This window comes from Triticum aestivum, chromosome 6B (assembly GCF_018294505.1).
Source record: "Triticum aestivum cultivar Chinese Spring chromosome 6B, IWGSC CS RefSeq v2.1, whole genome shotgun sequence".
Taxonomy (NCBI): domain Eukaryota; kingdom Viridiplantae; phylum Streptophyta; class Magnoliopsida; order Poales; family Poaceae; genus Triticum; species Triticum aestivum.
In genome coordinates this window covers 112,177,892-112,249,980 of record NC_057810.1, presented here as the reverse complement: position 1 = coordinate 112,249,980, position 72,089 = coordinate 112,177,892, and the positions used below count along the sequence as shown (strand labels likewise).

At 46.8% G+C, this 72,089-nt stretch overlaps 2 protein-coding genes and 1 pseudogene across 2 annotated transcripts; 1 reads left to right on the top strand and 2 right to left on the bottom strand.

Moving 5' to 3' along the window:
• Positions 1 to 4,013: 4,013 nt before the first annotated feature.
• Positions 4,014 to 12,887, bottom strand: LOC123136053 (disease resistance protein RGA2-like; annotated as a pseudogene).
• Positions 12,888 to 42,127: 29,240 nt separating this feature from the next.
• LOC123136052 (uncharacterized) lies at positions 42,128 to 45,159 on the top strand. The gene is made up of 7 exons (XM_044555342.1): positions 42,128 to 42,380; positions 42,473 to 42,648; positions 42,743 to 42,798; positions 43,160 to 43,274; positions 43,923 to 44,045; positions 44,453 to 44,630; positions 44,729 to 45,159. The coding sequence occupies exons 1-7, from the start codon at positions 42,291 to 42,293 to the stop codon at positions 44,912 to 44,914; spliced, it is 924 nt and encodes a 307-aa protein (XP_044411277.1). The 5' UTR covers positions 42,128 to 42,290; the 3' UTR covers positions 44,915 to 45,159.
• A 2,676-nt stretch (positions 45,160 to 47,835) lies between these two features.
• LOC123136051 (protein TRI1) lies at positions 47,836 to 50,652 on the bottom strand. The gene is made up of 2 exons (XM_044555341.1): positions 49,803 to 50,652; positions 47,836 to 48,325 (listed from the first exon to the last, which is right to left on the bottom strand). The coding sequence occupies exons 1-2, from the start codon at positions 50,106 to 50,108 to the stop codon at positions 48,200 to 48,202; spliced, it is 432 nt and encodes a 143-aa protein (XP_044411276.1). The 5' UTR covers positions 50,109 to 50,652; the 3' UTR covers positions 47,836 to 48,199.
• Positions 50,653 to 72,089: the final 21,437 nt, after the last annotated feature.

Genomic DNA, 72,089 nt, shown 5'->3' with positions numbered 1-72,089 from the left:
GCACCCCGCACCAAGAAGCCTGCGCGGGGCTGCTCAACTGGGCTGAGGAGCGCGGGTGCATGGCGAGGTCGGGTGCGAGCGCGGCGCGGCGCGCGCTGGTGGCGTGGCGGCGCGGACTGATGTGCTGGAGGCTGGGCGGTACGCGCTCGGTGGAGGGCCGCCGTTTCCGCGTTGGTCGTTGCCGTGCGGGCTCCCGCGGATCTGGTGTGCCGCGGTCGCGGCGGCACGCAGGGCTGTCCTCTGGGAGCGGGATTGCGCGCCAGGACAGAGCGGTGGTGTGCCCGGATGTTGCGGGAGCGCTGAGGCCAACTCCACTGCACGATTCCAAACGAACGTCCGGATTGGCCGGATTTTGTCTGTTTGAGGCGCCGATGGGTATGCCCGTGTCCGGCTGTGTTCATTGAATCGTGCGTGCGCCCACCGCGTGGCCGCACCCCAAATCACGTCCGTGTCAGGAAAACATAAAAAAAATGACTAAAAAGGTAAAAAAAAACGTAGTTTAATAAAAGATAAAACTTAATTAGGGGGGTCCATGGCCACAAAACGCCCAGTTTCGTCACATTAATAATTAAACATAAAAAAGAAAAAAAACGGTCTCCGCCGGCGCGCTCATGCCCGTGCCTGTCGTTGCCGTCGCCGTGGCGCTCTTCACTGGCCGCCGGTATCGTTGTCGTCGCTGGACGTAGGCCGGCGGCGTCCACAGGTGGGCCGGCGGTGCGTGCGGTGCCTGGTAGACGGGGGCGGGCTGGACGGCGGGAGGTGCCTGCAACACCTCCTCCCGTGGCGACCCCTCCCGCTCCGGTGACTGCGGCGGAGTGGCGCGCCAGTCCACGCCCAGGCAGGCGGCCATCTCCGGAGCAGTGCAGGACCAGGCCCACCCCGTGCCCACCAGCTGCTGGAAGGCGGCCGCCGGCTCCTCCTCCATGGCGTCCTCCCTCCTCTCCTCCGTCAAGGCCGCCATCTGCAGCTCCGGGAAGGCCACGTCGCCGGCGGCAGACAGTGCCATGGCCTCCTCCAAGCCGTCCCATTGCCGCTCGTCGTGCGTGCGCATGGAGTCCTCCATGACACGCTGCACGAGACGGGCTTCCTCCTCCGCCGTCATGCGAGGAGGTGGTGGTGGCGATGGAGATGGCGACGGCGTGGGCGTGAGGCCGCGCACCACCCTACGCCCGCGCTCCTGGGGAGCAGCCGCTGGGCGCTCTGGGCGTGGCCGCCGTGGCCCCATCGACGTGCCGGCGAAATAGGACGCCCGCTGCGCGTCATGCTCATCGCGGAACCAGGTGTCCCACAATGGCGAGTCGGGGGCGTACCTGGGGTCGTAGTAGTGGTCGTCCGGGAGGAGGCGGCGGCGGCGCTTGATCTCCTGGCGGCGCGCACGGCCGGTCACCGGGATCGGCGGGATCGGCACGCGATCGGCCGACAAATGCCAGTTGTTGGGGAGGTGGGCGTCGCTCCAGGGGATCGGCGTCCTCGTCTCCCAATAACGGCGGCACACCTCAGCGCGGATGTAGTGCCGGTCGCGCTCGCCGGCGGACGCGGGGGCGATGGAGAACGCGGGCGGCGAGGGGGCCCGGCGTGGTGGCGATGGCGAGGCCGGCTCCTCCTTCTTCATCGAGCCGCGGTGACGCCCCGACGAGGAGCCAGCCTCGCGGTCGTGCTTGCCTTTGCGGCCGTAGTTCCAGAGCCCCATGGCTGCGGGGCGGCCGGCCGGCGAGTTCTTGGCTAGGGTTTGGGGCCTGGGGCTGTCGGGTTTCGAGGAGGCCGCGGGGTGGCATGGGGCAGTGTGGACGACGACCGGTCCACGCTTCCCACTTAAAGAAGGACGGCGACCCTTCCATGTGTGGATGACAGGTGGGGCCGCCCGCCCGTGCGCATTGATGTGGGCGGGAGGAAGGTAGGTGGCCGCCTGCCACGCGGCCCCGACGCGGACGAGGGCGCGTCCGTTTGGTGTCCACCGCGACCCAAACCCGGCGCAAGTTTGCGCTCGAAATGGGTTGGCCCGGACACAAAACGGACAGGATGGGTCCGGGCCGTCGCGCGCTGGGCCGCCTCCTTTGTCCCTTTTACCCTAAAACGGACCGGGGCGGACAGGATAGGGTCGCGCGGTGGAGTTGGCCTGAGCTCCTGGGCGTGGCGAACAGGGGCCGATCTCGATCTGGACGGACCTGCTCGCGTGTTTGGGCCTCCCTGGTGCAGATCCGTGGGGTGGTCGGTCGTCGACCTCCTGAGGATGCGGGCATGCGGCCTAAGAGCATCTTCAGTAGCATGTGTATATTTGGATGTTTATATATTCATATAGATAATGGTCTAAAAAGATTTCCTCATATACACATCCAGTTTTGCATCAGAACGTCTATACACAGGGACCATGACAGATGAGTCGTTGTTGGGGAGAGGAAAAAATCATGACTGCGGCTGAGTTTAGACGACGCCTTCACATTGTGTAGGCGTGGACATTGTCGAAGTTGATTTAGAGGATGTGTATATTTGAACGACCATATAGACAAGCTGCTGGACGCTAGTTTTGGGCTCACGTGATGGAAAATGAGTATAGACATCCATATAGACAAGCTATTAGAGATGCTCTGTGGGTGAGATGTCTAGAAACGCTCGTGCGCCATGGAGGTGGTCTGCTGGAAGAGCTGGTTGGGTCGCGGATTTGGGCGCGTGGGGTTGCCGGCGAAAGCCGCACTCCGGCTGCGGCCGGAGCCGTCTATGGCGGCACCTACGGGCTCCGTCCCCTTGTTGGAGGCATTGATGTTGCAGTCCTCTCCTTCCCTTGCTCGACATGCTTTGGGGGAAACCCTAGATCCGGTCTTCCGGGTCGGATGATGACGACGCCATTGGCTCTGCTCGGCGTCGTGTTTCCTCTTGAGGACATAGTCTTGGAGCATAGACTCGGTCAGAGGGACTAAGTGCTCGTGGAGGTGGTTGATGGCGGCTAGTATGACATCTTCGTGGGAGCAGCAGAAGCATCCTTCACATGCAAGGTGCAGCAGGCGAGTTATGTCAGCCAACCTCGCGGGATTGAAGCGGCATATGTTTGCTCTTTCAGACATAGCGTTCCTTTTTTATGTCGTCGAGTTTCGTGGATATGCTTGTGGCAGCCTGGATTGACATGACGGTTTTCAGTGTGTGCTTTGATAGCAGCGAAGGCGCTCAAGTGCCTGATCGGGCGTGTTGTTGGGTATTTGCCTTTCTGGCGTGTTGTATGTATTGTGGTGCTTCTAGCCTAGCCTTGTTTGGCGCTGCTTTAGGTTTTCGCTTGGTTTTCCTAGATAAACTAAGCAACCCTTTCGTTCTTCTTTTTTAGCACTCGTCTTATGCGCTGCATTCCTCTTTTAGGGGTGTTACTTATAATACCTCTACTCTTTTAGGGGTGTTACTTGTAATACCTTTGTCTGATGAATGATTTTTTTTTTGACAGAAAGACTTGTAAAGTTGCAAGAGAACCCCTACAGTATAATTAATGCAACAAACCTAAATTGCAAGTATCACGCCTTGAACCTGGGTGGGTGGAAAGGCATCAGCACCTTCCCACCACTAGGCAGCTATCCCGCCAACATTTGAAAGAAAAAAAAAATGCTCGGTATAACATTCACGAAGACAATACCAAGGGGTTACTGTTGTTCGATAAGGATATACGTGTCATTAAGTTACACTAGCATTTTTCTTCAATATTGTAACAAAGATCTCTGAACAGTCTGTTCAAGAACTAGTTCTGACATTTTTATTGCTGATCAAGTCAAACAAATGGCTATACCTATCTCTGACATTTATTCGTGTTTCAGCAAGGGCAAGACACACAGATCTAAAACACGGTATCTCGGCATTCACCCTCTTGGCCTCCTCTTGATGGAGGAAGATCGATGATAGCAACCTCATGGTCCGGGACAGAACAATGGACTTGAAACCTATGCCCATCTTAGCTGGAGGGACACCTATATGCACTGAATTTGCTGCTAATCGCAAAACATGGAGGCTGCCCCAACAGCGGCGCCGCCAAAGCATAGTATGTAAAGAACAGTTATATTGCTACAACCTGTTTGGGTGCTACCACATTCCTCGTGATGCACACAATCATGAAATTATTAGAGGGTGATTTAGCCCCACAACGCAAAAGTTATTTAGCCACGCAATACGAAAGGGGAAATAAAGTAAAGTATTCAAACAATCGGTGCCCGAAGTAAATAAAAACACATGGAAATAAAAGGCAACAAAACATGCAATTGAAGATCATCAAAGCGCTGTAATTCTAAGTGAAGGTCTCCACCTGGGGCGTCAGAAGAGCTCCAAGGACCACCATCCTCGATCGTCAATATCCATCTGGATCGCATACAGGAGATGCTAAATCATACTTATCATCTCATTAAAGTGTTTCCCAAATGCCTCGAGCCGAATGTTCCTAGATAGACTGCAAGTATATAAAGTATTTTTTTGTCAAATACCATGTTGTCTAACAGAGCTAATCCAGTTTACCTCCGAGTTAACTTTGCTGCATTTATCATCCTTTGATTAGAAGGCAAGATTAGACAACAAACAACACTTACCAGGCAATGTACAAGTGAAATATGATAAATTTTATACAAAACTAGTCACTAAAACATACGAGCGATTTAAGACATATACCTTTTCCTTGATGTGAGCTAGTTTCATCCGGTTCTCTTCTAACTTACACCATCTATATAATTCAGGGCAGTTCGAAATATAAAGTTCTTGGAGGTTGGTGAGTATGCGCTCCGGTAAAGAAATGATGCCCTTGCAATAAGTGATTTTAAGTGTCTTGAGCAAGGTGAGTTCTCCTAACCATTGCGGTGGTGATGTCGACGTATTGCAAAAGTGCAGGCGGAGCGATTGCAGCTGTCTAAGCTGCCTCGTGTTCTCATGCAATTCCTGTAGGTGGTGGATGAATATTAAGTTAAGCTGCCGAAGAGATGTGAGCTCCCCTAACCACTCTGGTAATTTTTCCAGGCTACGAAATTCCAGTGATTCGAGGGAGGTGAACGCTCGGGTGATCTGTGGTGAGATGGTCAGATCATTGCAATCGGAGATAGTTAAATCACTAAGACCATGTAGGTGGTGAAGCAATCTCCACTGGTGCAAAGGCAACTCAGAGTATTCAACTTCTAGCTTACTCACAGAAGAAGATGAGGAGGAAGCAGCTGTGCTTGAGGCACACTCTCCCCATGACAATAGCACATTGTCAGCACGAGATATACGCCAGTACACTGATCTAGGCGGACACGGTTTAATCCTCAACTTGGGGCAATTGTCTATTTCCAGATACTCAAGTTTAGCCAACGTGAGCTCATTTGCACCATCCTCGCCTATAGAGCATGCTGTGTTGAACTCTTCCAGGTTATGCATGTTGCTGAGAACAATCTTTCTTAGGTTGGGTAGTGGGACGAGTGTTGTTGGTAGGCTGCGGCAAAGAACACCCCACATCTCCAAACTCACAAGATTAGGAAGATCTTTGTTTATATGCATAAACCAGTGTGGAAACATGACATCCTTGTAACGTGTTATCTTGAAATTCTTTACAGAGCTTGGTGGCACTAGCTCTGTTAGCAACTCCATGTGTTCCACAGAACTCACACCTCCGCTCCACTGCAACGACAATTCTTTAATTCTCTGTTTTTCTATCAATCTTATACTGCGTGCCTCTTCCACGGACCTCACATTTTCAAGTATCAGTGATACCCAACACATCAGGATTTGTATGCTTAAGCCAGACAAGACTGCTGCTAGATTCACTATCAACCACACGCACAGGAAACCCTCCCTTTTGCGGGAACAACAAGCCAAAAAGCATTGGAATATCCACTTTCCCCACATTTTCTGGAAGGCTAGCAATGTACTGGCAGTCGGAGAGGTTCAGCTTCTTGAGTCTGCTGAAACTTTCAGGTACACAGAAACCATAGTTATTAGAAGACATGTCCAGCTGCTCTAGATTAGGAAGGGTACCGATACAGTCAATGAAACTTTGGTTTGCTGATGGGATGTCCAATAAATAATAACCCATGCAATGTGATATATTCAAATACCGGAGGTCCGTGAGTTCGCTGATGACCTCTGGCAGCCCTATGGGTCTTCCGCGACCTGATAAATTCAAATATTGGAGTTCATTAAGGGAACCCAGGGCTTTCGGTATCAATAAAGACTCCGGTGGTGCTTGGTATTCAGAAGATTCAGTAAACTCGGGGTTCCATGAAGCATCGAGATACCTCAACTGTTTCAGTTGACCAATAGAATCAGGCAGCTTTTGTGCACAACATCTGCTTAAATCCAAGACAAGGAGGCATTTAGCCGGTGAAAAAGCTTCACCATTAAGCTGCAAGTAAGCACGGTCGAGAAAATGCAGTGCCCTTATCTTGGCGAGTGGAGTCATTGATGACTTAAATAGCTTGGCGAGTGGATTCATTGATGACATAAATAGCTTGGCGAGTGGATTCATTGATGACTTAAATAGCTTTCTATGATCTGTCAGCCATGCATATTGGCAGGCAGGACTCTCTATAATAATTTTATCAGCCAGAAATGATCTTCCGAGATCGTGCACCAGGTCATGCATGATCAAGAATCCATTATCGACATCCATATAAGTCTGCATTAATAGTATACACAGTATCAGACTTCAGAATTTGAAACAGCCTTCATGTTATTACGTATTTAACAGATTTCATTAACAACTAAACAAAAAAGGTAACTAAAAAAACATGTATACGTGAAGTCTAAAAATATAATGAGAATGGAGGGAGTAGAAGAGATGGATTTTCTGCTCTAGAGCGCGGTAAATCCACACCTAAGGCAGTTCACAATGCTTTCTATATTTTCTCAACGAACCGACTAATCTCAAGGCCCCTACCTGACAAGTAAACTTCTTAACTGCGAAGCCGACAAGAGGCACAACCAGAGCTATGACAAAGGCAAAGCCGGTCCCTCGATGACATAAACATGTGAACATTTGGCTTGTAATTTTTGAAATAATAATAATAGTAGAGGATTATGCAGTCAAGTTTCATATATTATATTTCAACTACATGATTGACAGTTCTAACAGCCACATTAGTAAAACATTAGGTATCAATGATGTGCCAATTTGCTGAATATCAGTAGTTTGAGAAGAGAAGTAGTATGTTGGAGGGCTCCAATTTTATGTAATAAGATTATTCCAACACAATGTAATGGTATTGTCAACATTGCTACGAGAATATGCACCATATGATCTGCATAAGTTGAAGAAAACAAAAGAATATCCCCACAAAGGTATGCAGTAAGTAACCCATTAATTGTGACTTAAGATGTTAAAACGAAGTACCCGCAAAAAAAGAGATGTTAAAACGAAGGACATGTCTAAAAGCTGCCTAACGTATTCATCACTGTGGTAACTCACCCATTGTGACCTTGGATGTTCAAGGAAGCACATGCCAAAAAGATGACGAATATATTTATGACTGGTTTGTATATTAGAGAATGTCCTTGATGGCTCAACAAGTCCAAGAGCAACCCATTGGTGAGCTAGATCTTCTTTAGCTATCTTGTGACCTTTTGGAAAGGTTGCACAATAAGCAAAGCATAACTTCAAGTATTTATCCATAATGTGATAGCTTAGCAGCAAGGATGCATGAACATGATGAGTTGATTCTCCTGAGGCAAGCACGTCCCAGATCTCACTGTTGTTCACCGACACCCATTCATCAAATTCCATAGCATACAACACATACCCAATAGATTGGGCTGCTAAAGCCACACCTCCACACTTCTTTGCAATTTCCTTTCCGATCAACTCTAACTGCGCTCTTTCAGCTCTGTTTTCAAATGAACTTTTATTTTTTATGATAGTCCAACAAATTTCATCTGTTAAGGGAGCTAGCTTATATGGCTTCACTCTGCCAGTGTGAATTTTATGTGCAATAGATTCTTCTCGTGTGGTTACTACCACCACCAATTTGCCCCCTTCACCCAGATTTAGCATACTCTCCAACTTTTTTAACTGAGGTGATTCCCTCTCCCACAGGTCATCTAAGATGATTAGAACCCTCTTACCAGAAAGGAGCTTTTGCAGGCTATTTTCTATCATCTGAAGGTCAGTATGCATACTCTTGCTACCGGATAGTTGTGTTATTATAGAATTCCCAATTTTCTTTAAATCAAATGTCTGGGACACATAGGTCCAAACCCGAGAGTACTCTTTGAACTGGGAATCATTGAAAACAAATTGTGCCATGGTTGTCTTCCCAATGCCTCCAATACCATATATCGGAAGGAAGGTGATCTCTTGTGTGGTACTCCCAGATAAATGAGCCATAATTTCCTGTTTTTCCATGTCCCTCCCTACGACTTCTGCTCCTATCTTTGCTGATGTTTCCCGGTGATCCCTGTTTTCAAGCATACTAGGGGCATTTTCTTGCATGACAGTGAAATGGGTACGTTCTTCTGCAATCCCCTTCAAGTTCCCTCCCGTCTTCTTCCTCTTCTTGGCCCTCTCCAGCCCGGGAACACTGATTTGAGGGCAATGCTGCAAGGCAATAAATTTGATTTTAGTACATCTTGACGTTTAAAGTAATGAAACACAATTTAACTTTCCTGTGAATAAGATAGGACATACGATTAGTACTTAGAAATCAAACAGACCAAGGGTGTGCTTCAGTACACCACCGGAAAAAAAAAGGAAAAAAAGGGTAATTTCGCCCTTTGATATCAATTGTCAACCTTTTTACATAAACTAATCCTTATTTTTATTTCTATTTTGAGGGGAACCGTGAGGGGAAGTATTAATCGTTAGCTAATCAATACTACATACACCAGCATGGCCCATTTCCAAATTCGAAGTCCAGAATCAAAAATCACATCCATCTTTGTTCCATTGGACTCTTGGCAAACCTTCAGGAAAAACACTCTGTCTAGTCAAACTTTTAATGTGTAAGTACATGGAAAGATCAGACGAATTATCATGATCAAGATCCGGATAGATATGCTTTTATTCAGTAAGCTAAGTTATATAGAAGGTTTTGATTAAAGTGCTCTTCACAAAACGTGAAAACCAGCAGGAAAAAGCTATACTATATGCCAGGTGAAAATGACGTGCACCTTAGAGAAAAGGCAGCATTTCCTGAATTAAAAATGTGACATACTAGAATGGCTATCTTTGCTGTCTCAACACCACCTTCACATAGACTTGCCTGCTGAGACTCACCACCTTCACCGATTCAATTAAGTTCTCAACTGAATGCAACAGAGTGCCCCAAGGACAGATCCGCCCATGTTGGTTTTAGCCCACGGATTGACCATGCTACGGCAACTAGATTGAACTTGGTGGAAGATCATGGGCAAAACACAACGCACAGACACGGCTGATTTCTTTTCCAGCCCTGTTGCTATTACATGGGCCACTCCTTTGTTTATAGCAACCAAGTTACAATGACTCAATGATCAACAAGGTTTGCTAATCCATCACGGATTAGTACTCCTTATACACAATCAAAGCCACGTGCAACTATGGCGTAGCTAAAACTAACATATGGCATCCAAGCCAAACAAAATATGGAAACCTCACGTTTTCTGACTCAACTTTAGCTACGCAACTTTGGATTATTTCCAGCAGCCTCCTTGTTCCGATCACCCTATCCTCTGAGCCCGTCAGGTGCCTCATAGAAGTTTGATGCCACAGTCGCTCTCGCGCTGCAAGGCACGATTTTGAACTTCCGCACTCTAATTTTTACGTTCCTGGAATTAGACGAAACTAAAATGAAATTTCTTCCACAAGGATTAAAGAGCGAGGAAGCAAAAAGATACAGAGAGTAAGTTTTGCATCTGAAAAACAAAATGACTGGGAAAGGACAAGGATTTGCAAACTGTACAACAGCTAGCCCATGTGCAGAAACAACTGTCTTATGCCAATTGTAAATAAGTGCTCTAGCTTGCGTTTCGTTTGCATCAAGTACGCAGATAATACCTGTCTCTTGGGAATATGAGTTTCTGTCTTATTCAGGGTATCTAGGATATCTGCTACAGAGGGCCTATTGTCTCTTTCAGAATCCACACAACGCATTGCTAATTCAATACACGTTTTCACCTGACGTAATTCCTCTGATCGGTTATTCGATGTGGCTTCAATCATTGTACAATTGGTAAGTACCTACAAAACCGAAACACAGAAATATAATTTGAGGTGGGCAATACAAAAGTATGATGTACGGGTATATATTGTGCAGGGGGATTTCTCTCTATGGGTACTAGGTCAAAAGCGTCAAGACGCTCCCATATATAAGCTATATTCTTGTCCAGAAGCGTCACATATGACATTCCATATAACTAGTTTAGCTAGAGAATACTGGATGCATCTAACAGAAAAATGTTATAATGCGAAGGGTTACCTTGTACTTGCTCAAAAATGCCGATCGAAAGGATCTTGTCAATTGGAAGAAAAATAAAAAAGGGGATAGATATGTGCTTACCATCTTTGTTGCATGAAGCAAGTTGCATATGGGTTCCGTATAAATAAAGTGGATATCCAGTGCCGGTTGTTATTGCACAGGTGGACCTAACGTTTTCCCTTTTCGAAAACAATAAAAGAAACAGCTTTGTATATCTAGCTTATAAATTTTTGTTATAACTAAACAAATAAGTTATTAACTCATTGGTTGGACAATATAATGCATAAAGTATAGACATCAAACATACCCATGATATGCTGGTTTGTTATATGAACTCAAGTGCCAAAACTGACAATATTTTTTCTTACCTGCTGCATTAATTGTGCCACATCATGCATTTCAAAAGAATTGGAGTAACCTGCAGGTCCTGCCATTATCTCGATCATTACAACACCGAAACCGAAGACGTCATTCTTAGGTGAGATTTTGCCTTCATTTAGGAATTCTGGTGGCATGTACTTCCTGCGTAACACCAAGGACACGGTCAGTGTAGACACTGGTGGAGCTTCCTTAGGGCGAAATGTGCTGCCACCTGCAGCCCAGAAGAAACCCCCACCCCCCACCCCCGGGGAATTCAGCCCAAGCTCTGCCACTGAGTGTGCATTCCATTTATTCGATTAGAAAAGAAAAAAAATCAAAATGAGGTATTTCACGGGCTACTTACCGGGTTCCTATGATTCTTTCTGTGATATGTGTGTGTGATGGAGTGAATAGCCTTGACAATCCAAAATCCGCCACTTTAGGCTCCATGGAACTGTCTAGTAATATATTGGCAGGCTTCAAATCAAGATGACAAATTTGTGGTTTGCATTCATGAAGGAAATTTAAACCTTCACAAATCCCCTTTATAATATTGTAACGTGTGCTCCAATTAGGTGCAAAAGATTGTGCTGACAAAGAGAATATTACACAAATGAAAGTTTACGAATTCAGTTTTTCTTAAACGCATAAGAAAATCATCTTGTTGAAGTTAAGTTCTCATACCACAAAGATGCTTGTCTAGGCTTCCACCCTGCAAGTACTCAAAGCAGAGGACTCTATATATGTGTTGGCTAAATTGATTTGCACCATTGTGTTCAATTAGTTCATTCTGTATTTCATAACAATAACCAAGTAACTGTATGATATTTGGATGCTTAACCTTCAAAAGGTTACCAACTTCATTGATATATCGTTGGTCATCAAGTCCTAGCAACGTATCAACATGAAGCAACTTTACAGCAACCTCTCTCCTATTGTAAACTCCCTGCTTGACATAAACATTATACATAAATATTTGTTTATAACTGGGTCATTTGTTGTTAGTTCTGATATATTTGTTGAAACACAAAATTTCAAGTAAATAAGCCATACCTTGTAAACGTCTCCGTATCCACCCCTTCCTATTCTTGAGTCCGCTGAGAATCCATTTGTAATCTCTTTTAAGATATGTAACGGTATATAATAACTCTCTGCAGTCATGTTATGTCAACTAGCTTGGACCTTCTATACATACACAAAAGAAAAATGTGTTAAAAATAATGATTCATGTAGATTTAAATACAAGAGAACAAATTTTCGATGATGGCAAGGAAAACAAAATCGGCGTGAGAAGAAATAGTTTAACAGGGCATGGTCCTAGCATTCTGACCCTCAGTGACAGTTTTACTATGGACTTAGTGCCATAGGTGAGATCAAGTTCTTGGGGGACCAGCCCGAAATCTCCACCAGGAACCAGCACTGTCCAACTCCTCTCCGTCGGTGACGAGCCGGGCGAGGGTACCATCCCTAAGCAGCCTTAGCTAGGTAGTAGCAGATCTAGCAGTTTCATTCTAAGGACATCTGGCACTACAGATCTGAACTCCCTGAACTCTTAACTAAATAAATAAATCAGCAGATTAATTAGTTATTCTCAATCTGCAGTGCAGGGTTAAAAGTACAAATTTCCATAGGGATTAGGGAGTAGCTTAGATGGACTAATTTCCATAGGATTAAGGTAAAAACAATCTACGAGATAGAATCTGCGGTTCAATTAGTGAATCTGCAGTGCGGGGTCAAAAGTACAATTTAACCGTGGCATTTCAATTTCCACTCGCTAGCTGAACCTGCCGGGGCTGGTTCTCAGATGTAGGGAAAGCAGAAGAGACTGCAGTAGCAGCACGCAGACCGTTCCTACCTAGGGGGAGGAGAAGAATAGAAAGTAGTTACTTACCCATGGTGGTGCTTGTGAGGCGGGGCGGCCGGAGTTGGAGTCGGCTCGGCGGTGGTACGGGTGGGGAAAGGAGGGGGAGGAGAGTCAGAGGAGGAAGAAAGGGGAAGGGGAAGGCCACCAGGCCAGGGGAGAATATAGACTCATCCGGGTGCAGTACTTTGCGCCCAAGATACGACACGGACTCAGCCCCCTGCCCCGCGTCGCCTAACCTAGGCGACACGGGGGGCGATCTGCCTCCACCGGCCCAAAGGCCTCCTCCCTCGCCCTCTCTCCCCTACAGTAGCTCCTCTCATAAAACTTTTCATAATCAAGTAACAAGCTATTCAGATGTTAAAGTATAAATCATAAACTTTCTTGAAACTAATAAACTATATTCTCAGTCATCAAACAATTGCAATTCATCTTATTTTCAGGAAGGGTCTATTTCGGAGCTTTGATTTAGCAAACTCCACATACTTAACTATCATTTAATCTTTCACAATTGCTAACACTCACGTGATATTTATGGATTCAAAGTTTTAATCGGACATAGGGAAAAATAGAAGCTTATAGTTTCGCCTCCCAACCTTTTACCGCAAGGGTAATGTCAACAATAATAATTTATGAAACCTACATCCAAATGGATATATATATATATATATATATATATATATATATATATATATATATATATATATATATATATATCCGGATCGCTCCAACACAAATTGTTTGCCAAAGGAAAAGTGTAAAAAGGAAAGATGGTGATAACCATGACACTTGCTAGATGACTCCATAGATTGATCTTGGTGAAGCGTAGAAATTTTTTATTTTCTGCAACGTTTCCCAACAGTGGCATCATGAGATAGGTCTATATGTAGTTTCTATGCACGAGTAGAACACAAATTTGTTGTGGGCGTAGATGCTGTCAATTTTCTTGCCACTACTAGTCTTATCTTCTTTCGGCGGCATCGTGGTTTGAAGCGGCCCGGACCGACCTTACACGTACGCTTACGTGAGACAGGTTCCACCGACTAACATGCACTAGTTGCATAAGGTGGCTAGCGGGTGTCTGTCTCTCCCACTTTAGTGGGATCGGATTCGATGAAAAGGGTCCTTATGAAGGGTAAATAGAAATTGGCATATCACGTTGTGGTGTTGACGTAGGTAAGAAATGTTCTTGCTAGAACCCTATTGCATCCACGTAAAAATATGCAACAACAATTAGAGGACGTCTAACTTGTTTTTGCAGCATATGCCTTGTGATGTGATATGGCCAAAAAGTTGTGATGAATGATATATATGTGATGTATGAGATTGATCATGTTCTTATAATAGGAATCACGACTTGCATGTCGATGAGTATGACAACCGGTAGGAGTCATAGGAGTTGTCTTAATTATTGTATGACCTGTGTGTCAATGAATAAACGCCATGTAATTACTTTACTTTATTGCTAAACCGTTAGCCATAGTAGTAGAAGTAATAGTTGGCGAACAACTTCATGAAGACACGATGATGGAGATCATGATGATGGAGATCATGGTGTCATGCCGGTGACGAAGATGATCATGGCGCCCCGAAGATGGAGATCAAAGGAGCAATATGATATTGGCCATATCATGTCACTATTTAATTGCATGTGATGTTTATCATGTTTTTGCATCTTATTTGCTTAGAACGACGGTAGTAAATAAGATGATCCATCATAATAATTTCAAGAAAGTGTTCCCCCTAACTGTGCACCGTTGCGAAAGTTCGTTGTTTCGAAGCACTACGTGATGATCGGGTGTGATAGATTCCAACGTCCACATACAACGGGTGTAAGACGGATTTACACATGCAAAACACTTAGGTTGACTTGACGAGCCTAGCATGTATAGACATGGCCTCGGAACACTAGAGACCGAAAGGTCGAACATGAGTCGTATGGAAGATACGATCAACATGGAGATGTTCACCAATGATGACTAGTCCGTCTCACGTGATGATCGGACACGGCCTAGTTAACTCGGATCATGTATCACTTAGATGACTAGAGGGATGTCTAATCTGAGTGGGAGTTCATTAAATAATTTAATTAGATGAACTTAATTATCATGAACTTAGTCTAAAAACCTTTGCAAAATGTCTTGTAGATCAAATGGCCAACGCTCATGTCAACCCCAACTTCAACGCGTTCCTAGAGAAAACCAAGCTCAAAGATGATGGCAGCAAATATACGGACTGGGTTCAGAACCTGAGGATCATCCTCATAGCTGCCAAGAAAGCATATGTCCTAGAAGCACCGTTTGGTGAAGCACCCATCCCAGAGAACCAAGACGTTATGAATGCTTGGCAGTCACGTGCTGATGATTACTCCCTCATTCAGTGCGGCATGCTTTACAGCTTAGAACTGGGGCTCCAAAAGCGTTTTGAGCAACACGGAGCATATGAGATGTTCGAAGAGCTGAAAATGGTTTTCCAAGCTCATGCTCGGGTCGAGAGATATGAAGTCTCCGACAAGTTCTACAGTTGTAAGATGAAGGAAAATAGTTCTGTCAGTGAGCACATACTCAAAATGTCTGGGTTGCGCAACCGCTTGTCCCAGCTGGACATTAACCTCCCGGACGAGGCGGTCATTGACAGAATCCTTCAGTCGCTCCCACCTAGCTACAAGAGCTTTGTGATGAACTACAATATGCAGGGGATGGTGAAATCTATTCCTGAGGTATTTTCAATGCTGAAATCAGCGGAGGTGAAAATAAAAAAGGAACATCAAGTGTTGATGGTCAATAAAACCACTAGTTTCAAGAAAAGGCAAGGGTAAGAAGAACTTCAAGAAGGACGGCAAGGGAGTTGCCGCGCCCGGTAAGCCAGTTGCCGGGAAGAAGCCAAAGAATGGACCCAAGCCTGAGACTGAGTGCTTTTATTGCAAAGGAAAGGGTCACTGGAAGCGGAACTGCCCCAAATACTTAGCGGACAAGAAGGCCGGCAACACTAAAGGTATATGTGATATACATGTAATTGATGTGTACCTTACCAGTACTCGTAGTAGCTCCTGGATATTTGATACCAGTGCGGTTGCTCATATTTGTAACTCAAAACAGGAGTTGCGGAATAAGCGGAGACTGGCAAAGGATGAGGTGACGATGCGCGTTGGGAATGGTTCCAAGGTCGATGTGATCGCCGTCGGCACGCTACCTGTACATTTACCTACGGGGTTAGTTTTAAACCTCGATAATTGTTATTTAGTGCCAACTTTGAGCATGAACATTGTATCTCGATCTTGTTTAATACGAGATGGCTACTCATTTAAATCTGAGAATAATGGTTGTTCTATTTATATGAAAGATATGTTTTATGGTCAGGCCCCGCTGGTCAATGGTTTATTCCTAATGAATCTCGAACGTGATGTTACACATAGTGTGAATACCAAAAGATGTAAGATTGATAATGATAGTCCCACATATCTGTGGCACTGCCGCCTTGGTCACATTAGTGTCAAATGCATGAAGAAGCTCCATACAGATGGACTTTTGGAGTCTCTTGATTTTGAATCATTTGACACGTGCGAACCATGCCTCATGGGTAAAATGACCAAGACTCCGTTCTCCAGAACAATGGAGCGAGCAACCAACTTATTGGAAATTATACATACTGATGTGTGCGGTCCAATGAGCGTTGAGGCTCGCGGTGGCTATCGTTATGTTCTCACCCTCACTGATGACTTAAGTAGATATGGGTATGTTTACTTGATGAAACACAAGTCTGAGATCTTTGAAAAGTTCAAGGAATTTCAGAATGAGGTAGAGAATCAACGTGACCGAAAAATAAAGTTCTTACGATCAGATCGTGGAGGAGAATATTTAAGTCATGAATTTGATACGCACTTAAGGAAATGTGGAATTGTTTCACAACTCACGCCGCCTGGAACACCTCAGCGTAACGGTGTGTCCGAACATCGTAATCGCACTTTATTGGATATGGTGCGGTCTATGATGTCTCTTACCGATTTACCGCTATCATTTTGGGGAGATGCTCTAGAGACAGCTACATTCACTTTAAATAGGGCACCGTCTAAATCCGTTGAGACGACACCGTATGAATTATGGTTTGGGAAGAAACCTAAGCTGTTGTTTCTAAAAGTTTAGGGATGCGATGCTTATGTCAAGAAACTTCAACCTGAAAAGCTTGAACCCAAGTCGGAAAAATGCGTCTTCATAGGATACCCTAAGGAAACCATTGGGTATACCTTCTATCTCAGATCCGAAGGCAAGATCTTTGTTGCCAAGAATGGGTCCTTTCTAGAGAAATAGTTTCTCTCGAAAGAAGTAAGTGGGAGGAAAGTAGAACTCGATGAAGTACTACCTCTTGAACCGGAAAGTAGTGCAGCTCAGGAAGATGTTCCTGTGGTGCCTACACCGACTAGAGAGGAAATTAATGATGATGATCAAGGTACTTCGGATCAAGTTGTTATTGAACTTCGTAGGTCCACAAGGACACGTTCCACACCAGAGTGGTATGGCAACCCTGTCCTGGAAATCATGTTGTTAGACAACGATGAATCTTCGAACTATGAAGAAGCAATGGCGGGCCCAGATTCCAACAAATGGCTTGAAGCCATGCAATCCGAGATAGGATCAATGTATGAAAACAAAGTGTGGACTTTGACAGACTTGCCCAATGATCGGCGAGCGATAGAAAATAAATGGATCTTTAAGAAGAAGACGGACGCGGATGGTAATGTTACCATCTATAAAGCTTGACTTGTCGCTAAGGGTTATCGGCAAGTTCAAGGGGTTGACTACGATGAGACTTTCTCTCCCGTAGCAAAGCTGAAGTCCGTTCGAATCATGTTAGCAATTGCTGCATACTACGATTATGAGATATGGCAAACGGACATCAAAACGGCATTCCTTAACGGCTATCTTAAGGAAGAACTGTATATGATGCAGCCGGAAGGTTTTGTCGATCCTAAGAATGCTAACAAGGTATGCAAGTTCCAGCGATCCATTTATGGGCTGGTGCAAGCATCTCGGAGTTGGAACATTCGCTTTGATGAGATGATCAAAGCGTTTGGGTTTATGCAGGCTTATGGAGAAGCTTGCGTTTACAAGAAAGTGAGTGGGAGCTCTGTAGCATTTCTCATATTATATGTAGATGACATATTTTTGATGGGAAATGATATAGAACTTTTGGATAGCATTAAGGCCTACTTGAATAAGTGTTTTTCAATGAAGGACCTTGGAGAAGTTGCTTACATATTAGGCATCAAGATCTATAGGGATAGATCGAGACGCCTCATAGGTCTTTCACAAAGCACATACCATGATAAGATATTGAAGAAGTTCAATATGGATCAGTCCAAGAAGGGGTTCTTGCCTGTGTTGCAAGGTGTGAAATTGAGCTCGGCTCAATGCCCGACCATAGCAGAAGATAGAGAAAAGACGAGTCTCATCCCTGTTGGAAATATGCCCTAGAGGCAATAATAAAATGGTTATTATTATTATATTTCCTTGTTCATGATAATCGTTTATTATCCATGCTATAATTGTATTGATAGGAAACTCAGATACATGTGTGTATACATAGACAACACCATGTCCCTAGTAAGCCTCTAATTGACTAGCTCGTTGATCAATAGATGGTTACGGTTTCCTAACCATGGACATTGGATGTCGTTGATAACGGGATCACATCATTAGGCGAATGATGTGATGGACAAGACCCAATCCTAAGCCTAGCACAAAGATCGTGTAGTTCGTATGCTAAAGCTTTTCTAATGTCAAGTATCATTTCCTTAGATCATGAGATTGTGCAACTCCCGGATACCGTAGGAATGCTTTGGGTGTACCAAACGTCACAACGTAACTGGGTGGCTATAAAGGTGCACTACGGGTATCTCCGAAAGTGTCTGTTGGGTTGGCACGAATCGAGACTGGGATTTGTCACTCCGTGTAACGGAGAGGTATCTCTGGGCCCACTCGGTAGGACATCATCATAATGTGCACAACGTGACCAAGGGGTTGATCACGGGATGATGTGTTACGGAACGAGTAAAGAGACTTGCCGGTAACGAGATTGAACAAGGTATCGGCATACCGACGATCGAATCTCAGGCAAGTACAATACCGCTAGACAAAAGGAATTGCGTACGGGATTGATTGAATCCTCGACATCGTGGTTCATCTGATGAGATCATCATGGAACATGTGGGAGCCAACATGGGTATCCAGATCCCGCTGTTGGTTATTATCCAGAGAGTTGTCTCGGTCATGTCTGCATGGTTCCCGAACCCGTAGGGTCTACACACTTAAGGTTCGGTGACACTAGGGTTGTAGAGATAATAGTATGCGGTAACCCGAATGTTGTTCGGAGTTCCGGATGAGATCCCGGACGTCACGAGGAGTTCCGGAGTGGTCCGGAGGTAAAGATTTATATATAGGAAGTCCAGTTTCGGCCACCGGGAAAGTTTCGGGGGTCATCGGTATTGTACCGTTACCACCAAAAGGGTCCCGGGGGTCCACCGGGTGGGGCCACCTATCCCAGAGGGCCCCATAGGCTGAGGGGGCGTGGGAACCAGCCCCTGATGGGCTGGTGCGTCCCCCTTTGGGCCTCCCATGTGCCTAGGGTTAGAAACCCTAAGGGGTGGGGGCGCCTCCACTTGGCTTGGAGGCCAAGCCACCCCTAGGGCCGCCGCCCCCCTCCCCAGATGGTATCTACAAGGGGTCGACGCCCCCTAGGCCCCTATATATAATGGAGGGGAGGGAGGGCAGCCGCACCTGAGTCCCTGGCGCCTCCCTCCCTCCCGTGACACCTCTTCCTCGCCGCTTGCGCTTGGCGAAGCCCTGCCGGGATCCCGCTACTTCCACCACCACGCCGTCGTGCTGCTGGATCTCCATCAACCTCTTCTCCCCTTGCTGGATCAAGAAGGAGGAGATGTCTCTCCCAACCGTATGTGTGTTGAACACGGAGGTGCCATCCGTTTGGCGCTAGGATCATCGGTGATTTGGATCACGACGAGTACGACTCCATCAACCCCGTTCACTTGAACGCTTCCACTTAGCGATCTACAAGGGTATGTAGATGCACTCCCCTCTCTCTTGTTGCTAGTCTCTCCATAGATAGATCTTGGTGACTCGTAAGAAAATTTTGAATTTCTGCTACTCTCCCCAATAGTGGCATCATGAGCTAGCTCTATTGCGTAGATTCTTTGCACGAGTAGAACACAAAGTAGTTGTGGGCGTTGATTTTGTTCAATATGCTTACCGTTACTAGTCCAATATTGTTTCGACGGTATTGTGGGATGAAGCGGCCCGGACCGACCTTACACGTACACTTACGTGAGACAGGTTCCACCGACTGACATGCACTTGTTGCATAAGGTGGCTAGCGGGTGCCAGTCTCTCCCACTTTAGTCGGATCGGATTCGATGAAAAGGGTCCTTATGAAGGGTAAATAGCAATTGGCATATCACGTTGTGGCTTTTGCGTAGGTAAGAAACGTTCTTGCTAGAAACCCATAGCAGCCACGTAAAACATGCAAACAACAATTAGAGGACGTCTAACTTGTTTTTGCAGGGTAAGCTATGTGATGTGATATGACCAAAAGAATGTGATGAATGATATGTGATGTATGAGATTGATCATGTTCTTGTAATAGGAATCACGACTTGCATGTCGATGAGTATGACTACCGGCAGGAGCCATAGGAGTTGTCTTAATTTATTGTATGACCTGCGTGTCATTGACCAACGCCATGTAATTACTTTACTTTATTGCTAACCGATAGCCATAGTAGTAGAAGTGATAGTTGGCGAGACAACTTCATGAAGACACGATGATGGAGATCATGATGATGGAGATCATGGTGTCATGCCGGTGACGATGATGATCGTGGAACCCCAAAGATGGAGATCAAAAGGAGCAAAATGATATTGGCCATATCATGTCACTTTTTGATTGCATGTGATGTTTATCATGTTTATGCATCTTATTTGCTTAGAACGACGGTAGTAAATAAGATGATCCCTCATTAAAATTTCAAGAGAGTGTTCCCCCTAACTGTGCACCGTTGCGAAAGTTCATTGTTTCGAAGCACCATGTGATGATCGGGTGTGATAGATTCTAACGTTCACATACAATGGGTGTAAGCCAGATTTACACACGCGAAACACTTAGGTTAACTTGACGAGCCTAGCATGTACAGACATGACCTCGAAACACAAGCGACCGAAAGGTCGAGCATGAGTCGTATGGTGGATACGATCAACATGAAGATGTTCACCGATGATGACTAGTACGTCTCACGTGATGATCGGACACGGCCTAGTTGATTCGGATCATCTAATCACTTAGATGACTAGAGGGATGTCTATCTGAGTGGGAGTTCATAAGATGAACTTAATTATCGTGAACATAGTTAAAAAACCCTTTGCAAATTATGTCATAGCTCGCGCTTTAGTTTTACTATTTTAGATATGTTCCTAGAGAAAATATTGTTGAAAGTTGACAGTAGCAATTATGCGGACGGTAGAAGGCTTATATCCTTAATGCACCGCTCTGTGTGCTGGACCTCGAACGTGGTCTGTGGATGTTGCAAACATCTGACACACACGTTTTGATGACTACATGATAGTTCGGTAATGTTAAACGGTTTAGAATTGAGGCACCAAAGACGTTTTTGAAACATCGTGGAACATATGAGATGTTCTGAAGGCTGAAATTGGGATTTCAGGCTCATGCCCACGTCAAGAGGTATGAGACCTCCGACGAGTTTTCTAGCCTACAAACTAAGGGAGAAGATCTCAATCGTTGAGCTTATACTCAGATTGTCTGGGTACAACAATCACTTGAATCGAGTGGGAGTTAATCTTCCAGATGAGATAGTGATGTTTCTCCAAAGACATTGCCACCAAGCTACTATAGCTTCGTGATGAACTATAACATAACAGGGATATATATGATGATCCTTGATCTATTCGCAATGTTCGACACCACAAATGTGGAAATCAAGAAGGAGCATCAATTGTTGATGGTTAGTGAAACCACTAGTTTAAAGAAGGGCAAGGGCAAGAAGGGGTACTTCATGAAACGGCAAAACAGTTGCTGCTCCAGTGAAGAAACCCAGGGTTGAACCCAAACCCGAGACTAAGTGCTTCTGTAATGAGGGAACGGACACTGAAGCAGAACTACCCTAGATACTTGGTAGATAAGAAGGCTGGCAAGGTCGATAGAAGTATATTGGATATACATTATGTTAATGTGTACTTTACTAGTACTCCTAGTAGCACCAGGGTATTAGATATCGGTTCGGTTGCTAAGTGTTAGTAACTCGAAATAAAAGCTACGGAATAAACGGAGACTAGCTGAAGGTGAGCCGACAATATGTGTTGGAAGTGTTTCCAAGGTTGATGTCATCAAGCATCGCACGCTCCCTCTACCATCGAGATTGGTGTTAAACCTAAATAATTATTATTTGGTGTTTGCGTTGAGCATAGACATGATTGGATTATGTCTATCGCAATACGGTTATTCATTTAAGGAGAATAATGGTTACACTGTTTATTTGAATAATACCTTCAATGGTCTTGCACCTAAAAGGAATGGTTTATTGAATCTCGATCGTAGTGATACACATTTTCATGCCAAAAGATATAAGATAGTAATGATAGTACCACTTACTTGTGGCACTGCCATGTAAGTCATATTGGTGTAGAATGCATGAAGAAGCTCCATGTTGATGGATCTTTGGACTCGCTAGTTTTTGAAAAGTTTGAGACATGCGAACCATGTCTATTGGTGTATACGCATAAAGAAACTCCATGAAGATGGATCGTTTGGACTCACTTGATTTTGAATCACTTGAGACATGCAAATCATACCACACGGGGCAAGATGACTGAAAAGCCTCGTTTTCAGTAGGATGGAACAAGATAGCAACTTGTTGGAAGTAACACATTTTGATGTGTGCAGTCCAATGAGTGCTGAGGCATGCAGTGAATATCGTTATGTTCTTACTTCACAGATGATTCGAGTAGATGTTGAGTATATTTACTTGATGAAACACAAGTTTGAATTATTGAATGGTTCAAGTAATTTCAGAGTGAAGTTGAAGATCATTGTCTATGATATGATCATAGAGATGAGTATCTGAGTTACGAGCTTTGGCACGCAATTAAGACATTGTGGAAATTGTTTCACAATTAATACCGCCTGGAACACCATAGTGTGATGGTGTGTCCGAACATCAGAGTTGCACCCTATTGGATATGGTGCGTACCATGATATCTCTTATCGGATTACCACTATCGTTCATGGGTTAGGCATTAGAGACAACCGCGCTCACTTTAATAGGGCACCACGTAATTCCGTTGAGACGACACCGTTTGAACTATGGTTTGGAGAAACCTAAGTTGTCGTTTCTTAAAAGTTTCGGGCTGCAACGCTTATGTGAAAAAGTTTCAGGTTGATAAGCTCGAACCCAAAGAGGATAAAATGCATCTTCATAGGACACCCAAAAACAGTTGGGTATACCTCCTATTTCAGATCCGGAAGCAAAAGGATTGTTTCTAGAAACGGGTCCTTTCTCGAGGAAAAGTTTCTCTCGAAAGAATTGAGTGGGAGGATGGTGGAGACTTGATGAGGCTATTGAACCATCACTTCAACCAGTGTGTAGCAGGGCACATGAAGTTGTTCATGTGGCACCTACGCCAATTAAAGTGGAAGCTAATGATAGTGATCATGATGCTTCGGATCAAGTCACTACCGAACCTCGTAGGTCGACAAGGACGCGTACTACTTCAGAGTGGTACGCAATCCTATCTTAGAGGTCATGTTGCTAGACAACAATGAACCTACGAGCTATGGAGAAGCGATGGTGGGGCCGGATTCCGACGAATGGATAGAGGCCATAAAATCTGAGATAGGATCCATGTATGAAAACAAAGTATAGATTTTGGAAGAACTACTTGATGGTCGTAAGACTATTGGGTACAGATGGATTTTAAAAGGAAGACGGACAATGATGGTAAGTATCACCATTAAGAAAGCTCGACTTGTCGTTAAGAAATTTTCCGACAAGTTCAAGGAGTTGACTACGATGAGGCTTTCTCACTCGTAGCGATGCTAAGAGTCTGTTGGAATAGGATTAGCAGTTACTGCATTATTTATGAAATCTTGCAGATAGGATGTCAAAACATTGTTTCCTCGACAATTTTCTTGAGGAAAGGTTGTATGTGATACAACCAGAAGGTTTTGAAAAATCCTGAAAGACGCTAACAAGTATGCAAAGCTCCAACAATCCTTCTAAGGACTGGGGTAAGCATCTCGGAGTTGGAATGTACGCTTTGATGAGATGATCAAAGATTTTGGGTTTATACAAAGTTTATGAGAAACTTGTATTTCCAAAGAAGTGAGTGGGAGCACTATGGAATTTCTGATAAGTATATGTGAATGACATATTGTTGATCCGAAATGATGTAGAATTTCTGGAAAGCATATAGGGTTATTTGAAAAGTGTTTTTCAATAGAAAACATGGATTAAGCTGCTTGAACATTGAGCATCAAGATCTACGAGGATAGATCAAAAAACGCTAAATGGTACTTTCAAATGAGCACATACCTTAACATGATCTTGAAGGTGTTCAAGATGGATCAGTCAAAGAAGGAGTTCTTGCGTGAGTTGTAAGGTATGAAGTTAAGAGCTAAAGCTCGACCACGGCAGAAGAGAAAGAAAGGATGAAGGTCGTCCCCTATGCTTTTGTCATAGGCTCTATACGGTATGCCATGCTGAGTACCGCACCTAATGTGTGCCTTGCCACATGTCTGGCAAGAGGGTACAAAGGTGATCCAGGAGTGGATCACTAGATAGCGGTCAAAATTATCCTTAGAGGAATAAGGAAATGTTTCTCGATTATGGAGGTGGTAAAGAGTTCGACGTAAAGGGTTACGTCGTTGCAAGCTTTAACACCTATCCGAATGACTCTGAGTAGCAAACCGGATACGTATAGTGGAGCGACCATTTGGAATAGCTCCAAGTGAAGCGTGGAAACATCATTTACAATATGACCTAGAGATTTGCGAAATGCATACGGATCTGAATGTTGCAGACCCATTGACTAAAACCTCTCTCACAAGCAAAACATGATCAAACCCCAGAACTCATTGAGTCTTAATCACATGGTGATGTGAACTAGTTTAGTGACACTAGTAAACTCTTTGGATGTTGGTCACATGGCGATGTGACCTATCAGTGTCAATCACATGGTGATGTGAACTAGATTATTGACTCTAGTGCAAGTGGGAGACTGTTGGAAATATGCCCTAGAGGTAATAATAAATTGGTTATTATTATTATATTTCCTTGTTCATGATAATCGTTTATTATCCATGCTATAATTGTATTGATAGGAAACTCAGATACATGTGTGGATACATAGACAACACCATGTCCCTAGTAAGCCTCTAATTGACTAGCTCGTTGATCAATAGATGGTTACGGTTTCCTGACCATGGACATTGGATGTCGTTGATAACGGGATCACATCATTAGGAGAATGATGTGATGGACAAGACCCAATCCTAAGCCTAGCACAAAGATCGTGTAGTTCGTATACTAAAGTTTTTCTAATGTCAAGTATCATTTCCTTAGACCATGAGATTGTGCAACTCCCGGATACCGTAGGAATGCTTTGGGTGTACCAAACGTCACAACGTAACTAGGTGGCTATAAAGGTGCACTACGGGTATCTCCGAAAGTGTCTGTTGGGTTGGCACGAATCGAGACTGGGATTTGTCACTCCGTGTAACGGAGAGGTATCTCTGGGCCCACTCGGTAGGACATCATCATAATGTGCACAATGTGACCAAGGGGTTGATCACGAGATGATGTGTTACGGAACGAGTAAAGAGACTTGCCGGTAATGAGATTGAACAAGGTATCGGCATACCGACGATCGAATCTTGGGCAAGTACAATACCGCTAGACAAAGGGAATTGCGTACGAGATTGATTGAATCCTCGACATCGTGGTTCATCCGATGAGATAATTGTGGAACATGTGGGAGCCAACATGGGTATCCAGATCCTGCTGTTGGTTATTGGCCGGAGAGTTGTCTCGGTCATGTCTGCATGGTTCCCGAACCCGTAGGGTCTACACACTTAAGGTTCGGTGACACTAGGGTTGTAGAGATAATAGTATGCGGTAACCCAAATGTTGTTCGGAGTCCCGGATGAGATCCCGGACGTCACGAGGAGTTCCAGAGTGGTTCGGAGGTAAAGATTTATATATAGGAAGTCCAGTTTCGGCCACCGAGAAAGTTTCGGGGGTCATCGGTATTGTACCGGGACCACCGGAAGGGTCCACCGGGTGGGACCACCTATCCTGGAGGGCCCCATAGGCTGAGGGGGCGTGGGAACCAGCCCCTGGTGGGCTGGTGCGCCCCCTTTGGGCTTCCCATGCGCCTAGGGTTAGAAACCCTAAGGGGTGGGGGCGCCTCCACTTGGCTTGGAGGCCAAGCCACCCCTAGGGCCGCCGCCCCCTCCCTAGATGGGATCTACAAGGGGACGGCGCGCCTCCTAGGCCCCTATATATAGTGGAGAGGAGGGAGGGCAGCCGCACCTGAGTCCCTGGCGCCTCCCTCCCTCCCGTGACACCTCTTCCTCCCCGCTTGCGCTTGGCGAAGCCCTACCGGGATCCCGCTACTTCCACCACAACGCCGTCGTGCTGCTGGATCTCCATCAACCTCTTATCCCCTTGCTGGATCAAGAAGGAGGAGATGTCTCTCCCAACCGTATGTGTGTTGAACGCGGAGGTGCCGTCCGTTCGGCGCTAGGATCATCGGTGATTTGGACCACGACGAGTACGACTCCATCAACCCTGTTCAATTGAACGCTTCCGCTTAGCGATCTACAAGGGTATGTAGATGCACTCCCCTCTCTCTCGTTGCTAGTCTCTCCATAGATAGATCTTGGTGACTCGTAGGAAAATTTTGAATTTTTGCTAAGTTCCCCAACAATCCCCTATGCCTCGGCTATAGGGTCTATTATGTATGCCATGCTGTGTACCAGACCTCATGTAAACCTTGTCGTAAGTTTGGTAGGAAGGTACCAAAGTAATCCAGGCATGGAACACTGGACAGCGGTCAAGAATATCCTTAAGTACCTGAAAAGGACTAAGGATATGTTTCTCGTTTATGGAGGTGACAAAGAGCTCATCGTAAAGGGTTACGTCGACGCTAGCTTCGACACAGATCTGGACGACTCTAAGTCACAAAGCGGATACCTGTATATCTTGAATGGAGGGGCAGTAAGCTGGTGCAGTTGCAAGCAAAGCGTCGTGGCGGGATCTACATGTGAAGCGGAGTACATGGCAGCCTCGGAGGCAGCGCATGAAGCAATATGGATGAAGGAGTTCATCACCGACCTAGGAGTCATACCCAATGCGTCGGGGCCGATCACTCTCTTCTGTGACAACACTGGAGCTATTGCCCTTGCCAAGGAGCCTAGGTTTCACAAGAAGACCAGGCACATCAAGCGTCGCTTCAACTCCATTCGTGAAAATGTTCAAGATGGAGACATAGATATTTGCAAAGTGCATACGGACCTGAATGTCACAGATCCGTTGTCTAAACCTCTTCCGCGAGCAAAACGTGATCAACACCAGAACTCTATGGGTGTTCGATTCATCACAATCTAACTAGATTATTGACTCTAGTGCAAGTGGGAGACTGTTGGAAATATGCCCTAGAGGCAATAATAAAATGATTATTATTATATTCCCTTGTTCATGATAATTATCTATTATTCATGCTATAATAGTGTTATCCGGAAATCGTAATACATGTGTGAATACTTAGACCACAACATGTCCCTAGTGAGCCTCTAGTTGAGTAGCTCGTTGATCAACAGATAGTCATGGTTTCCTGACTATGGACATTGGATGTCATTGATAACGGGATCACATCATTAGGAGAATGATGTAATGGACAAGACCCAATCCTAAGCATAGCACAAGATCGTGTAGTTCGTTAGCTTTTCCAATGTCAACTATCATTTCCTTAGACCATGAGATCGTGTAACTCCCGGATGCCCTAGGAATGCTTTGGGTGTACCAAACGTCACAACGTAAGTGGGCGACTATAAAGGTGATGGGGAACGTAGCAGAAATTCAAAATTTTCTACGCATCACCAAGATCAATCTATAGAGATTCTAGCAACAAGAGAGGGAGAAGATGAGCATCTTCATACCTTTGAAGATTGCTAAGCGGAAGCGTTACAAGAACGCAGATGATGGAGTCGTACTCGCGGTGATTCAAATCGCGGAAGATCCGATCTAGCGCCGAACGGACGGCGCCTCCGCGTTCAACACACGTACAGCCCGGGGGCGTCTCCTCATTCTTGATCCAGCAAGGGGAGAGGATAAGCTGAGGGAGAACTCTGGCAGCACGACGGCGTGGTGGTGGAGCTTGCAGTTCTCCGGCAGGGCTTCGCCAAGCACTACTGAGGAGGAGGTGGAGTTGGAGAGGGGAAGGGCTGCGCCAGGGGCAGGGGTGAAGCTCCCATGCGCCTCCCCACTATATATAGGGGTTGAGGGGGCTGGTTTCTTGCCATCCAAGTCCATTGGGGCGTTGGCAAAGGTGGGAGGAAAGAAATCCCATCATTTCCTTCCCCACCGATTGTTATCCCCCCTTTCTAGGGATCTTGATCTTATCCTTTCGGGATATGATCTTATTCCTTCTGAGGGGGGATCTTGGTGCGCCTTGACCAGGGGTGTGGGGCCTTGCCCCCACTACCCACGTTCATGTGCGTCCCCCCCATGCAGGTGGGCCCCACTCCAGAACCTTGTAGAACCTTCCCGGTACAATACCGAAAAATCCCGAACATTTTCCGGTGGCCAAAATAGAACTTCCCATATATAAATCTTTACCACCAGACCATTCCGGAACTCCTCGTGACGTCCGGGATCTCATCCGGGACTCCGAACAACATTCGGTAACTGCACACTAATTCCCATAACAACTCTAGCGTCACCAAACCTTAAGTGTGTAGACCCTACGGGTTCGGGAATCATGCAGACATGACCGAGACAGCTCTCTGGCCAATAACCAATAGTGGGATCTGGATACCCATGTTGGCTCCCACATGTTCCACGATGATCTCATCGGATGAACCACGATGTCAAGGATTCAAGCAATCCCGTATACAATTCCCTTTGTCAATCGGTACGTTACTTGCCCGAGATTCGATCGTCGGTATCCCAATACCTCGTTCAATCTCGTTACCGGCAAGTCACTTTACTCGTTTCGTAATGCATGATCCCGTGACTAATTACTTAGTCACATTGAGCTCATTATGATGATGCATTACCGAGTGGGCCCAGAGATACCTCTCCGTCATACGGAGTGACAAATCCCAGTCTCGATTCGTGCCAACCCAACAGACACTTTCGGAGATACCTGTAGTGCACCTTTATAGCCACCCAGTTACGTTGTGACGTTTGGTACACCCAAAGCATTCCTACGGTATCCGGGAGTTGCACAATCTCATGGTCTAAGGAAATGATACTTGACATTAGAAAAGCTTTTAGCAAACGAACTACACGATCTTGTGCTATGCTTAGGATTGGGTCTTGTCCATCACATCATTCTCCTAATGATGTGATCCCGTTATCAATGACATCCAATGTCCATGGTCAGGAAACCATAACCATCTATTGATCAACGAGCTAGTCAACTAGAGGCTCACTAGGGACATGTTGTGGTCTATGTATTCACACATGTATTACGGTTTCCAGTTAATACAATTATAGCATGAACAATAGACAATTATCATGAACAAGGAAATATAATAATAACCATTTTATTATTGCCTCTAGGGCATATTTCCAACAGTCTCCCACTTGCACTAGAGTCAATAATCTAGTTCACATCACTATGTGATTGTAATGAATCCAACACCCATTGGGTTTGATCATATCTCGCTTGTGAGAGAGGTTATTAGTCAACGGGTCTGAATCTTTCAGATCCGTGTGTGCTTTACAAATCTTTATGTCATCTCCTAGATGCAGCTACCACGCGCTATTTGGAACTATTCCAAATAACTGCTCTACTATACGAATCCGGTCTACTACTCAGAGTCATCCAGATTAGTGTCAAAGTTTGCATCGGCGTAACCCTTTACGACGAACTCTTTTACCACCTCCATAATCGAGAAAATTCCTTAGTCCACTAGTTACTAAGGATAACCTTGACCGCTGTCCTGTGATCCATTCCTGGATCACACTTGTACCCCTTGACTGACTCATGGCAAGGCACACTTTAGGTGCGGTACACAGCATAGCATACTGTGGAGCCTACGTCTAAAGCATAGGGGACGACCTTCGTCCTTTCTCTCTCTTCTGCCGTGGTCAGGTCTTGAGTCTTACTCAATACTCACACCTTATAACACAGCCAAGAACTCCTTCTTTGCCGATCTATTTTGAACTCCTTCAAAATCTTGTCACGGTGCGTACTCATTTGAAAGTACTATCAAGCGATTTTGATCTATCCTTATAGATCTTGATGCTCAATGTTCAAGTAGCTTAATCCAGGTTTTCCATTGAAAAACACTTTTCAAATAACCCTATATGCTTTCCAGAAATTCTACATCATTTCCGATCAACAATATGTCAACAACATATACTCATCAGAAATGCTATAGTGCTCCCACTCACTTCTTTGGAAATACAAGTTTCTCATAAACTTTGTATAAACCCAAAATCTTTGATCATCTCATCAAAGCGTATATTCCAACTCCGAGATGCTTACTCCAGTCCTTAAAGGATTGCTGGAGCTTTGCATACTTGTTAGCATCTTTTAGGATTGACAAAACCTTCTGGTTGTATCACATACAACCTTTCCTCAAGAAAATCATTGAGGAAACAATGTTTTGACATCCTATCTGCAAGATTTCATAAATAATGCAGGAACTGCTAATATAATTCCAACAGACTCTTAGCATCGCTACGAGTGAGAAAGTCTCATCATAGTCAACTCCTTGAACTTGTCGAAAAACATCTTAGCGACAAGTCGAGCTTTCTTAATGGTGACACTTACCATCATTGTCCGTCTTCCCTTTTAAAATCCATCTGTACCCAACAGCCTTACAATCATCAAGTAGTTCTTCCAAAGTCCATACTTTGTTTTCATACATGGATCCTCTCTCGGATTTTATGGCCTCGAGCCATTTGTCGGAATCCGGGCCCACCATCGCTTCTCCATAGCTCGTAGGTTCATTGTTGTCTAGCAACATGACCTCCAAGACAGGATTACGTACCACTCTGAAGTAGTACGTATCCTTGTCAACCTACGAGTTTTGATAGTGACTTGATCCGAAGTTTCATGATCAATATCATTAGCTTCCACTTCAATTGGTGTAGGCACCACAGGAACAACTTCCTGTGCCCTGCTACACACTAGTTGAAGTGATGGTTCAATAACCTCATCAAGTCTCCACCATCCTCCCACTCAATTCTTTCAAGAGAAACTTTTCCTCGAGAAAGGACCCGTTTCTAGAAACAATCACTTTTGCTTCCGGATCTGAAATAGGAGGTATACCCAACTGTTTTGGGTGTCCTATGAAGATGCATTTATCCGCTTTGGGTTTGAGCTTATCAGGCTAAAACTTTTCCACATAAGCGTCGCAGCCCCAAACTTTTAAGAAATGACAACTTAGGTTTCTCTAACCATAGTTCATACGCTGTCATCTCAAAGGAATTACGTGGTGCCCTATTTGAAGTGAATGCGGTTGTCTCTAATGCCTAACCCATAAACGATAGTGGTAATTCGATAAGAGACATCATGGTATGCACCATATCCAATAGGGTGCAGTTATGATGTTCGGACACACCATCACACTATGGTGTTCCAGGCGGTATTAGTTGTGAAACAATTTCCACAATGTCTTAATTGTGTGCCAAACTCGTAACTCAGATATTCATCTCTATGATCATATCATAGACATTTTATCCTCTTGTCACGACGATCTTCAACTTCACTCTGAAATTACTTGAACCTTTCAATAATTCAGACTTGTGTTTCATCAAGTAAATATACTCAGCATCTACTCAAATCATCTGTGAAGTAAGAACATAACGATATCCACTGCGTGCCTCAGCACTCATTGGACTGCACACATCAAAATGTATTACTTCCAACAAGTTGCTTTCTTGTTTCATCTCACTGAAAACGAGGCCTTTCAGTCATCTTGCCCATGTGGTATGATTTGCATGTCTCAAGTGATTCAAAATCAAGTGAGTCCAAACGATCCATCTGTATGGAGTTTCTTCATGCATATATACCAATAGACATGGTTCGCATGTCTCAATCTTTTCAAAAACGAGTGAGTCCAAAGATCCATCAACATGGAGCTTCTTCATGCGTTTTATACCAATATGACTCAAATGGCAGTGCCACAAGTATGTGGTACTATCATTACTATCTTATATCTTTTGGCATGAACATGTGTATCACTACGATCGAGATTCAATAAACCATTCATTTTAGGTGCAAGACCATTGAAGGTATTATTCAAATAAACAGAGTAACCATTATTCTCCTTAAATGAATAACCGTATTGCGATAAACATAATCCAATCATGTCTATGCTCAACGCAAACACCAAATAACAATTATTTAGGTTTAACACCAATCTCGATGGTAGAGGGAGCATGCGATGCTTGATCACATCAACCTTGGAAACACTTCCAACACATATCGTCATCTCACCTTTAGCTAGTCTCCGTTTATTCCGTAGCTTTTATTTCGAGTTACTAACACTTAGCAACCGAACCGGTATCTAATACCCTGGTGCTACTAGGAGTACTAGTAAAGTACACATTAATATAATGTATGTCCAATATACTTCTGTCGACCTTGCCAGCCTTCTCATCTACCAAGTATCTAGGGTAGTTCTGCTTCAGTGACCATTCCCTCATTCCAGAAGCACTTAGTCTCGGGTTTGGGTTCAACCTTGGGTTTCTTCACTAGAGCAGCAACTGATTTGTCGTTTCATGAAGTATCCCTTCTTGCCCTTGCCCTTCTTGAAACTAGTGGTTTTACTAACCATCAACAATTGATGCTCCTACTCGATTTCTACTTTCGTGGTGTCAAACATTGCGAATTGCTCAAGGATCATCATGTCTATCCCTGATATGTTATAGTTCATCACGAAGCTCTAATAGATTGGTGGCAGTGACTATGGAGAACCATCACTATCTCATCTGGAAGATTAACTCCCACTTGATTCAAGTGATTGTAGTACTCAGACAATCTGAGCACATGTTCAATGATTGAGCTTTTCTCCCTTAGTTTGCAGGTTAAGAAACTCGTCAGAGGTCTCATACCTCTTGACGTGGGCACTAGCCTGAAATCCCAATTTCAGCCCTTGGAACATCCCCTATGTTCCGCGACATTTCAGAAATCGTCTTCGGCGCCTCAATTCTAAACCGTTTAACATTACTGAACTATCACGTAGTCATCAAAACGTGTATGTCAGATGTTCGCAACATCCACAGATGACTTTTGAGGTTCAGCACACCGAGCGGTGCATTAAGGACATAAGCCTTCTATGCAGCAATGAGGACAATCCTCAGTTTACGGACCCAGTCCACATAATTGCTACCATCAACTTTCAACTAAATTTTCTCTAGGAACATATCTAAAACAGTAGAACTAAAGCGTAAGCTACGACATAATTTGCAAAGACCTTTTGACTATGTTCATGATAATTAAGTTCATCTAATTATTTAATGAACTCCCACTTAGATAGACATCCCTCTAGTCATCTAAGTGATACATGATCCGAGTCAACTAGGCCGTGTCCGATCATCACGTGAGACGGACTAGTCATCATCGGTGAACATCTTCATGTTGATCGTATCTACTATACGACTCATGTTCGACCTTTCGGTCTCTTGTGTTCCGAGGCCATGTCTGTACATGCTAGGCTCGTCAAGTCAACCTAAGTGTTTCGCGTGTGTAAATCTGGCTTACACCCGTTGTATGCGAACGTTAGAATCTATCACACCCGATCATCACGTGGTGCTTCGAAACAACGAACTTTCGCAACGGTGCACAGTTAGGGGGAACACTTTCTTGAAATTTTATGAGGGATCATCTTATTTATGCTACCGTCGTTCTAAGCAAATAAGATGTAAACATGACAAACATCACATGCAAATCATAAAGTGACATGATATGGCCAATATCATCTTGCGCCTTTGATCTCCATCTTGAGGCACGGCATGATCACCTTCGTCACCGGCATGACACCATGATCTCCATCATCATGATCTCCATCATCGTGTCTTCATGAAGTTGTCTCGCCAACTATTACTTCTACTACTATGGCTAACAGTTAGCAATAAAGTAAAGTAATTACATGGCATTATTTAATGACACGCAGGTCATACAATAAATTAAGACAACTCCTATGGCTCCTGCCGGTTGTCATACTCATCGACATGCAAGTCATGATTCCTATTACAAGAACATGACCAATCTCATACATCACATAGCATTCATCACATTCTTTTGGCAATATCACATCACATAGCATACCCTGCAAAAACAAGTTAGACGTCCTCTAATTGTTGTTGCATGTTTTACGTGGCTGCTATGGGTTTCTAGCAAGAACGTTTCTTACCTACGCAAAAGCCATAACAGTGATATGCCAATTGCTATTTACCCTTCATAAGGACCCTTTTCATCGAATCTGATCCGACTCAAGTGGGAGAGACTGGCACCCGCTAGCCACCTTATGCAACAAGTGCATGTCAGTCGGTGGAACCTGTCTCACGTAAGTGTACGTGTAAGGTCGGTCCAGGCCGCTTCATCCCACAATACCGTTGAAACAAGGTAGGACTAGTAACGGTAAGCATATTGAACAAAATCAACACCCACAACAACTTGTGTTCTACTCGTGCATAGAATCTACACAATAGACCTAGCTCATGATGCCACTGATGGGGAACGTAGCAGAAATTCAAAGTTTTCTACGCATCACCAAGATCAATCTATGGAGATTCTAGCAACAAGAGAGGGAGAGGATGAGCATCTTCATACCTTTGAATATCGCTAAGCAGAAGCATTACAAGAACGCGGATGATGGAGTCGTACTCGCAGCGATTCAAATCGCGGAAGATCCGATCTAGCGCCGAACGGACGGCGCCTCCGTGTTCAACACACGTACAGCCCGGGGATGTCTCCTCCTTCTTGATCCAGCAAGGGGAGAGGAGAAGTTGAGGGAGAACTCCGGCAGCACGACGGCGTGGTGGTGGAGCTTGTAGTTCTCCGACACGGCTTTGCCAAGCACTACTGAGGAGGAGGTGGAGTTGGAGAGGGGGAGGGCTGCGCCAGGGGCAGGGGTGAAGCTCCCATGCGCCTCCCCACTATATATAGGGGTGGAGGGGGCTGGTTTCTTGCCCTCCAAGTCCATTGGGGCGTTGGCAAAGGTGGGAGGAAAGAAATCCCATCATTTCCTTCCCCACCGATTGTTATCCCCCCTTTCTAGCGATCTTGATCTTATCCTTTTGGGATATGACCTTATTCCTTCTGAGGGGGGATGTTGGTGCGCCTTAACCAGGGGTGTGGGGACTTGCCCCCACTACCCACGTTCATGTGGATCCCCCCATGGAGGTGGGCCCCACTCCAGAACCTTCTAGAACCTTCCCGGTACAATACCGAAAAATCCCGAACATTTTCCGGTGGCCAAAATAGGACTTCCCATATATAAATCTTTACCTCCGGACCATTCCGGAACTCCTCGTGACGTCCGGGATCTCATCCGGGACTCCGAACAACATTTGGTAATTGCACACTAATTCCCATAACAACTCTAGCGTCACCGAACCTTAAGTGTGTAGACCCTACGGGTTCGGGAATCATGCAGACATGACCGAGACAGCTCTCTGGCCAATAACCAACAGCGGGATCTGGATACCCATGTTGGCTCCCACATGTTCCACGATGATCTCATCGGATGAACCACGATGTCAAGGATTCAAGCAATCCCGTATACAATTCCCTTTGTCAATCGGTACGTTACTTGCCCGAGATTCGATCGTCGGTATCCCAATACCTCGTTCAATCTCGTTACCGGCAAGTCACTTTACTCGTTCCGTAATGCATGATCCCGTGACTAACTACTTAGTCACATTGAGCTCATTATGATGATGCATTACCGAGTGGGCCCAGAGATACCTCTCCGTCATACGGAGTGACAAATCCCAGTCTCGATTCGTGCCAACCCAACAGACACTTTAGGAGATACCTATAATGCACCTTTATAGCCACCCAGTTACGTTGTGACGTTTGGTACACCCAAAGCATTCCTACGGTATCCGGGAGTTGCACAATCTCATGGTCTAAGGAAATGATACTTGACATTAGAAAAGCTTTTAGCAAACGAACTACACGATCTTGTGCTATGCTTAGAATTGGGTCTTGTCCATCACATCATTCTCCTAATGATGTGATCCGGTATCAATGACATCCAATGTCCATGCTCAGGAAACCATAAGCATCTATTGATCAACGAGCTAGTCAACTAGAGGCTCACTAGGGACATGTTGTGGTCTATGTATTCACACATGTATTACGGTTTCCAGTTAATACAATTATAGCATGAACAATAGACAATTATCATGAACAAGGAAATATAATAATAACCATTTTATTATTGCCTCTAGGGCATATTTCCAACAAAAGGTACACTACAGGTATCCCCGAAAGTATCTGTTGGGTTGACACGGATCGAGACTGGGATTTGTCACTCCGTATGACGGAGAGGTATCTCTGGGCCCACTCGGTAATGCATCATCATAATGAGCTCAATGTGATCAAGTGGTTGGTCGCGGGATCATGCATTATGGTACGAGTAAAGTGACTTGCCAATAATGAGATTGAACGAGGTATTGGGATACCGACGATCGAATCTCGGGCAAGTAACGTACCGATTGACAAAGGGAATTGTATACGTGATTACCTGAATCCTCGACATCGTGGTTCATTTGATGAGATCATCGTGGAAGATGTGGGAGCCAACATGGGTATCCACATCCCGTTGTTGGTTATTGGCCGGAGAGCTGTCTCGGTCATGTCTACGTGATTCCCGAACCCGTAGGGTCTACACACTTAAGGTTCGGCGACGCTAGGGTTGTAGAGATATTAGTATGCAGTAACCCGAAAGTTGTTCGGAGTCCCGGATGAGATCCCGGACGTAACGAGGAGTTCCAGAATGGTCCGGAGGTGAAGAATTGTATATAGGAAGTCCAGTTTCGGCCACCGGGAAAGTTTCGTGGGTCACCGGTATTGTACCGGGACCACCGGAAGGGTCCCGGGGGTCCACCGGGTGGGGCCACCTATCCCGGAGGGCCCCGTGGGCTGAAGAGGGAAGGTAACCAGCCCCTGGTGGGCTGGTGCACCCCCTTGGGCCTCCCCCTGCGCCTAGGGTTGGAAACCCAAGGGGTGGGGTGCGCCCCACTTGACTTGGGGGGCAAGCCCCCCCCCTAGGCCGCCGCCCCCCTTGAGATGGGATCTCTAGGGGGCCGACGCACCCCCTAGGCCCCCTATATAAAGAGGGGGGAGGGAGGGTAGCCGCACCCTAGTCCCTGGCGCCTCCCTCTTCCCCCGTACCACCTCTTCCTCTCGCTGAGCTTGGCGAAGCCCTGCCGAGATCGCCGCTACTTCCACCACCACGCTGTTGTGCTGCTGGATCTCCATCAACCTCTCCTTCCCCTTGCTGGATCAAGAAGGAGGAGACGTCTTCCCCAACCATACGTGTGTTGAACGCGGAGGTGCCGTCCGTTCGGCACTAGGATCTTCGGTGATTTTGATCACGACGAGTATGACTCCCTCAACCACGTTCTCTTGAACACTTCCGCTCACGATCTACAAGGGTATGTAGATGAACTCCTCTCTCTCGTTGCTAGATGACTCCATAGATTGATCTTGGTGAAGCGTAGAATTTTTTTATTTTCTGCAACGTTCCCCAACAGACGGTGCTATTTTGCGGCGTTTCCTTCTTGAAGGCATCACCAAGGAGAAGTTCAAGACAACTATCTACTACCCCGGGGGAAACCCTAGATCAGTAGATCGGATGATGGCGGCGCTCTTGTGTTGTTTCCCCCTTGGGGGCATCATTCTTGGGGTGTACACGAACTCGAGGGAACGTTGGTTGGTTTCTTGGGTGAGCGGTGCTTCATCTTAAACATTGATGGCGACCGATCTTGGCAGCGTGGTGCAGTGGAGACTTGGCGTCCGATGCTTGGAGATGGACTTGTGCAGGAGGAGGACGCTGTCTGACGTCATGGTGGCGTCGATGGCAGAGTGACCTGACAAGGTAGAAGTCTCAATATCTGCTCTGAAGACGGGCCTGTGGAATGATGGCGGCGACGACACATGTGAGTGCATCAGACCGGTTTGTGCCCCATACCCGGTATGTGGCTCGGCTGGGGCTTCCGACTTTTGATGATAGGCTTAGAGTGGTCTGGGTATTTGGCCTAGCTAACACTCCTTCATCATATGGATAGGAGTAGTGGCATGTTGCCAAATGGCGGTTTCAGACATATTGTTGCAATACTTTGTAAGGTCCTGATATAAAAGATTATAGCCAATTTCGATTCGATTGGTGGGAAGAGGGAGATAACACTACGGTACGCAGCCGCCACCTCGCCTAAGAAAAGCCTAGGGTTCATTTGCATCCCATCGACGTCACCGGCGGTCCGCCTCGTCACCGGTGGCCTTAGGGCCATGGCGGAGTGGTGGATCCCGGCCCTTTCCAATGGGAGGGGTCTGTTTTCAGATGTTCCTTTGAGTTTTGTTAAGGTTTGTGTCATGCTCAGATACACGGGTGTTCCACAATTTCTTCCAGCTCTTCTCATGATCATGGCTTGAGGAAGCTTCGGTTCGGCCCTCTAGTCAACTTTCCCTACAGCTCTTCGTTTCACAGATCATACGGTAAGCAGTCCTGATTGAGAACACTCCCCTCTTCTCATATCTCCAGGCCCAGAAGTCACGCTGCATCATATGCTATAATGGAATTGACTAAATAAGTTTGATGTCCATTGGCAAAAAATATTTGTCCAGAACCTTCATGTTCCACGTCCTCGTTGTTGGGCAAATCAACTCTCGAGGATATGATTTTAGTGGCACTGATTGGTCTCATGTTGAAATCCCGGGGTATCCAGTTGTCATCCCATACCCTTGTTGTGCTGTCGTCGCCTATTCTTCTAATCAAGCCTTGTTGGAGCATGTCTCTTCCTTCACACAAAGATCTCCGGATCTGTGCTGGATTGGCTCCCACTTGTGCAGAAAGAATGTCGGTCGTCGGGAAGTAAACCGACTTCAGGATCCTTGCACTCAATGAATCTGGCTCGACGAGGATGCACCACGCCTGCTTTGCCAGCAATGCAAGACTGAAAATCTCGAAATCCCTGAAGCCAATTCTTCCCTTATATTTATGCACCACCATACTCTCATCCCATGACACCCACATTGTCTTTCTTTCTCCCTTCTTCCTCCCCCAGCAAAACTTCATCACCATGGAGGTCAATTGCTCGAAAAGTCCTCAGGGGTAATTTGAACAATGCCATGGAATATGTTGGAATATCCTACACTACTGATTTGATCAGAAATTCTTTTCCTCCACTGGACAAAAACTTCTCCATCCACCCTGCAGCCGTTTCCAAACTCTATCATTCAATAAGCGAATGTCCCGTTCTTTGATCATCCCACATTGGTAGGCAGCCCTAAATAGTTATCCTTAAGAGATTCATTGTTTACCTCAAGATTTTGCTTGACATTCTCCCTTATAGCTGTTGGACAACCTTTCCCAAACAAAATTGATGACTTGTCGTTATTGATGTGGAGATTGTATGCTTCATTGTTTAATGTTTTACAAAATAAGAGGCAATCATCATCAAACAATAAGTGATTCACTTTGGGGGCTGTACTCTTAGGAGGAGATCCTATTCGACGCTTCAGGCGCCAGGAAAGCTCCCTAGCGCCCACGCGCCGGCGCAGGTGGTCGTCCCATGTACACGTTCACATTTGAGGGAAAAAGTGAAAAAAAGGGGAAAATTCGCCAAAAACCAAAAAAAATCTTGAATTAAAAAAACATGGATATCGAAAAAAAAATCATGAACTTGAAAAAAAACTTCATCGGATTGGGAAAAAGTTCATCGATTTTGCAGAACTTTCTGTAAAATTCATAGAATTTTTAGAAAGTTCGTCCAATTCTATAAAAAGAATCACAAATTAGAAAAGAAATCATCATTTAGAAAAACTTCCCCAATTTTGGAAAAAGTTCATGAATCTTAAGTAAAGAAAAAACCAAAAATAAAAAATAGCTAAACGGGTCGGCCCATCATGTAGGGCTTCAGGCGCTCGTTTTCAAAATGCACAGTAACAAACGCCTAAAGCGCCAAATCCAAAATCATAATTGAGGAGCACTCCTTCCAAAGATCACTATTACCCTCCCAAGTTGCGACAAGTGTCATGTTGCATGTGCGCCACTTGTTACAACCTGGGAATTTTCCTTTTTTTCGTAGATCTCTTTATTCAAAACGTTTTATCTCTTAAACCGTGCGTTCAATTTTCAAACCGTTTTCATTGTTGGATACCTCGCATCGAGATATTCAAAAATAGATTCCATGTTGATAGATTTTGACAAACTTTTCTTTTCATGAAAAAATAGACAAAAACCCGAACTGTGAGCACTTTTTTTCCTTTTGAAAGCCGTTTCCGAGAGGTCTCGTGAAAAAAAAACGCGTTTTTTTTTCTGAGGCACGACCATGCCTCTCGCGGAGGCAAAAACGTGCCTCAGACAGGAGACAAAAAAGAAAACACATTTTTTTCTCGTTTTCGAGAGGTACGATCACGCCTCTCGCGGAAGCAAAATCATACCTCTCATTAAAGGAAAAAAGAAAAGAAAACACATTTTTTTTTTGTTTCTGAGAGGCATGATCATGCCTCCCGCGGAATCAAAACCATTCCTCTCACGAAAAGGATTTTTTTTTCTTTTTCATGAAAAGCAAATTTGTACCTTTCGCAGAAACAAAAAATAAAAAATAGAACATAAAAAAATTGTCAATAAGTTAAGAAAGACCAGTGAAAAACCGAAAAGCAAAAAAATCAAAAGGAACATTTAAAAAGCCGAAAACATGTGAAAAAAATAATAATAAAATCAAAATTCAAAAGGAACGTCCAAAACGCGACATGTGACGACAGCTGAGTGACGCGCTCTCAGCCCATCTCAAACAATTCTTTGAAGAGGCTCCGGAAGGAAAGCTTCTCAATTGGCCAGCACTCTGCGCCGGCACGCCGGCCGAATTTTCGGCCGGTCCGGCCGCAGCCGTTCGATCTGGCCCCAATAGTCGTCAGATCTGGCATCTTATCCTTCTTTGACTTCATCTTCAACCTCCGTTCCCCACAAGCCTCGGTCCCGCGCGCCTCCGTCCTCCTGCCCCACGAGCACCCGCATCCTCTCCCTGTCGTCGCCGCTCGTCGCAGCACCCAACGCCCTCTCCCCTCGCCGTTCGCCGCTCTTCGCTGTCGACGCTCGTGCGTGCACAGCCTCTCCCCCCTCGGTTGAAGCTTTTTTAAACTCTGGTTGAAGCTTTTTTCGCTTCGGTTGAAACTTTTTTCATGGTTTGAAGCTTTTTTTCACATCGATTGAAGCTTTTTCTATAGTTTGGAGCTTCCTCATTTGCCGGTTGAAGCTTTTCCACACACCAGTTGAAGCTTTTTTTGTTATTGAAGCTTTTTTCCACATCCATTGAAGCTTTTTTTTCATGGGGTTGAAGCTTTCTTCCATGCCGGTTGTAGCATTTTGCAGTATGTTTGTAGCAAAACATGATGCTGATTTTAGCAAAAATCAAAATATCGTTGTGCGATGTAGCAAACCGCGATGCCGGTTGCACCCGGATTGGATGCCGGTAGTAGCAAATTGCAACGCCGGTTGTAGCATGTAGCAAAAATCCCGCGATCCTATCCTCGCCGCCCGTGGTCACCATGCTTGCCGCCTGCGGTCAGCCTCGGCTGTAGCAAAAAAGAAAGGCAGAAGTAGCAAAAAGCGAAGTCGGTTGTAGCAAAAAGCATGTTGCTGGTCTTCGCCCGGCTGGAGCAAAAACAAGGTCGCCGGCGTCGAGGGGCGCAGCTCCGACGTGAATGGATGTAGCAGCCATCTGGGGGGAGGCGGCGGCATGAGGTTGGAGGCTACCAGGAGTAGCCATGGACATGTGCTCTCGTTGGGAAAGAAGAGAAGATGAGGGGATTGCGTTCAAGTGCGGAGGAAACGAGTGGAGGAGAGAGACGCTGAGAAGATAAGGTGTCGTGGGTGGGACCATAAAGCGCGTGATACGGCTCTGCCCGTTCTAATACAGATCGATCCAACGTCCCGCGTCAGACCGGCGCTAACTTCGGCCGGTGCACCGACGTAAAACGTTTCCCTTCTCAATTCGTTGCTCTCCGCCGTGCTCTCTCAATCTGAATCCCTTCAATTTCCCTTTTTTTGCACAGCCTCACAGACAGGGGTCACGCCCCAACAGAAGAATGCTTATGCGCACACACACCGTCGCGGCGGATAGAGTTTTCCTTCCAGAGGCGGAAGCCGCGCCACGGCCACGGCGAGGCACCCACCACCGTCCACCCACCGCAGCGCGCCATGCTCTCCCTCCTCCCGCCCGCGCGGCTTCGCGCCGCGCCCTCCGACGCCTCCGTCACCTCGCCGCGCCGCCCGGCCGTCATCCTCCCAGTTAATCACCGCCCCCTCCCTCTTCGCTCCTTTTCTTCTCAGTTGTCAGCGCGTGTGTGTGACGCCCGGCGGTCTGTCGTAGTGGCGCGCAGGGGCTCGGGAACAACACGGGCGACTACGCGCGGCTGGCCGCGGCGCTGCGGAACGGCCACGGCGTGCCGTCCGTCGTCGCGCGGGTCTCGCGCCCCGACTGGCTCCGCAACGCCGCCGGGCTCGCCGACCCCAGCTACTGGCGGGGCACCCTCCGCCCGCGCTCCGTCCTCGACTGGTAAAATGCAGCCGCCTCCCCGAATGCGTACGTGGTTGATTTTGTGACTTGAGGCGTTCGTTTCACCCAACACCTTGCCTGCACTGCACCGCAGGTACCTGAAACGAGTGGAGGAAGCGGTGTCCGAGGCCAGGGAGCTATCCTCTCCAGGTCCGTCTCCCGAATCATGGTGCAATTTCGCAATTTCGATCACTGACGAGTGCCCCGCGATTGAAGCTCTAGCAGTCTTACTGCTTTTGTGCCATTGAACAGCTTGTGCTTGGTTTCAGTTGCCATGAAAAAGAAAATCTTGCTTCCAGTTCACCATCTAAAATTCGTTTGTTTCTTCCAGTTTGAATTTCCTTCTGTTGCTGCTAATTTCAGCCTTGTGACTGATTCAGATTGTGGGGTGTATTCTCAATTGTCCATGATATTGAAGGCAGAAAAATGTGCAGAAAACCATGGAATAAAATGATCCATGTTCTAAAAGTGAGGGCATTCATCCTGACTCTGAACTGTTTGATGCTTGCAGATGGGAAGCTATCATTGATAGGGCATTCAGCTGGGGGCTGGCTCGCGCGCGTGTACATGGAGGAATTGGGGACTTCTGACATAAGTTTGCTGCTCACGCTTGGCACTCCCCACCTGTACGGTTTCCTATCTGACCATTGTTTGAACTCATGAATATATTACCTGTTTTTTCATTCTACTCGCAGTTGGAGTAACGCAGGCTTAGTGGCTTGTATTCTTAGTTTGGCAAGTTCTTGTAGAAAGTTATGGGCCTCTTAAATTTCTGGTATAAATGATGAAATGGAGGAAATTAGATTTGGCACCTATTGTTACATTCTCGTTCTGTTTTTCCTCCTAGAACATTCAAGTTTATGTTGTCCCAGCTTACAACAATGTAGATATACTTGTTACCTTCACAATACACTCCAGACTTGTGTGTGGATTTCAGTTCTTTTATGTTTAGAGGATATGATTAGGCCTTGTTTGGGAAGGTGAGAAATGTTACCCTGTTTCCTTTGAATGTGAAAATATTTTACTTAAATTTCTATCCACCAAAGGAATTGAGCTTAATACGTAGCCATCCAAACAAAAACAAGCCCTGTAAAAATCTCCCAATTATTATACATTTTTACATGTGGTTTGATACATAGAAGTCATGCACTACATGTTTATTCCTGCAAGCTTTACTATTTTAACTTGATAGCAGGTGGAATTGTAGTGTCAAAATGAAACCCGGAACATACTTTTCTTTTATCTGAATTTCTTTTTTTTTCTATAATTCCTAGGCCACCTCCCAAAGGTGTTTCTGGCGTAATTGACCAAACTAGAGGACTACTGAACTACGTCGAGAAGAATTGTGCCCCTGCAGTTTACACACCAGAACTACGATATGTATGCATTGCTGGAAGGTACCTTACTTTATAGTTCAGGTTTTGATTAATTGATTATATGTTAATCATATCATAGAATTAAGGCTTATGCATTACATTTCATCTCCTTAACCAAGACTGGTGAAACCATTTCATCATGAATGTGATGTATTATTATACAAGTTTTGCAACGCAAAGTGCCAAGGCATCAAATATTTAACGACTTATTTTCTTGGCGTTGAAAATATGTAATACTGTTGATGTCGCTCTTGCCAGACTTGAACATAGATGGTGCTTATCATCCTGGGTTGGCAAAAATTACAAACATTCTCCCTGAAAATGTAGTCCTGTAGAACACGCACTTGCTCTTATTTTGAATTCTTGATGGAACAGTTTCTGCTAGATGGACGAATGAACGCAAATTTTATAGCCTTCCTTCTTGACAGGTACATTCAGGGTGCTCCTTTAACTGGAAACTCAATTGCTACTACTACTACAGATGAGCTTGTCACAGTAGACACCCCATCAGAAGTAGCTGAAGCAGTCATGGTCAGTGCCGACAACAAATCCGCTCCAACAGGCCCCACCTTCCGGGCCCGTTTCGTCGGACAAGGCTACAAACAGGTGACCACTGAAACCCAAGCAATACCACGCTGTGAAATATTCCAAAATTTGATTTCTGAACAGAAACCACTGAAACAATACCGTAAATCCCACACTAGGTTTGCGGCAGCGCCGAAGTCTGGGGAGATGGGGTCGTCCCCGAAGTGTCAGCGCATCTAGAGGGCGCACTGAATATAAGCTTCGACGGCGTGTACCATTCTCCTGTAGGTTCTGATGATGAAGAGAGGCCTTGGTACGGCTCACCGGCGATCCTAGAGCAATGGGTGCACCATCTCCTCAGTTGATGCCACAGAAGCTTGACCAATTCCAAAAATTTGTGAACAAAATGGTGTATTACCAAGCCCTTTTCACTAGTACAAATAGCACGGGATAGCAATATACAGTAATTGTGTCTGAATGTCTCAGGTCAGGCGCCGCCGTTCCTTGTACCCTTTATGTTAGAAGGGAGAGAGGAGGATTGGTGGAATAGTTGTTGTATTGTTTGAGCCTCATGGGCATATATATAGGAGTACATGATCTACTTGGAGTACAAGGCAAGCCAGAATATTTCCTAGTCTAACCTATGTTTCCTAATACAATCACGTTACTCAACATCCCCCGCAGTCACAACGGTAGCGACGCAGACGGTGAGACTGGAGAAGAATCCGAAGGCAAGCTGACGGACACCCCCCCGCAGTCGTAACAGTCAACGCATCGCGGAGTCGTGGCTGGAGTGGAAACCAATGAGGTTTCTCAAGCAGGCGGTAGCCCTTTGTGCCGTTTGTCGATGTAGCCGAGAGCGTGGGTGGTGGAGCCGTGGTCGAGGTAGCCGTGCGAAGAATGCCGTGGTCGATGTCGAGTCGGGGTAGCCGGTGTCGAGGAAGTCGCCGTGGAGCCGTGGGCGCAAGGAGGCGCCGAGTTAGTCGTGGGCGCAGTGGTGTCGAAGTAGTGGTGCGCCAGGAAGTAGATGATGTTGACGACGCGTCGCGCCGGGGTTGCCAACCCCGGGGACACATCGTAGACGAAGGCAGGCGTCGGTGTTACCAGCACCGGGCATGCGTAGACGGACGAAGACGAAGTTGATGAAGCGCCGCACTAGGCTTGCCAGGCCCGGGGACACGTCATGGACGAAGGCACGCATCGGTGTTGCCAGCACCGGGCATGCGTAGACAAGGACCTGCACGAGCTGTACGCCATGTCGGAGAAGTCGTAGAGGCCAGCAGAGAAGGACTCGACGACGGTTGCGGCGCCAATCAGCGCGGGGCCGATGTCGCCCGCGGTTGTCGGAGTAGATGAAGTGGTCGGTGTAGATGACGGCGACGCTGGCGATGGGCTGGTGCTGGACGAAGACGAAGGGGGTGGACGGGCGGCTACGGCGGCTACAGGGGTAGCGGCGGCGGCTACAAAAGAAGAGCGGCAGCGGCGGCCTGACGGCGGCGGTGGCGGCTAGGTTAGGAGCGCGGCGGCGGTGCTCGAAGTAGGCGAAGAACCCGACAGCGTGACGAAGACCGGCGCGGACGGTGGCGTACCCGCGCCAAAGGAGGTGGTGCATCGGATGCCACAGGAAGTCGACGCGCGGGGACGGTGGTGGACCGCGGGCCGCGGCACTACGGCCCGAAGGGGCGACGCAGTGGCGGCGGGCAGTTCGGGGTGACGATGGAAGACCTCGGTACGGTCGCTGGGATCGCGGGCCGCGGTGCTACAGCCCGAAGGGGTGGCACAGCGGCGGAGCGCGGGGTGGTGCAACCGCGTGGACGGCCTCGAGACGGCGGCGTGGACCGCGTGCCACGCTCACTACGGCCCGATGGGGCGACGCAGCGGCGGCGCGAGGGTCGGTGCAGCCACGGGGAAGGCCTGGAGCGGACGGCCTCGGGGCGACGGTAGACCGCGGGCCGCGGCACTACGGCCCGAAGGGGCGACGCAGCGGTGACGCGGGTCGGTGCAGCCGGGAGAAGAACCACGGGGTGGCGGCGCTGCGGCCCGACGGGGCGACGCAGCGGCAGCCCGTTGCTCGATCGGCAGAGGGGCGCGCTGAACTCGGAGATGATCTTCATGGGACCTGCGGAGGCGCGCGTAACTGACGGGCCAGGTCGGTCGCGCGGCGTAGATGAGGCGGATCGCGGCGGCGAGCGGGTGATCAAGCCGATCGCGCGCGAGGTCGGGGACGCCGCTCGGTGGAGGCGTGGTGGCGACGGAGTCCGAGATGAAGCCGGCGGCGGCGGGCGGCAGGGCGGCTATGATTTGCCGCCGCATGGCGCGAGGCCGCCGGGTCGGGGTGATGCAGGAGTCCCGGTCGGAGCAGGGCGGTGACGGCCGGCGTAGATCGACGGGCGGGCCGGCACGCGGACGACGGCCTTGAGGGCTGCCTGTCACGCGAGGCCGCCGGGTCGGTGAAGTAGCCGGCCGGTTGCGCCGATGTCGGAGTAGAGGCGCGAGGTGTCGACGGCGGCGGTGGGCGACGCAAACCGATCAAGAAAAGATCGGAAAACCAAAAAGTAGACGCCGATCAAAACGACCGGCGAGAGAGAAAACCTCGGATCAAAGGATCGGGAAAAAGACTCTCTAGGGCAGCCGGCCAACACGGCCGGCGGACGAACCCTAGGTACGGGTGGCGCGGCCCCCGGCGGCGGTCATGGAGGCCGACCGCCCCGGGGGCGGCGCGCAAGTGCGGAAGCGGCGGCGGCTAGGGTTTAGGATCGACTTGCGATAGATACCATGTTAGAAGGGAGAGAGGAGGATTGGTGGAATAGTTGTTGTATTGTTTGAGCCTCATGGGCATATATATAGGAGTACATGATCTACTTGGAGTACAAGGCAAGCCAGAATATTTCCTAGTCTAACCTATGTTTCCTAATACAATCACGTTACTCAACACTTTATTCAGATCTATCTATATGAACTCGCCGATTCTCAAAAGGGAAAAAAAAAGATGAAGCAGCTTAAACTGTTGTGTTTTCCTTTCCTTTTTGCCAAATTGGAGTACAATGTATAAAGTTGCTCAGTGTTCAAGCCAATTCAATGTGTATGAAATTTGCACGCCACAAACATCTTTTCAAAGAGATTTACCATCATGTGACAGGCAGAAGGAAAAACAATCAGAGGTTGGCTGACCTATTGCTCCAGCCAGTACATAATATTAATAGGCAAGCACAAACAATGATGCACGCAAGTAACCCACCCATGACGCTTGCAGCAAACCGAGCTGAACTTTTCAGAATGACACGCATTTGACCACAATCAGCTTATCACAAATTCACAATCCACTGCAACCAAGAGACCAGCATGATATACACAACAAGGGCAAAGTGGAATTAACAGACTAAAAACACCGAGCCACATCAACGTGCATGTGCATGTGGGTGCCCTCTCAGGATGGCAGGAGCTACGAACCACAAAACACAGGGAATCCTTCTTACATGCATCACCGAGCCCCCAACCCTTAAATGGCGACCAAAGTCTGAAGTCTGAACTCCATATTAACTTAACTACCTAGAAGAACCTTGACTTGGACAGGGATCGAAAAAGAAGCCTTCCATTCCAACGCTAGCCCTGGGCAGAAAGCACCAGCGTTGGCCCCCCACTCGACAGCCTTAGATAGTCTTCACGAAATGAGGGGACAAGAGCTTGGTGACCTCCATCATATGAACCGTGTCCCTCCCAGGGAAGATGGTTTTGAGCTTCTCGTCGCAGATGATCTCCCTCTTGTTCAGTGGGTTCTGCAAATCATGTAGAGGGAGTTTGTATTACAGGATCACAGATGGCAAACTAGTAAAGCAGTCAATTCAATTTTTACCTAATCAGTCCACAGATTGTGCAACATCAGTAATGATTGAGCTAGCTAGTAAAAGAACTCAAAATATCATATCTAATATACAAATTACAACTTCATCTTTATGAATTCGCAAGTTGCCAGTGGAGACTGCAGAGTAGATTTCAAACGGAAACCACTAACTGTTTCTCATAAAGAAAACTATACATCATATAGGTCCAACGATGCAATTAAAAAGGTGCAATCAACAAACCACACATTTATCAAACAACTGTCAATTATACATAAATTCCTGCAGATAGATGGCAAGCTAGTAAAATGGTCAATTGCATTTGTTATCTAGTTAGCCAATAGATTATGCAACATCAGTATAACTTGGCTAAAAGCATATCTAATACTGTACAAATTACAACGTTATGGCTTATAAATTTGCAAGTGCAGAGTGGACTTCAATTGAAACTACTATTAACTAATTTTGATACAGCAAACTAGATCACATAGATTTAATCATGTGAATTAAAAATGTGCAATTAATAACACAGACATTTTATCAAAGTATCAAACAACTCTCAATTATACATAAATTCCTCCAAACACACAGAAATTCTTGCCTCACCAGAGAGGACAATAGTGAACAGAAAGATTAGGGCCTAACACCAGTGTTTAACAAGTATTGTTGATGATGTGCTTGATAGACACCAAGCAACACATATCCAGAAAGAACCGAGACTGAACATGAAAATTTGAACAGAAAGTGGCCTGCTCATTAGTATTAGAGCTATGCAACCACATCAGCACATAATTAAAATGCTAGTAGGTCACTCTACCCAGTGAGATTAATACACTACTCCCTCCGTTCCTAAATATAAGTCTTTTTAGACATTTCAATATGGACTATATACGGATGTAGTCCATATTGAAATATCTAAAAAGACTTGTATTTAGGAACAGAAGGAGTATCTATCTAAGACAGGGAAATGAGGAATGAACTACAGAGGTTTCCCCCTACAATAATCTTGCAACACAAACAAATGAAAGGTGCTTTATCTTAAGCAGAACCCACAAATTATCAGGGTTGAACCGAACTGATATTTAGACTCACTTGGATGAAACTTTTGTCGAACTTAATGTGCCAATTACTGTTATGTCCAAAGACAACAATACAGCAGTAAATCCCTGAACAGCTCAAAAAAACTACACTCAAAGCCACCATTGGGGACCCCCCCCCCCCCCACCCACCCACCCCCAACATGGACCCAGGCAATACAATAAGTACTGGCTGGTAAGTCCAAACAATCTATAACCAAATCGACCAAAATGATGTTCAATTCTTTAAAATCCCCACCCGACGAACACACCGCAATACAGTTGAGGCCGCACAAATAGAATCAACGAACAGCTAGGGCTCCGTCCACGGGTACTACCTGGAGGTCGTTGGCCTTGATGTAGTCCCAGACGATCTTGAGGACGCCGGAGCGGGAGATGTGAGCGGCGCCGCCGAACTTGCGCAGGGCATCCGAGACCGGCACCGGCCTCATGATCCCGCGGAGATTGTTCGGATCCACCGGCTTCTTGGCCGCCTTGGGTTTCGCGGCCGCTGACGCGGGCTTCTTGGCCCCCTTTGCCGCCGCCGCCGCCGCTGATGCGGTCTTCTTGCCCCCCTTTGCCGCCGCCGACGAGGACATGAGGGCCCGGCACCCGCGGAACACCGTAGCCGCCGCCGTCGACATCGCCGTGGGGTGGGTCTCTCCGCGCTCCGCTTCGGCGGTGGTGTGCGGCGAGGGAGCGGGGAGCGGGTAGGGCGGAGGGTTTTGCGAGGTTTAGGGTTTGGGAGAAGGCCTGGAGCCCATTTTGTATTTGGAGCCTTGGACTTGGCCGTGGGGAAGGAGGAGACCTGTCCCTTTTGCGTCGCAAACAATGGAAATTTGGATCTGGTTCCAGTAAACTAAATCATCTGTGGAAGCAGAAAATTGCGCTGATTCCAACATTTAGCCGATGTGTTTGTAGCACTCGCTGGCGAGCTTCACCCACAGTCGTCTGCACGTCGCAGCTTGCAGCAAAAAACACTAGTTGCCGGCAGCCCTTGGTCGCAGCTTCCATCTCCGGCGCTTGACGCCTAGCACCACCACCGCGGCCCGCTCACCCGCACCCCCGCGATCTGGCGCTGCTCGTAGCCCCACGGTTGTGGCAGTGGGTTCCGCTGGTTGGAGGAGAAAAAGGACCAGAGAGCGGTGTGGCTAGAGGATATGCTACGGTGGAGGGCTCTCATCGGAGGGGCAAATCTTTGACCAGAATACAGAGAAAAGAGAGGAGCGGAAGGGAGCGAGGGGATTGAGAAGATGCGTCCTGTTTTTGGGAAGAAGGAAAGCGGTGGAAAGGATAAGCAGGTGGGGCCGCTGGACACGCGTGAGGGAGGTGACCGGCCGAGCGTTCAGCCGGCTCGCCGTTTCCGAACGTTTTCCTTACAAAAATCAAATAATCCTAAACTCTTAAGTACGACATTAAGTACCAACCTCGTTCCCTGGTTCTTGCCACGAAAAAAGAAATCAGCCAATAAAAGACGTGAGGTGTATGCATTCAATAAGTTAAAACTATTTAGCACAACGTGCAGTGGTCAGTTTTTTATATGCAATAGATTAATTAGCAAATAAATATTAAGTTCTCTCGTTTTCCCTTCACCTTGGTTACGTTGTACTACTTCCGTCCAGGTTTATTAGGTCCCTTAATATTTTGAGCCAAACTTTGACTATTCATATGATTAATAAAATATAGAATATATGCTACGAAAAATACACCATTGGATTTCTTTTGAAAGAGCTTTTCGAAGGTATAATTTTCGTGATATATACTTTACATTTTATTAGTTAAATGTATTGATCAAAATTTAGCCCAAAATAATAGGGGGCCTAATAAATCCGGACAGAGGTAATACAACCTAAGATAATTAATGCACTGGTACAAAGGGAGTAGTACTACTAGGACGTCATTGGTCGTCCGCACTCTGTTTTTTCTCCTTTGCATATTTGTCCCAGTTCAGTTTGGTTGAGCAAATATAGAGTAAAAACCATCATCTACACATTGTATCATTGCTTGCATATTGCTTCCCTGCGTCGTAGCATCGACTCTACGCACTGTGTTTGGTTACGTGCATTGGCTGAGCTCACACTACTACACGTTGTTTGGCTTCATATAGGTAGCGAGGTTTGTTTACCTTGTATCTGACGTTCGAGCTTACCAACTACATCTTACATACGATCGCACTGATCACATCAATAAAAAAACAAAATAATCACGCCAAATTGGACGATGATGATGAAGTTCTTCATCCTACACAGCCTACTATCTTTGTCACCCCCTTGAGTCACTAGTAGAAAAAGGGCCTTATGTTCAACTCTTTAGTCCCGGTTTGTAATAGAACCGCCACTAATATGACCATTAGTGCCGGTTCCAACGGCTAGATGGACGGTTCTCATTAGTACCGGTTCATGGCGAACTTTTAGTACCGGTTCGTGCCACGAACCGGTACTAAAGAGGTGGTGGCAGGCTTGTGTCATGACCTATAGTACCGGTTCATGCCACGAACGGGACTAGAAGTTCACCTTTAGTCCCGGTTCTTGTAACTAACCGGGACTACAGATATCATTATATATAGTTCTTCTTCTAGCCCGAGCTGAAGTCCTCTGTTTTTCCCTCCTCTTTGTTTTCTTCCCATCTTGCTCGAGCTCCCACCTCCATTTTTGCCAAAAAAATTCAACATTTGAAGGCAACCCATCCATCCAAGTGATCACAAAGGTTAGCAACTCTGCCCTTTCATCTCTCATTGCTACATTAGCTCTTGCAATGCTCTATAAGTATAGTGATTTGTGGGTTTTTAGTTTGGGAGGAATTATATATATATATATATATATATATATATATATATGTATGTGTGTGTGTGTGTTGTAGTTTATTTGATTTATATGCAATTTGAGGTCAAAATAACTCTTAGTTTGCATATGTAGGTGTGGTTTACTTAGTGCCTTCCCGTCTGCGTCCTAACCACCGCCAATCGCCCGCACCACCTTGTGGTGAGCCTCTTATTCCTATCTTTCTAATATAAGAAAAAAAAAATCATGTTTGTGTTATTTAGATATATAGTTACTTGTATAATTATCTTACCCGTACGTTGTTTGTTATACATAGTGCCATGGTTTTGATATTCGTCCCCGTTGGCCCTCGTCCGAGTTATGATTCAGATGTGATATTCTCTTTTATAGCTATTTATTGCATTTCATGTTTATGACATATTATGCCCATCAATTTGACATCGATATTTTTATCTAGGAGGTATATGTGAACCGGAAATTCCAACCAACCCTATTGTCGAGATGTTAAATTTAGTTGAAAAAGAAAACGAGTATTTGAAAGAAAAAAATGAAAAGAATTGAGGGGGAGAAGATGGAATTAGAGTTGCATGTTGCCGATGTCGTCGATGATCACAAGATCAAGATAGAAAAAATACGCTTGAAGATTAGAAAATATGCCATCGATAGTGAGGCTTGGTATCATTATGTTGTTCGATCAATTGTTATCTTAGTCGCGATCTTGATCGCATTTGTTGTTGCATTTAAATGCTTTAGCTAGAGAGTTATTTGTATGTTGTTTTTATGAGAATAAGTGTTGTATGAACTTTATGTATGAACTTGTATTAATTTGGTCTTTTCAGTGCTGTGTAAATGAAGATGAGCCGGCAATGGATGTACGATGACCGATGCTCTCCCCAGTTAATTAATGGCGTGCATACTTTTCTGCTTGCGGCTGAGGCAAACAAGCGGGCGGATGGTTTTATGTCTTATCCATGTGCTAACTGTAAGAATGATCTGAATTACTCTAAGTCAAGAACCATTCACGTCCACCTGTTTGAGTCCGGTTTCATGCCCCGCTATAATGTTTGGACCAAGCATGGAGAAAGAGGGGTTATGATGGAAGACAATGAAGAAGAAGAGGATGACAATAGCTATCCTGGCCATGGGTTCCCTGAATACGATGGTACAACAATAGGGGAAGAAGCTGAAGAAGAGGCATCAGATGAGCCCATTGATGATCTAGGTCGGGCCATTGCCGATGCAAAGATAAACTGCGCAAGTGAAAAGGATAAGAAGAAGTTGCAGTGCATGTTAGAGGATCACAAGAATTTGTTGTACCCGAATTGTGAAGCTGACAAGAAAAAGCTGGGCACCACACTGGAATTGTTGCAAATGGAAGGCAGAGAATGGTGTATCTGACAAGGGATTTGGAAAGTTGCTGATAATGTTAAAGAAGATGCTTCCAAAGGACAACTAATTGCCCGAGAGTACGTACGAAGCAAAGAAAGCTATCCGCCCTCTAGGATTAGAGGTGCAGAAGATACATGCATGCCCTAATGATTGCATCCTCTACCGCGGTGAGTACGAGGATTTGAACGCGTGCCCGGTATGCAGTGCATTGCACTATAAGATCAGCTGCGATGACTGTGACGCCCCCGATTCAATCGTACACTAATCATGCACGCAAATGTGTACGATCAAGATCAGGGACTCACGGGAAGATATCACAACACAACTCTAAAAATAAAATAAGTCATACAAGCATCATATTACAAGCCAGGGGCCTCAAGGGCTCGAATACAAGTGCTGGATCATAGACGAGTCAGCGGAAGCAACAATATCTGAGTACAGACATAAGTTAAACAAGTTTGCCTTAAGAAGGCTAGCACAAACTAGGATACAGATCGAAAGAGGCGCAGGCCTCCTGCCTGGGATCCTCCTAAACTACTCCTGGTCATCGTCAGCGGCCTGCACGTAGTAGGAGGCACCTTCGGTGTAGTAGGAGTCGTCGTCGATGATGGCGTCTGGCTCCTGGGCTCCAGCATCTGGTTGCGACAACCAAGTAGAAAGGAAAGCGGGGGGGGGGGGGGGGGGGGGAGAAAAGCAATCATGAGTACTCATCCAAAGTACTCGCAAGCAAGGATCTACACTACATATGCATGGGTATATGTGTAAGGAGGCCATATCAGTAGACTGAACTGCAGAATGCCCGAATAAGAGGGGGATAGCTAGTCCTATTGAAGACTACGCTTCTGGCAGCCTCCGCCTTGCAGCATGTAGAAGAGAGTAGATTGAAGTCCTCTAAGTAGAATCGCATAGCATAATCCTACCCGGCGATCCTCCCCTCGTCTCCCTGTGGGAAAGCGATCACCGGGTTGTCTCTGGAACTTGTCTGGGTGTGTTTTATTAAGTATCCGGTTCTAGTTGTCATAAGGTCAAGGTACAACTCCAAGTCATCCTGTTACCGAAGATCACGGCTATTCGAATAGAATTAACTTCCCTGCAGGGGTGCACCACATAACCCAACACCCTCGATCCCATTTGGCCGGACACACTTTCCTGGGTCATGCCCGGCCTCGGAAGATCAACACGTCGCAGCCCCACCTAGGCACAACAGAGAGGTCAGTACGCCGGTCTAACTCCTATGACGCAGGGGTCTAGGCCCATCACCCATTGCACACCTGCACGTTGCGAGGGCGGCCGGAAGCAGACCTAGCCTCCCTAATAGAAGAGTAGGCATTCCAGTCCAATCCGGCGTGCGTCGCTCAGTCGCTAACGTCAAGAAGGCTTCGGCTGATACCACGATGTCGAGTGCCCATATCTTTCTCGCGTAGTTGATTAGTGCATATAGGCCAGTGGCCAAACTCAGATCAAATACCAAGTTCTCGTTAAGCGTGTTATTTTGAAGTAACCGCGAACGCCGACCAGGGCCAGGCCCACCTCTCTCCTAGGTGGTCTCAACCTGCCCTGTCGCTCCGCCACAAAGTAACAGTCGGGGGCCGTCTGGAACCCAGGCCCACCTCTACTGGGATGGAGCCACCTATCCTTCCAGCCCCCACATCGGAATCACTTGCGGGTACTCAACGAGCTGACCCGACTTTAGTCACCACTTGTATAATATGTATGTATAGTATATACCCGTGATCACCTCCCGAGTGATCATGGTCCGATAGTATAGCAAGGCAGACTGACAAGAATGTAGGGCCACAGATGATAAACTAGCATCATATACTAAGTATTTAGGATTGCAGGTAAGGTATCAACAGATGTAGCAACAATGTCAGGCTATGCATCAGAATAGGATTAACGGAAAATAGTAACATGCTATACTACTTTAGTGCAAGCAGTATAGAGGAGAATAGGCGATATCTGGTGATCAAGGGGGGGGGGGGCTTGCCTGGTTGCTCTGGCAAGAAGGAGGGGTTGTCAACTCCGTAGTCGAACTGGGCATTAGCAGCGTCGATCTCGTAGTCTACCGGAGATAAGAGGGGGAAGAAACAGTAAATACAATGCAAACATAAGCATGACGATGCATGACATGACAATGAGCGGTGTTAGGTGTGCCCTAACGCGGTAGTAGGTGATACTGACGAAAGGGGGAAACATCCGGGAAAGTATCCCCGGTGTTTCGCGTTTTCGGACAAATGAACCAGAGGGCAAAAGTTGCGGGTTCACTATGCTAGGGACGTGTGGCAGACGAACGGGTTGCGTATCTGGATTCGTCTCGTCGTTCTGAGCAACTTTCATGTACAAAGTTTTTCATCCGAGCTACAATTTATTTTCTATTAATTTTTAAAGTTTTAAATCATTTTCTAAATTATCATCTATTTAATTCTAACATTATCCAGAATAGTGTATGCTGACATCCTCATGACATCAGCATGACGTCAGCAGTCAGCAATGCGTTGACTGGGTCAAACTGACATGTGGGTCCCGCAGGTCATACTGTGTTGATTCTAATTAGGATTTAACTAATCTAATTACTGTTTAATTAATTAACATTAGTTAATTGTGTTAACTAAACATGATTAATTAAGTTAGTTAATTTAGTTAATAATTTAGTTAATTAATTAATGAAATAAATTTAATTTTATTATTATATATTTTTAATCCCTTTTTTATATAAAACTGTTCTGGGGGGGCCCGTTGTCAATGGCCCAAAGAGGCCAAACGGGCGCTGTCAAACGGGTGCGGGCGCCAACCCGCTCGGTTGCTGGGGCGTGCGGGCGCTCGAGCGAAGGCCGAGCCTGGGCGGCAGCAGGCACGGCAGCCCGAGGCGGGGCCGGCGACAGGGAGGCGGAGGCCGAGCGGGACGAAACCGAACAACATTGCGGGGGAAGTGGCGAGTAGGGCGCGGTAGAAGTGGCCACAACGGGGTCAAGGCAGGGCTTGGCCAACGCAGGCACGCGACCAGGCGACGCGCGGGCGATGGCCACGCCAGGACGACGTGAGCAGAAACGACAGAGCGAGGTGGGGCCGCGGGAAGGAGGCCATGTCATGAGCGTGTGCGTGCGAGGGGGAGAGGAGGAGGGGGAGCTCATGAGGGCCGTAGGGATAGGGCAGTGGGGCGCGGGGAGGATGTCGAGGATGACGACAACGCATGGGAGGAGGCGACGAGGTCTGGGTGGTGGTGGTGCTCCGGCGTTGGTGGTGTGGACGGGGCAGTGTTCGGGCCGCCGGTGACGAGGGCGGCAGGGCGATGGTGTCCAGCGAGGCGGGGCGACGGGAAGAGCGGCGCCGACGTCGGGCCTCAGGCGGCAGTGGTTGGAGACGGGCGATAGGGATGATGGGGCGCCGGCGATGGGCGTAGGGGCAAGGCGCTGTCACATCCCTAGCTTCTGGTAATGCTCTAGGCTAGCTCATGTGTGCATCATGTTTAAATTTTGAAAATTTGAACTGAGGGAATTTTGGAAGCCTCAAAAACTTAAATAAAAGAGGGGCAAAAACCCTAGAAATCTCATTCATTGTTCCAAAATGTTCTTCTTAAATGTTTGATAATTTTTGGCTAGGGTTCTGGTCCCAACCAAAATATTGAACATTTTTAAGGATTTATTTTTTTGGATTTTGAATTTTGATTCATTAGCTATTTGAATTTGAACTATATTCATATAATTAGAATATAATTTCAAATACCCCTGAAATATTTTATAAGCTTTTGGAAAAGTCCATCTAGCAATATAAAATATTCAGAGGAGTTTTTGGCATTGTTTGAATTATTTTAAAATTCAAAACAGTGGCAAAATAAATTAAACAGAACAAAATAGAAAACAAAAAAATAAAACAGAGAGCAGAAGCTTACCTAACTCACCTGCAGCCCACCTGGCGCCCACCAACCGGCCCAGCCGGCCCAGCCCACCTCCTCCCCCTTGTCCTCTTCCTCCTCTGCCAGGAGGACGAACAGAGGCGAGGCGTGGCGCGCGCCGACGCTGCCTCGGCCACCTCCTGCTTCCCGGCCACCTCCTGCTTCCCCCGGCCTCCCTAGCGACGCCACGAGGACGCCTCGTGTCCCCTCGCCCCTCTTCCTCCCTCGCTGCTCCCTCTCTCTTCCCCGAACACTCTCCCCATCCTCTGTTCCCCTCACCGAACGCGCCCGCCGCCGCCGACGAGAACCACCGCGGCCAGGGTCTCTCCCTCGTTCCCTTGAGCAGCCCAGAGGCTCCGCCTCGACCCCCTCTTCCTCTCCACCGAGCCACGAGGTCCCGGATGCGCTGCAACGCCGCCACCATCACCGTTCCCCTCGTCGGCCACCGGAGATCGCCGCCGTCAATTCTCCGTCGCAGAAGCGTCCCCGAGCTCCCCGAGGCCACCGTCGCAACCACAGTGAGCTACCGCTCCTTCTCCCCCTCTCCGTTCTCTCGTTTGCACGCCGCAGCTGCCACTTTGCCGACGACCGGAGCTCGCTGCCGCCGGCCATGTTGCCGTCGCGGCCATGGCTTGTTTCGGTTGCGTCCGAGCACGGCTTTGAGCTCGTGGGGCTCACAGGAAGCCCATGCGCAGCTCAGCTTGTCCAAAACCCCACCAGGGCCTCGTGCCCGTTACCACCCGAACTCCGGCGCCGCCGCGAGCTCCGTTCCGACGAACCCCGGCGTTCCCGCAGCCTCCCACCTACCCCATCAGATGCGGGAGAGCCCGGGCTACGCCCCGGTGCCCTCAGCCGCCGCCTCCATCGCCTTTAGCGCAAGTCCGGCGCGTTGCCGCCGCCATTTTGGTCGGCGCCGGCGTAAGTCCGGCGATGATGACGTGGGCATCATTAGCGGCTAACCCCCCCACACTAACCAACACCCTAGGCCACTGACTAATGGGCCCCACGCCCTAATTAACACAAATTACATTTTCTGCTTAGTTTAACTAACCCCGGTGGGCCCACGCGTCAGTGTTGACTACGCTGACGTGGCCGTTGACCTGGTCCCACCTGTCAGTGAGCTAAACAGCCCTGTGTCACTGACGTGTGGCCCCCACACGCCAGGTTTGACCTGGACGGCGCTCGTTGACCTGCTGAGGTCAGCATGAGGTCATGCTGACGCAATAAGTATTTTCTGGATTTAATTTAATTCTGAAATTCCAGAAAATGCCTAAAACTTCAATAAATCATAGAAAATTAACCGTAACTCCAAATGAAATAATTTATATATGAAAAATTATCAGAAAAATTCAAGGAATCCATCTGTACCATTTTCATGCATGTTAGAACAACTTATAGCTGCTGTTTAGCACAAATCAATTAAAGGGCATTTAAATATCCACATATGGAGTTTGAATTTGAATCTTGGATTCAAACCAACTTCATTTAATCTGGTTTTAGTTGCATTAGCTCAAAACACATTCATTTTGCCATGTCATGATCATGCATCATATTGTGCATTGCATTGATTGTGTTCCCTTCTGTGTTGCCGGTATTTGTCCCCTCTCGATAGACGTGATACCGATGATGTGATCGTTGACACTGATGAAGACTCAATGTTATCTTCAGAAGTGCCAGGCAAGCAAAACCCCCTTGTTCATTCCGATACAATCCTACTCTCTCGCTCCTGCTCTCTTTTAATGCATTAGGACAACACCGATTCAACTGTTACATGCTGCGGTAGTTGAACCCCTTTATCCTTTGCATGACCTGTCATTGCCACAGTAAATAGATGAAACCCACTAGCATGAGTAGGAGTTGTTTGAGCCCTGTTGTGCCTACTCATTCATGTTTGTTTGTCATGCCTGCTACTGCTTAGAGTTGAGTCAGGTCTGATTCATCGGGGATGAATCAGAGGTGTGTGAACATGTCCTACTGTGTGTGAGCTAAGTGTGTGAACACGATTTGGTAAAGGTAGCGGTGAGAGGCCATGTAGGAGTACATGGTGGGTTGTCTCATTGCAGCCGTCCTCAGGAACTGAGTTCTGTGTTTGTGATCCATGATTCAGCTACTACCATACAATGGGCCCTGAAATATGACCCCGCTCGACTTCTTATTCACCCTTGTCCTCTGTCCAGGAGTTGCAAGTAGTTTCTGGTGTTTGTAGTATGCTGGAGGCCGTGGACAGCGCTGACCGTAGGGGTGGGCTGTGATGCGGTAGGCACGTGGCCGGGTATACCGGGCGCCCGTTTGGTGTCACGGAACCCTGTTCACATCGTTTGGGGCTGTGAGCGAAACTCCGGCCGGATCTCCTCATGGATGGAACCCGAATAGGCGATAAACCTGGACTAGAGACTTGAGTGTTTAGGTAGGTCGTGGTCTACACCCACGTCGGCTTTCGCTTGAAGTCTGCCGAGCACATGTCGTGTGCAGACGCTAAGTGGTGGAAACATGTATGAAGAAGTACACCCCTGCAGGGTTAACATCATCTATTCGAATAGCCGTGTCCGCGGAAAAGGACTTCTGGGTTGCTTATATCAGTTCATAGACAAGTGAAAGTGGATACTCTAAAATACGCAAGATAAGCGTGAGTGTTGTGGATGGCGTTCTCGTAGGGAGACGGGAGCGGATCCATAGTGGTGTATTGATATGGTGAATATGTGGACTCGTGTGCGCCACCTCAAAGGAGTTACATTGCAGTCGTAGTTCAGGATAGCCACCGAGTCAAAGCTGGCTTGCTGCAGTTAAACCCCACCATCCCCTTTGTTGATAATGATGCATATGTAGATAGTTCTGATGTAAGTCTTGCTGGGTACATTTGTACTCACGTTTGCCTATTTTATGTTTTTGCAGAGAGACTTCAGTCTCACTAGTAATTCCGCATGGTCTTCGACGTTTAGCTTGTTACCTCAGCTACGATCTTGTGCCCTCGGCAGGATCTGATAGATAGTCAGGCTTGTCAGCCTTTTTCATTTATGGATGTCTGTACTCAGACATGATAGCTTCCGCTTGTGCTTTGACTTGTATGCTCTGATTGTTGGGTCATGAGACCCATGTTTGTAATATCTCGCTCCTCGGAGCCTAATGAATAAATTACTTGAGTCATAGAGTCATGTTGTGATGCCATGTTGTATTTGCACATATCGAGCATATTGTGTGTATGTTATTGAAATGCTTGGTATGTGTGGGATCTGACCATCTAGTTGTTTATCTTTAGTAGCCTCTCTTACCGGGAAATGTCTCCTAGTGTTTCCACTGAGCCATGGTAGCTTGCTACTGCTCCGGAACACTTAGGCTGGCCTGCATGTGTCCTTCTTCGTTCCTGTGTCTGTCCCTTCGGGGAAATGTCACGCGATGAATACTGGAGTCCTGTTAGCCCGCTACAGCCCGGTTCACCGGAGTCCTGCTAGCCCAGTGCTACAGCCTGGTTTCACTCGCTGATGACCGACACGTTCGATGCTGGGTCATGGATGCCTGTCCCTGTAAGTCTGTGCCACTTTGGGTTTACGACTAGCCATGTCAGCCCGGGCTCCTTATCATATGGATGCTAGCGACACTGTCATATACGTGTGCCAAAAGGCGCAAACGGTCCCGGGCCAAGGTAAGGCGACACCCGTGGGAATACCGTGCGTGAGGCCGCAAAGTGATATGAGGTGTTACATGCTAGATCGATGTGGCATTGAGTCGGGGTCCTAACAGGCGCCCTGATCCAAATCGCGTTCGGGAGGAGACGAGGACGATGGGGCGGCGTCGCAGGCGGCGACGGTGAGCGCCGGCGACGGGGTTCACGGCGGTGGGGCGATGATGTCGGCCCGATCCGATCTGGATCGGGGGAAGAGGGGGAGGCGAGTGGGGGAAGTGGGGTGATCGGGGGTTAGGGTTTCAGGACGGGAGGATAAGGTGAGTGGGGGGGCCGGCCGGTTTGTTGGGCCGAGTGGACCGGTCGGGCGGCCTGGTGGCCCTGTTGGGCCGAACAGCCCAGGGAAGGATGGGTCTTCCTTCATTCTCTTTTTTATTTTGCTTTTTTTGTTTTACTTTTCTTTTTCTGTTTATATTTTAGGATCTAATTATTTTAGTTTTGTAAAACACATCCTTAGCACCTAGATTAGCATATCAAGTTAGACGAGTGCCATAGAAAGTTTTTAGTGCCCAATTAAATTAGTTTAATATTATATCAACTATAAAAGGTATTTACTTAATTGTTTTAGCTACTGTTTTAATTATTTTAGAGCCTTTAAACATCTTATAAAAGTGGGGTTTCTTCACCATAATTACCTTTGCATTATTTGGCACAACTCGAACATTTTCGTATTAATGTTTGAAAACTTTTGTTGTTTGCCTTTAATTAAATTTTGAATTTGAATCGATTTTGAACTAACCCGAGATTAACTACAATGACAGAGGTGACATGGCATCATTAGCAGGGAATTACTGTAGTCTAATTATCCGGGCGTCACAATTCTCCTCCACTACAAGAAATCTCGTCCTGAGATTTAAGAGGGGAGTAAGGGGGAAAGTTTTGTTTACAATATTCTAACGAATCTTCTCAAAGAAGTTAATCCCTTTCGTCGATGTCTTCAATTCTTTATTCCAATGCATCACGATGAAGTTGTCGTCCTTTCTTCAGGAACTGCATCGTACTTACGAAAGGAAAGTGGGTATTACGAAAGAATGGACCGCTACAATGTTTGCTTTTCTAGTAGATAACATCAGAGAAGGTGGCGGAAAGTAACTCTCGAATTGAAACTTAAGACATTATCGAGAGCAAAGCGAGGAGGTATTATGGGAAGTTTCGAGCGAGCAGGCAATCGTTCGATGCCTGAAACAGGGCATGAAAGGGATTCAAAGCAACAGGAATAAGTGTTGTGTCTGATACCAAAATTGATGATCTCTCGGAAGGTGGCTCATGAATTACATATGAGGCCAAGCGCGAGGAATAACTTTGGAAACAGGAGGGTGTACATGAGAGTCAGGTTTCGATCCTATGGAACTGTGGGTTATGGGCCCACCATGTGGGTTAAAAGCAGGAAGGCGCTAACATTTGCACAGTCAAGATAGCAATGTATGTCAGAGGATAGCCTGCCAGTTTTGTTTGCAACAACATTGGTACCTAGGGCGAGGGACGAAGAGAACCATTTTCCTGCTCATTGAAACGAGGCAAACCAGTAGGCAAAGTTCTCGTCCATCGGTGGTTACCGAAATGTCATGAACAAAAGTAACATGGTCTTACTGACAAGGTTGTACACCAGGGTGTATACATAAGCAGTGAATCATTACTGGTTAGATCATATAAATCAAAAGAAAGGTTAAACAAAACAATGGAAAGGAAATGTGATCAATAGATTAAACAGAACAACCGAAAGGAAAATGTGCTTAAACGCATATTTCAGGGGGTATATCCTTCCCAAGGACAAGCAGAGCATGATATCCATGACATGATAGAAAGTAGAAAACCATTTAGGTAATGGGAGAGGAATTTCATGACATTACCGATACAACGGTGTTAGGATAATTGATAAGGAAAATTTAGCATTGTGCTTCAAATGTTCTTATTGAAATTCGGAGTACCACATACATGCTTTGAGGTAGCATTGACATGTTCTTCAAGCAAAGATCGGGCTTTGGATACTCAAGGGATTCATCAGAAACAACTTATAGTATAAGTCTTACAATTTCCTCACGAGAGAATGGGTAACATTACTAAAGAGGATACTATAACAATAGGTCCTCCGGTCAAGTGTGTTAGGCATGACATCACCTTACCGGGTCATATAAAGACCAATGTTATAACTCTTGAAAATATGCTCCAACCATCATATCTGATCGAGATTCAGATCTGATCGGTGTTAGGAAACCTTAGACTCAGGATGCCTGAGAAGAAAAGGTGCAAGACAAATTGACGAGACGACATTGTAAGATTCTCGAGAAATGTACAATGGAGGCGAGTTCCGAAGCAAGAGTTCGTCATTAAACCAAGGTGAGGGTGAGGAGCTGGTTGATGGACTCATTGAGAATTCATCGAGAATTCCAACAAGTCAGATTTCCACAATTATGTGAACAAGGAGATAACATTTGTTGGTTCAAATGATATAATGAGGTATGCTCGAGGAAAACATACACAACTAAGCACTTTTTGAAAAGTGCACCCGAAATATGGGCTTAGGTAGCATGATCAATGTTAGAATGGTGATTTGATAACCAATGGTCAAGAATGAAATCTCGACCATTAATTTCAAAGCAATAGGGTTGTTAGAAGTTTTGAAGTCGCACAGCATAGTTCAATTGTCGGTTTCCCGGTTAGAAACAACACAAGGACCAAGGAATGAATGGGTATGGCAAGAAGTATCACATGTATCAAGAATTCTTAAGAGGTGGTGAAATTCTCACGACATTCTTGACATAAAACATGGTAATACTCCAAGGTAAATGTAACGCCCCGAGCCCGGCGCCCTAGAAGACTTCCAGCTATTCCGAGTTTCGCCGTGTGTTTTATTTGCTTGTTGCATTGCATCATGTCATCTCTTGCATTGCATCGTTTCGTCATGCCATCATATCATTAATTTTTATAACTCTTCTAAATAAATCGTATGGATTTTTCGATCCATTTAAATCGAGGGAATTCACTTTTGATTTCTCTTTATAACATATTAAAGCCTCTCAATATTATTAGGGAGCTATATTAAATATTCCACTAATTCGGAATCACCCATAAACACACTTGCAAAATAATTTCGTTCCTTTTCTGCTTCAAGTTTGGTCTCCAACCTTTCCATGTATTCTTTTATCATATTCCGGAGCTCCACCAAAAATCCGAACATTTTTGGACCTTCCCAAACCTCACTTCCTATTCAAATCATTTGAATTTAAATCAAATGAGTTTGAATTTAAACTTTCGGTCATGCCCACTTCTATTTTTGCCGGTTCAAGCTCATTTTTGTGAGCTCGGGAAAATTATCCGCATGCCAAAGTCCCTTCTCTAACCTTTTTCCTTTCTCTCTTTTCCTTCTTCCTATTCTTTTCTGTTTTGGGAAAATAAGAGAGAGGGAGAAGAGAGCCCAGCCAGGCCTCGAGCCAGGCCTCTGGCCACTTCCTTCCCTACCTAGGCCGGCCTCTAAGGCCCAACCGCCCCTCCTAAACCCTAGCCCGACCTCCTCCTCACTCCCATCGGTCTCCATCTCTCCCTCGTCCTCCCTCTAGCGCCGCAACGCTCGATCCCCTCTCCCTTTCCTCGATCCCCATCCCCCCCACGCCCGATACCTTCACCTCCTCCACCCTGAGACCCCCACGCCCGACCACCTCCTCGCCGCCCTTGGTGCCGCGCCACCAGGACCTCCCCGTCACCCTTGTCGACGACCAGCCAGTGCCCGATCCCCAACGCCTTCTTCCCTTGCCGCAGCCACCAAGACCCCATTGTTGTCGCGCCCTTCCGCCGCTACCTGCGGCCTCGTCCTCGCCTGCACCTCGCCAAGCTCCGCTTGGAACTGCTCGCTTTCCCTGTTGCCATGGACGCCAGCCTCCGCAGCAACCTCCTCGCCATCGCTGCCAAGCTCCTCCGCCCTCCGTCGCGAGCCCCGCGACCACGCCCCTTGCCGCCTCCTTCGCCAAGTTCGCCGCTGCTGGCGTCCCAAGTTCCGCTGCCCGTTGCCCCCTTTGCATCGGTGACCGACCATGGCCTCTGTTTCACCATCTCCTCCTGCCCGAACTACGCCATGGCCCTCCCGAGGCCATCACCACGCAACACCTTGTTGGCCTCTTTGCCTGCACCACATCGCTCCACCAAGGTTGCCGCTCGCTGTCATGACAAGGCCTCCTGCTGTCTTTGCTGTTGTGGGTTTTTCTCTTGAGCTCCACCTTCAAACCCTGCTGCTGCCTTATCGAAGTCCGCCAAGGCCCTCTGTTTGGCCCCGGTGACCCTGGGCTCCTGTGCACGCCCTGCGCCATTTACCTCCATTGCCTTGTTGATGCCAAGTTCGACTACACTGCAAGACCCGGAACGCCAAGACTGCCTCTGTGGATTTATTAAAAGTTCCAGGACGATCGGCAAAGTACCACTATGTTTGCCATGTACATCTACACCAATACCGGACCGACAAGTACCCCGACAATGTGTGTACCTGTACCGGCGACCCCGGACATCTACGAAAAACGTGTACAACTACCGTCGCCAAGATTGCGAGTACCTCTACCGACGCCGTGTACGACTACTTCCCACGACGACCCGTGAACGTCTACCTCCACTACCGTCGCGAGAACGACTACCTCCACTACGGCCCGTGAACAACTACTTCCTCTACACCGCTTTGAACTCGATCCGCCCCGAAACACACGCTTCAAAGGTATAACGACGAGATGACCGCCCGTGTATGAATGTGTGTTGTATGAGATGCTCGTGTTTGCACTGTGCCCGTTTGTTTCGTGCACGTTCCTAGTTTGCCATGCCGCCGTCTCGTGGGAACCCGGAATCCGGGATCACCCCACCATCTTGCATGACTCTCTCACGTCACACTTCCTTTTGCACCGGTACCTCCATGAGTTACCGAGACCGGAATGTTGCCGTGGCACCATTTCCGTTTCACCGCCGTGGCACCTTTTTCCTTCCGCCATGGTGACAAATGCTTCATAACATGCTCATGTCAACGTTTTCATAAAAATTGCATATAACTTGCATGTCATCCGCATCATGTTAACATCATTTAAATGGTTAAAATTGTGTTTGCATTATATTGCTAATTGACATATGGGGGATTTTCCGGAATTGTTGTGTCAGGACCCCGACTCGATGCCACATAGATCTAGCATGTAACACTTCATATCACTTTGCGGCCTCACGCACGGTCTTCCCACGGGTGTCGCCTTACCTTTACCCGGGACCGTTTGCGCCTTTTGGCACACGTATATGACAGTGTCGCTAGCATCCATATGATAAAGAGCCCGGGCTGACATGACTAGTCGTAAACCCAAAGTGGCACAGACTTACAGGGACAGGCATCCATGACCCAGCTTCGAACGTGTCGGTCATCAGCAAGTGGGTCCGGGCTGTAGCACTGGGCTAGCAGGACTCCGGTAAACCGGGCTGTAGCGGGCTAACAGGACTCCGGTACTCAAAGCGTGACATTTCCCCGAAGGGACAGACACAGGAACGAAGAAGGACACATGCCGGCCAGCCTAAGTGTTCCGGAGCAGTAGCAAGCTACCATGGCTCAGTGGAAACACTAGGAGACATTTCCCGGTAAGAGAGGCTACTAAAGATAAACAACTAGATGGTCAGATCCCACACATACCAAGCATTTCAATAACATACACACAATATGCTCGATATGTGCAATACAACATGGCATCACAAAATGACTCTACGACTCAAGTAGTTTATTCATTAGGCTCCGAGGAGCGAGATATTACAATCATGGGTCTCATGACCCAACACTCAGAGCATACAAGTCAAAGCACAAACGGAAGCTATCATGTCTGAGTACAGACAACTATAAATGAAAAAGGCTGAGAAGCCTGACTATCTATCAGATCCTGCCGAGGGCACAAGATCGTAGCTGAGGTATCAAGCTAAACGTCGAAGTCCACGTGAAACTACTAGCGAGACCGAAGTCTCTCTGCAAAAACATAAAATAGGCAAACGTGAGTACAAATGTACCCAGCAAGACTTACATCAGAACTAACTACATATGCATCATTTTCAACAAGGGGATGGTGGGGTTTAACTGCAGCAAGCCAGCTTTGACTCGGTGGCTATCCTAAACTACGACTGCGAGTAACTCTTTTGAGGTGGCGCACACGAGTCCACATATTCACCAACCAATACACCACTATGGAACCGCTCCCGTCTCCCTACGAGAACGCCATCCATAGCACTCACGCTTATCTTGCGTATTTTAGAGTATCCACTTTCACTTGTCTATGAACTGATATAAGTAACCCAGAGGTCCTTTTCCGCGGACACGGCTATTCGAATAGATCATATTAACCCTGCAGGGGTGTACTTCTTCACACACGCTCTCACCACTTACCGCCGTTTACACGACATGTACTCGGCAACCTTCAAGCGGAAGCCCAACGTGGGTGTCGGCCACGGCCTGCCTAAACACTCAAGTCTCTAGTCCAGGTTTATCGCCTATTCGGGTTCCATCCATGAGGAGATCCGGCCGGAGTTTCGCTCACAGCCCCAAACGATGTGTACAGGGTTCCGTGACACCAAACGGGTGCCCGGTTTACCCGGCCACGTGCCTACCGCATCACAGCCCACCCCTACGGTCAGCGCTGTCCACGGCCTCCAGCATACTACAAACACCAGAAACTACTTGCAACTCCTGGACAGAGGACAAGGGTGATTAAGAAGCCGAGAGGGTCCATTGGTTTCGGGCCCAATGCGTGGTAGTAACTGAATCATGGATCACAAACACAGAACTCAGTTCCTGAGGACGGCTGCAATGAGACAACCCACCATGTACTCCTACATGGCCTCTCACCGCTACCTTTACCAAAACGTGTTCACACGCTTAGCTCACACATAGTAGGACATGTTCACACGCCTCTGATTCATCCCCGATGAATCAGACCTGACTCAACTCTAAGCAGTAGCAGGCATGACAAACAAACATGAATGAGTAGGCACAACAGGGCTCAAACAACTCCTACTCATGCTAGTGGGTTTCATCTATTTACTGTGGAATGACAGGTCATGCAAAGGATAAAGGGGTTCAGCTACCGCAGCAAGTAACAAATGATTCGTTGTTGTCCTAATGCAGTAAAAGAGAGCAGGAGCGAGAGAGTGGGATTGTATCGGAATGAACAAGGGGGTTTTGCTTGCCTGGCACTTCTGAAGATAACATTGAGTCTTCATCAGTGTCAACGATCACATCATCGGTATCACGTCTATCGAGAGGGGACAAATACCGGCAACACAGAAAGGAACACAATCAATGCAATGCACAATATGATGCATGATCATGACATGGCAAAATGAATGTGTTTTGAGCTAATGCAACTAAAACCAGATTAAATGAAGTTGGTTTGAATCCAAGATTCAAATTCAAACTCCATATATGATTATTTAAATGCCCTTTATTTGATTTGTGCTAAACAGCAGCTATAAGTTGTTCTAACATGCATGAAAATGGTACAGATGGATTCCTTGAATTTTTCTGATAATTTTTCATATATAATTTATTAAATTTGGAGTTACGGTTAATTTTCTATGATTTTTGGAAGTTTTAGGCATTTTCTGAAATTAATAAATCATTTAATAATTATCTAAATTCCAGAAAGGAATTATTGCGTCAGCACTAGGTCATGCTGACCTCAGCATAGTCAACAGGGGCTGGTCCGGGTCAAACCTGACCAGTGGGGTCCACTGGTCAGTGACCCAGAGCTGTTTAGTGTCAATGACAGGTGGGGCCCTGCTGTCAGTGTCTATTAAACTAACTAATATTTAGTTAATACTAATCCTAGCCTAATTAGCCGGGCGGGCCCGCAGGTCAGTGAGAGAGAGAGGGGGGTCAAACCCGGGTCAGCCGAGGCTAACACGCCGGCGGCTCGTCGCCGGTGAAGCCCGAGACGGCGGAGGGGGTCGGGATTCGCCCTCCGATGACCAAAAGAGCGGCGGAGGGGCTCTACGGGATGCCCAGACTCGCGCGCATCTAACAGGGCGGACGGGTAAAGCTAAGGTGGCCGGAGGCGACGGCAATCGTGACGACGGCGGCGGCCGGAGTTCGGGCACCTGCGGGTTTGGCGTTGTGGTGCTCGGGAGGAGGAGCTGGTGGAATCTGCGTGCTCCTGGGAGGGCACCGAGCGCGTTGACACACTCAGGCACGGGCTGTGGTGGCTGTGGCCACGGCCACGCCATGGCCGGCGGCGAGAAGCTCTCGGCCGCGGTGGGAGATGGGGCTAGGGGGCGAGAACGGAGGGGGCGAGCAAGGGGGAAGGCGCAGGAGCTCACAGCGAGTTCGAGGGGTCAGTCAGCAGGCTCGGGGAAGCGACGACAGCGACGAATCGACGATGGCGACCTTCGGTGCCCGAGGAAGAAGAAGATGATGGCGCCGGCATTGCGGGGCTTCCGGAGGCCGTGGGTCGGTGGGGAGGAAGGAGGGGGTCGAGGCGGAGCTCGCAAGCACAGCGAGGGGTCGAGGGGGAGACGGTGTGTGCGGTGGTGCTCGTCGGTGGCGGCGGCTCCGTTCGGGGGGGGGGGGGAAACAGAGAGGGGAAGAGCGTTCGGGGAAGAGAGAGGGAGCAGCGAGGGAGTTCCAGGGGGTCGGGGCAGCGTCGAGAGGATGACGCGAGGCGTCGCGGTGTCCAGGTGATGCAGGCGAGCAGGGTGGTGGCGTGGCGAGCTCGGCCGCGTGCGCCGAGTGCCTCCTCTGCCTACTGGCGCGAGGAGGAAGGCGACAGGGGAGGGAGGCGGCGGTGGGCTGGGCCAGCGGGAGGAGCTGGCCAGCTGGGCCGGCTACAGGTAAGTGGCCCAGGTGGCCTTCTCTCTTTTATTTTTTTGTTCTGTTTTATTTTCTTTTTATTTAATTTCTTTGCCACTGTTTTCAATTCCAAAATAATTTCAAACAGTGCCAAAACATTCTGAAATATTTTATGTTACCTCTCTGGACTATTCCAAGAGTACATAAAACATTTCAAAGCATTTGAAAATATATTCATTATATATTATGAATATATCCTCAAATTCAAATAGATTATTGATTTAAATTCAGAGACCAAATAATTCCTTAAAAATATTCCAGAATTTTGGTTTGATATATAACTCTTGCCAAAATTCACAAAACTATTTTTAGGGCATTTTGGATTCACAGAATGCAATTTAAAGGGTGCTTGCCCTTCTTTTAACTAGGGTTTTGAGGCTTCTGAATTCCTCAGTTCAAATTTCATTTGAATTTAAACATGATGCAGACATGAAGCTAGGCTAGAGCAATGCCAGAAGCTAGGGATGTGACAACTCACCCCCACTAAACAAGAATCTCGTCTCGAGATTCAAGCGTAGGGTAGGGTGAAGGGGTAACGCAAGCTAGTATAATCTTCACGATCCCGGTTGCACTTCAATTGAACGTTGATTCATCACCATCTTTGCCTTGTCGTCTTGCTCTGAGAAATCCTGCCAACATGACATGGAGGGAAGAAGGAGACTCTAGAAGGGTCGATCTTCTCAAGATCGAACAACTCACGGAATGAGACACAACAATATCTCTCGAGCTGAGAGACGAAGCACACCTCTAGAGAAATGGAGTGGAACAGATGACGAAGGTTCACTAGGTAGACAACAATTCCACACCTAGGAAGGTGGTAAACGATTGTCAACGTAGCGAGGAGTTGAGTTGCCATGATACCACAACGAGACACCTTCGGAACCGTGACTCGTAGAGATATTCCCTTAAGTGGCAAAAAGAATTACTTTTGATTCAGAGATCATTGAAACTCTTTAAACCAGCCTAAGACAATTCTCGAGCGATCGTTTGGAGGGGGTCGGTAGAATGGCATACTCGGACTTGGATGATGTGGATTACCTTGTTGAAGACAACGTAATGGATGATTTTACTTATCACCGGAAATGGAAGAGACCCATGGTAGAATGGCACATTGGCGGTGCAAGCTGGGAACAAAATGCAAATGATGGGAATGATTCTGGTAACTGGGGAAGAACCCAACAAAAGAGAGTGAATTCACTGTTTGAGTAGGTCATAGCATTGCCGAGGAAACTGAGAGCAAACCCAGTTAGTGCCGATGATAACACGTAGCGCTTGTGCGTGCTCTCAAGAACTTGAGCATTTCCACAATCATCAAGATTCTACCAATTTCCGTGTCAAGGATCCTGGCAACACAACTTGCTACCCTGATGAATGATGATGGATGATGCAGATGCAAAGGAAGATAACACTTTCTCAGATTTCACCCTTGGCGGGGCCAAGGGAATAAAATCTGGATGATCGACCGAGAGACATTTAGCACTCCGCTTCTAATGTTCTCCTTGACGTGCTAGTGTATCCCATTCATAGATATGGTTTGATAACTAGAACATCAAGTAAGAGGTCGGACTTCGGAAACACAAAAATCCATAGGGACAACTAGGAAGTAAACCCTACGAAATCCTTATGGGGAGGTGGCCAACTTCCTCAATCAAGATGTTATAATAACAGGTCTTCCGGCTGGGTGTGTTGGCCACGACATCCACTTTACCGGTTATCGAGGGACCAATATTATAGTTCTTGGGAAATGTTCCAAACCATCATATCTGTCTGAGATTCAGATCTGGTTGGTGTCAGGATATTCCAGACTCATCGAGTCTAGGAAGAAAAATGAAAGTTTGCAACACAAATCGACGAGATGACGTTGCGGGATTCTCGGGAGATGAACTACGATAGCAAGCTCCAAAACACGAGCTGGTTCTGCTACAAACATGTGAACACGCTGTCCCAGACAAACATGACCACGTGGTAGTCTTATAATAAAACACTACCGAGTTTCAGGTGGGGAACCATCAACGAGGATATCAAAATCCTTGCATAAGGCATGCTCTT

What these genes read in the sequence shown, in the direction of transcription:
- LOC123136052 (XM_044555342.1), top strand. Translation starts at nt 42,291, where the DNA reads ATGCTCTCCCTCCTCCCGCCCGCGCGGCTTCGCGCCGCGCCCTCCGAC. An exon ending in GCCCGGCCGTCATCCTCCCA is followed by an intron (nt 42,381 to 42,472) that starts GTTAATCACCGC and finishes AGTGGCGCGCAG; the next exon opens with GGGCTCGGGAACAACACGGG. An exon ending in ACGCTTGGCACTCCCCACCT is followed by an intron (nt 43,275 to 43,922) that starts GTACGGTTTCCT and finishes TATAATTCCTAG; the next exon opens with GCCACCTCCCAAAGGTGTTT.
- LOC123136051 (XM_044555341.1), bottom strand. Translation starts at nt 50,108, where the DNA reads ATGTCGACGGCGGCGGCTACGGTGTTCCGCGGGTGCCGGGCCCTCATG. An exon ending in TCAAGGCCAACGACCTCCAG is followed by an intron (nt 48,326 to 49,802) that starts GTAGTACCCGTG and finishes CATGATTTGCAG; the next exon opens with AACCCACTGAACAAGAGGGA.